Genomic DNA, 72089 nt, shown 5'->3' on the forward strand with positions numbered 1-72089 from the left:
TGGTCTTTCATTTCCGTGCCAGGCCGTAGAATGGGGTCCTGGTCTTCCTGTCATGGACTAATTGGGTCATCCAACATTCACCCACATCAACAACAATAGATGCAATGCGGCATATTCGTGAAGCTAATGCGATCATCCTATAGCATAATCATGATGCATGAAACATGATAAAACATTTAATTTAAAAGATTAAGTTTAGTTCCACTCACCTCTGGCTGACTCTGACAATACCGAAGCAGCTGAACTCACTGCTGGGGTCCTCGGTTCCTCGGGTCCGAACCTACACAGGTGGACTCAAATGAGGGACCAAACATACCTGAACATATCTCTAAAATATCCCCCAAAAACCCCCTAAAACATCCTGAAAATATCACAGAAAACATGCATGAAATGGCTGGACAGGGCACTTTCGGCGGCACCTTCGGCGGCCGAAAGTCCTGGACAGAGACGAAACTCAGCTAGGTTCGGCGGCACCTTCGGCGGCCGAAAGTCCCAGACAGAGACGAAACTCATGCATGTTCGGGGGCACCTTCGGCGGCCGAAACTGCCCGACAGAGCCGAAACTCCTCTTTCGGGGGCAAGCTTCGGCAGCCGAATGCTGCCTCCACAAGGGGGTTCGGCGGCCGAAAGTTCCTTCGGCTGCCGAACCTGGTTTCTGCCAAAGGGCAGAAACTTGGTTCAAACATGCACATTTGCCTCCCATCTCATCAATCATGCATAAATCTTACTCTACAACATGCATACTCATACCACAAGCTCCTAGGGGTCTCAAACTACCTTAAACCCCATCTACAACACATCCAACACATACACATTAACCACATTGTTCAAACACACATATATCAACTCATAACTCAACATATAACCTAACATGCATTTCTACCCATAGATCTTGCATAAAACTTGTTTAAAATGCATAATAAGGGTGGATCCGAGCTTACCTCTTGAAGAAATGAGAGGGAAGACGATCCTAGCTTGGAGATGAAGAGATTGAGCTCCTTGAACCTCCAAGCACCCGAAACTTACTCTTTGCTCACAAATCTTCAAAATAGAAGTTAAAACTCGTGAAAACCATGAAAGATCTAGGGAAAACACTCAAGATCGAGGGAGGAGCGGCGGAGACTCACCTTGGCCGACAATGGGAGAGAAAAAGCTCGCCCGTGCGGACCAAAGGGACCCTTTTATATGTGGCTGGCCAGGCCACGTTCGGGGGCCGAATGTGCCTCCGTATCCATGCAATGTTCGGCGGCCGAACATGAGGTTCGGCGGCCGAACCTTGACTTCCCTCACTCATGCTTTCGGGGGCCTAACGTGCCTCCAAAACGCATGCATGTTCGGCGGCCGAACTTGACTTTCGGCGGCCGAACCTGGGTTTTCCTCTAAAGCTATTTTCATGTAAAAACTCATTTACTTCACACTTAAATCATTTAAAACATAAAAACATTTCATAAAAACATGACTCTACCCTTCTAGAGGTCTCCGACATTCGAGATTCCACCGGACGGTAGGAATTCCGATACCGGAGTCTAGCCGGGTATTACAGGTCGTCTCCCTCTCGATCTTCAAGAGGTAAGGGCCGATCTTAAGCTCCTTATGTGTTTTAAGTAAGTTTTAAGTGATTTTATGGGGTAGAATGACATGTATAGGGTTGTATGAGTTTTTAAGCAAATGTTAGGTTTTATGTGATTCTTGAACAATGTGGCATGTTTAAGTATGCTTGAAGTGTTGTAGTTGGGGTATTTGATGTTTTGAGGCCCCTAGGAACTTGTATGCATGATTTAACTGAGGTATATGCATGATTGGTGAGTTTGGAGGCGAAAATGCACAAAGGAGCCAAGTTTCTGCCCTTTGGCAGAAACCAGGTTCGGCAGCCGAAGGCACTTTCGGCCGCCGAACATGGTTGGGGAGGCAGGCCTTTCGGCTGCCGAAGTTGCCCCCGAAAAGAGACTTTCGTCTCTGTCTGGCACTTTCGGCCGCCGAAGGTGCCGCCGAACCTACCTGAGTTTCGTCTCTGTCCAGGACTTTCGGCCGCCGAAGGTGCCGCCGAAAGTGCCCTGTTCAGCCACTCCATGCATATCTCTATGTGATATTTTCAGGATGTTTTAGGGGGTTTTTGGGGAATATGTTAGAGTTATGTTTATGTGTGTTTGGTCCCTCATTGGAGTCCACCTGTGTAGGTTCGGACCCGAGGAACCAAGGACCCCAGCAGTGAGCCAGCTGCTACAGAGTTTGTCAGAGTCAGCCAGAGGTGAGTGGAACTAAACTCAACCTTTTAAATTAAGAAATGAAATGCTTTTATCATGCTTCATGCATCATGATCATATTATAGGTTGTTTGCATTAGAATTCACGACTATGCCGCATTGTATTGTTGTGATAGATGATAGTGGATGGACATTAGGATGATTCATTAGCCTTCTGAATACGAAGTCCTGTGGTGCCCATAATAGGGCCGGGCAATACGAAGTCCTGTGGTGCCCATAATAGGGCCGGGCAATACGAAGTCCTGTGGTGCCCATAATAGGGCCGGGCATGGAGTTGAGGGATTTTTGAATCAGTCCATCCGTGGTGTGATTTGTTTGTGCAGTGACGCATTTCATGATAGCATGTTTTAAATATTCTTTTTATAGTTCTACTCACTGGGCATCTAGCTCACCCCTCTCCCCTAACCCCCAGGTTTGCAGGTACGGGATAGATAGAGAAGGCAAGAAGAGAAAAAGTCATATGTATGTAATAGTTAGTTTGTGGACATGACAATTGTATTATGATGAAATGTAAAAATATTCAGTATGTTATGTAATGAGGTTATTGAGGATAGAGTTGTGCTTGACCATGGTATATTGTTAATCCCTTTTGTACATACATGATCTTATGTTATGATGTTTATGTAAACTAACTCAACACAGGTTGTTTTGCCTTTAAGGCTTGATGAGATCCCACAGAGGGACTATGTTATGTATATGTTCAGAGTATGCACAGGTTGAGTTAGTTGATGACAGTATGTATGAAGAAAAAGTTTTAATTTTTATGCATGTTGTTGATCATGTATGGGATTATACAGGTTTACAGGTTATATGTCAGGCTTGCTACGGGTCCCGGCGGCCTTAAGTCGACCCGGATCCTAGCGCCGGTAGCGGTCCGATTTTCCGGGGCGTTACGACTGGTATGAACTTAGACCTAGAGGAGAGTATTTCTCCTTTCCTTTTGCCTGCTAGTGACGTGTAGCAGAATGTGTATCATTGGACCACATGTCCCTGTTACATTGATACGTACGTACGAGGGAATCAGATCTCTATCACATGCATAACGGCCCCTGATTCTCCCTAGGTACGCATGCGGATGGTCCCTCAAAGCGAATGGGCTGAACTCCTTCTGAGTTCCGAGCTGTGCCAGAAGATAAGGGTAAGGCTAGGCCCATAGAGAATCTGTTCATTGGGCCGAATGAGCTGGGCCGGCCTGATTGGAGAATCTGACCGGAGTCCGATCTTTGAACTGAGCGGGCTGGACCTGACTCTAAAAAGAGATTTAGAAGCTTTCGGATTATGGGCTGTCCTAATGGGCCTGGCCTCAGTTCGGAGTGAAAAAACCCAGCGGTCATCACTATATATATATATGTTAGCATGCTTTCCCTTTTTGGGTCAAAAGGAAGAGCTAGAGACAGGGTTGAGAATAAAAGAGGTTTGATTCTACAAAGTGGAATCATTTTCCTTGAGATAAGGGATAAGATATGGATAGTGGTGGGGAGAGGAGTGTAGTAGGTAAAAGCTTGAAGGGATATTTCATTTTTTTAAGTAAGGAAGGTGTTAGGTTTGAACTAACCTAAAATCCCACCAAACACAAGCTTCTCTCTCATCTAATCAAATTAAAGATGAGTAGAGAGGATGCTTCATATCTCAACCTAATCAGTTACTACTGCAAATGGACCCACCTATGAATAATACCTTTTTCTATGCTCAAACTCTATAATGTGTATTTAAAAAATATTTTTTTATATTAAAATTTAGCACCTCTATTAATTTAGATTCACACTAGACAATTTTATTAAAAAGTGAAGGCTTTCTTTTAAAATTTAAAGGTTATTTGCATTCAAAATTTAAATTCGAACCACAAAATAGATGATATTTAATTTTTATCTTTTAAGACTGAAATGCTAGTGTCCGCAAAAACTACAAGCCATCATTGTTTATTGACCTTGTCTTCTACATCAATTCTAGTTTAACGTTTTCTTATTCTAATAAATCTATCGTCACAGAGCTAATCATAAAATATGATAAATACATAAGAAAGTTTCTACTGAATTTATATTTATTTTATAAATATTATTTTAGATAAATTATACTTTAATTTATATATTTTAATATAATTAATAAATTAATCTATATTTTTCAAATTAAACGTTTAAGTCTTTATAATCAGTCCATTCAAATTAATGATTTTTAATTTTTCATTTAAAGATTATATGAACATTAAAGTGATAAATTTTATAAATGTAAAAATTGATTTATTATTAAATTTAAAAATTAAAGTATAATTTATTTTATTATTTTTATAAACTATTTATTTTAATTGAGTCTAAAATTTTTCTGAATTTTGACTTTAGCCTTTGACTTATGGATTTTTAAAAAGAAAAAGAAATGGTAATATAGAGTCGTTGTAGTAACTGCTATATTTTTTGAATATATTAATAATTAAAAAATGTGAAAAATCAATTTGAGATTATATTTCACATATTTAATTACAAGAGCAGTAAAATAACAAATACTTTTTCAAACAATTTTTTATAGTATTAATTTTTTAATGTACATATAAAATTTTAATTATAATGATAAATAAGATGGTGATAAAGCTGAAACGATAACAACACTTAGATTCTCTTTATTTTACGAAAAATAATTTATATTTTATAAAAAATATTTTTTTAATAAAATAATTTATTTTATTATTTAATTTTAATTTAAAAATAAAATTTATTAATAAATTTATGTATAAATATTTTAATAAAAATTTTAAAATGTGAAAAATATATTTTTTTAAAATAGTTTATTTTTCATTTGATTAAGAAAATGTTTTTTATTAATTAAATTTTTTAAATATTCTTAGTATTAAAAAATATAAAAGAATATTTTTTTATTTCAGTTAGGAAGAGGGATCTCGTTTCAAATCAGGTAACTTCGGACAGGATGAGTTGCGAAGGAGAAAAACCCTACTAAAGTCTGGCTTTTTGTCGGGTTTTAGTCCTCGTAACTCGGTCGGCAAGTGCGTCCATAGTTTACACGTGAACATACGGTAAAGGCAACCCACTCCTGACTCATCAATTCTAAGACTTCACTTTTAACTGGATATCCTAATATTAATATATAAAAATTTAATACATTTAATATATTTCTTAATATATATTTTTAAGATAAATTACTTTTTTTCATTTCTATATTATATTAAAAGTAATATATATTATTTTTTATTTAAAATTCAACAATTTAATTTTTATATTTTGATTTTATTGGAATGGAGATACTTCCCCTGTATCTCAAATAATATATGCTTCTCCTCTTAATACAGTTTAAACATAATATTTTAACTATTTTTTTTTTTTTAAATTAAGAGACATAAGCATTAGTTTTTGTTTCGATTTAAAAATACAAAAGTAATTTAAGAGTATTTTAATTATTTTTTAAAAAATAATAAAAAATAATAATAAAAAAAATCATTATTTAATCATTAAATATTTTTATTATTAATAAATCAATTTCTATATTTTCAAAAATTTATTAAAATATTTTTTTCTCTCTGTCAACTAAACGAAATAATCCTTTCACAATGTTTTTTCGTTAAAAATAAATAAAAACTAGAAGAAAAAATTTTTAAAATTTAATTTTATTCTTACATAAAATTTTTTATTTAGTTTATGGGTATTGTTATTATTAACAAGTGAGTTCTATATTTTTAAAAATTTATTAAAATTTTCTTATTTTTTTTAAATATATTAAAATATTCTCATCTTTTATCTTTTTTAATAAAATAATCATTTGTTTTTCCACTTCACAGAAGAAAAAGAAGAAGAGAAGGAAGAGGTGTCTAGAAGACGGGGAAGGAGGCCTCGCGAAGAAGAAGAGAAGAAGGAGGAAGAGAAGGAGGCGAAAGAGGCGTTTAAAAGAAGAAAGGAGGCGGAGAGATAATTTGATTTTTTACCATATTTTTAATGGTAGATGAAATGACTATTTTGTTTACGAAGAAGATGATTAATTTGATCTTTTATTATATTTTTAATAATAGAAATAAATAAAAAAATTATTTTATTGACGAATTGAAAAAATAAAAATATTTTAATAAATTTTTAAAAATATAAATATTAATTTATTAATAATAATAATACTAAAAAATTAAATAGTAAATTCCTTAAAATAAAATGACCTAAGAAATTAAAATACAAAACTTTTTTTATTTTGTTATTTGGTTTGGAGAAAGAAAAAATCCGAAAAGCCGAAGATTGGGATGGTTGGCAACTTGCCAACCTCGACATTGTCGCTTTCTTGAAGGAAAGCAAAGCCATGGCCCACCTAGTACATTATATTTGCAAGCTTCCAAATACGAAATACTCCAAAGGAAGAAATACTTGCATTGATTGTTTTCACGTTCAACCTGCAAATACTTTCTAAGAAAAACAAAGATCATTAAATTTCTTTGCCTTTTTCAGTTATCTTTGATTTATTTATATATATTTCACTAGCTTAACTTGTAAATATATACTCCAATCTCCAAATCTTTATCCTTTTCTCTTATATATAATATCTTCTGTGGGCCTGTGCCCTGCAGCAGCACCCCACCTCTGCACTTCCATGGCCACCTTCTCCATTCATAGAGAAAAACTCAGATCTTGAACTTAGTGGTTGTATACAAAGATGGGTTCTCAGATTTGGATGAGAAGATTGCTTATTTTGTTGTGCATATTTAGCTGCAGCTTCGCTTATGTGAGTTCACAGTCTGTTGCTGGAGATGGTAGTGTAGAAGGGACTGTTTTTATAGATGGGAAAAGTTCCATTGGGAAGATTGATGAAGATTTCATTTGTGCTACTTTGGATTGGTGGCCTCCGGAGAAATGTGACTATGGAACTTGCAGCTGGGACTATGCTTCTCTTATTAATCTGGTTTGTGTTTTGTTGTTGCTGCATTTCTCCTTTTGAAACGGTTTCTGAAGAACATTGTATATGTAATGTTTGATTTATTGCTCAAATGCGTATTGATTTGTGATTGATGCAGGATCTTAGCAGCAATATTTTATTAAATGCGATAAAGGGTAAGAATAACTTAAAATCTAAGAACTTTTTCTATTGTATTTCTTTTAGTAAACACTGTTCTTGATCCTTCATGGATGGAGCTAAAGTTAATTTCTGTGGATAATGGTTCAGCTTTTTCACCATTGAAGATCAGATTGGGAGGTACTTTGCAAGACAAGGTCATATATGACACTGATGATAACAAGGAACCATGTAAGCAATTTGTTAAAAATACCACTGAGATGTTTGGTTTCACTCAGGGATGCTTACCCATGTATAGATGGGATGAATTAAATGAATTTTTCAAGAAATCTGGGTAATTATACATCAATCTCTTCTTTGTTGTTTCACTTCATTTTTACATATCTAGGAGTTGAACAGGTTTCTTCACTCTGCTTTGTGTCAGAGCTAAGATTATATTTGGATTAAATGCTCTTGCCGGCCGGTCCATACAATCTGATGGTTCTGCAGCTGGAGCTTGGAACTATACCAATGCTGAATCTTTTATAAGTTATACTATTAGAAAGAACTACTCTATTCATGGTTGGGAGCTTGGTGAGAAACCCTCTTCATTTGTTTTCGTGATTTGAATTTAATATAGGTTTATCAAGAATGCTAAAAAGTTATCTCTGCTGGTCAGGAAATGAACTGAGTGGGAGTGGAGTTGGAACAAGAATAGCAGCAGATCAATATGCTGCTGATACTATCTCCTTGTATAAGATAGTGCAGAAAATTTACAGTGGAGCTGAATCTAAGCCATTAGTTATAGCACCTGGAGGATTCTTTGATGCAAATTGGTTCAAAGAATTCATTGATAAAACAGGAAATTCCGTAGATGTGATCACTCATCACATATACAATCTGGGTCCAGGTATCATTAATTGAAGAGATTGATCAACCACTGCAGTTCAATCACTCATATGATCATTCCAATTTGACAGATCTGTTTTTTCTTTTCTTTTTCTTCCTTCTTCTTAATGTAGGAGTTGATGAACATCTTGTTGAAAAGATTCTTAATCCATCTTATCTAGATGGTGAGGCTGATACTTTCAGTGGCCTGCAAAATACCCTCAAGAGTTCTGCAACTTCAGCAACAGCCTGGGTTGGTGAAGCAGGAGGAGCTTACAACAGCGGCCGGAACCTTGTATCCAATGCTTTTGTTTACAGTTTCTGGTACAATAGATCAAATTTATTTCTGCAATCTCTGGCTAGTTGGGGAAAAAATTTTATTGTGAAAATTTTCAGCTTTCACTTGCTGACTTAGGTGATGTTTGCATAGGTACCTGGATCAGCTTGGTATGGCATCAGCTTATGATACAAAAACATACTGCAGACAGTCTTTGATCGGCGGAAATTACGGTTTACTAAACACTACTACTTTCCTACCAAATCCAGACTACTACAGGTAATTCAATGATCAAGTTGTTCCATTCAAAAGCTTAATTCAACAGATTGGAAACAAGCCTTAAAGCCAACGGTGTTGAGCTGAGTCTGAAAGCAAATATTCATTAGGTAGAAATGAGGAAGTGCAGTTGATCATCTTTGTATTATGACTAATTCGCATGCAATTTGACGATAAAAATATTCAAAAGAGCAGCAAATCATGCTTAATAGGACTTGATAAAGAACAAGAATCCTTCATGACTTGTTAGAACACAAAGCTAACCTTGTTCTTTTAATCCCAAATGAAACAGCTGAGATTTCTAAATAACTTTGGCACATTACTCTTCTCTGCAGTGCTCTTCTTTGGCACAGATTGATGGGCAGAAAAGTTCTGTCAACGAAATTTTCTGGGGCGAAAACGATACGCGCATATGCTCACTGTGCAAAAGAATCAGTAAGTTAATCACATACTACAATTCTCAAACTAATAGCAAAGGTTTGTGATCTAATCAAATTTATGATCAGCAGAAGGGAATCACATTACTGCTAATCAACCTGGACAACAGCACAACTGTTGAAGTGAAGGTCTCATTTAACAGTACATGGACATTGCATCATCAAAAAAAGCATCATAGGTCCTATAAATCTCATAGAACAAGGACCATTAAGCTGCCTCAAGGTTCTGAAAGCACCACAAGAGAGGAATACCATCTAACAGCAAAAGATGGAAATTTACATAGCCAGATTATGCTGCTTAATGGGAACATTTTAAGTGTGAGTTCATCTGGGGAGATTGCTGCCTTTGAGCCTGTAAATGTAAATTTAACAAAGCCAATATTTGTTGCACCTTTCTCAGTTGTGTTTGCTCACTTGCCATATGTTGTCCCTGCTTGCAGCTAGATTAGTACTAGGTGGAACTGAAACTGGTTCCTTGTAATGATTGATCAAAATAAACAATAGAGTAGATGCAAATGTCACATTCTTTATTTGTTGATGAAGAATATAGTACAAGTTATTATTCAATCAAGTCATACAGCTATTTACAAATGTAATTCACCCCTTTGAAGTCTGTTTTATCATCAATTTAATGTTCACTTTTTTCCTTTTTCTTTATTGATGAGTATATCTTTTTATTTGTATGACTCAGAAATCTCGTATTTATCGTGATTTCATGTGATAGTTATGAGGTCAACAGAGATTGGTATTCCAAAATTTCTTTTGATATACTCATCTATACCTTCGCATTAATCCTAATTCATGTGATAGTTATGAGGTCAACAGAGATTGGTATTTCAAAATTTCTTCTTATATACTCATTTATACCATCGCATTAATTAGGACTAACCTACTGAACACTGAACTAAAATTATAATTTATTCAATATTTGAATTTATAAAAATTATAATAATTAAATGCAATATTATCGATAATTTATCAAACAAAAATAAAAAATTATCATACATGCTAATTAAATGAGTACAATTTTATCATTTCCAATTTTTTGGAGTTAAAAATAAAAAATTTTGAGTACAATTAGTAATAAGTCGAATCATGTAGAGCCATTTCATCCAATTTTTCTTTTAGAATTCCGATACCGGACTCTAGCCGGGTATTACATTAAATTTCAAATAAATGATAAACATTTGAATAAAACATTTTTGTTATGTTAATTATTTCTTAATTTTTATTTTTAGGTGAAAGGGATGAAGATATTTAGGATTGTGCAATGGCTCGATTTGGTTCTGAACTGAAAAAGTCGAAAAAATAAAAAAAATTGAAAATTAAATTGTAAAAATATTAAAAACCGATTATAAAGATATAATCGAATCGAATTGAACCGATAAAAATTAGTTCGGTTCGGTTACTTCAAATCAAAATCTGTAATTTTTTTTAATTTTCTGCTTTTAATTTAGTAGAATAATTCAATAAATATTTCATATAAATTTACCAATATATTATCATAATGATAATACTTAAAAAATCTATATAAATTCATGTAAAATTTAAAAATAGATATAAAATCAGTGTTTCACATAATAAAAATATATATAAAATCGATTATTTGATTTGTTGATTATTTAACACGTTTAAACCGAACCAAACCGAAAATCGAATAAGTTGAAAAATACTAATCGAATCAAACCGAATATTTCGATTAATCAAACTATTAAATTAAAATGAAAAAATTACTTTTTAGTCCCTGAGGTTTAACGTAATTAACACTTCTGTCCCTCTATTTTGGCGACCCAACACTTAAGTCCCTCACTTTCTCTTCCGTCCAAATTCGTAGTCCTTCCATCCATTTAAACCGTTTGGTCAAAGAGTCAAAGGTGAGAGGTGATAATTTTTTCCAAAAATACCCTTCTCTCAATGTAAAATCTCTATTTTTTTTCTCTTTCATGTTTTCTCCAGTTGCAGAAAGGGTAGGAAGAAGAAGAAGAAGAAGAAGAAGAAGAAGTTGCAGAAAGAAGAAGAAGAAGAAGAAGAAGAAGAAGAAGAAGAAGAAGAAGAAAGAAGAAGAAGAAGAAGAAGAAGTTGCAGAAAGGGTAGTAAGAAGAAGAAGAAGAAGAAGAAGAAGAAAGAAGAATAAGAAGAAGAAGTTGCAGAAATGGTAGAAAGAAGAAGAAGAAGAGGAGGAATTTGGATTTTGTGATTTTGAAATAGCGAAATTTTTAATGAGAGTTAATTTTGTCAATTCACGTGTCCCAAACAGCTATTTTGGACGAAAGAACTACGAATTTGGACAGAAAAGAAAGTGAGGGACTTAAGTGTTGGGTCGCCAAAATAGAGGGACATAAGTGTTAATTACGTTAAATCTCAGAGACTAAAAAGTAATTTTTTCAATTAAAATTGATCAATTCAAATTAATTTTTCAATTCAAACCGATATATGCTTACTCCTAAAGATATTTACTTCTGTACAGCACTGTTTATCTCTCCTTTGAATATATATTTACTTTTTCCTTCTAGATCATCTGTCACGGGAATTTAAACATTTCGAAAGAGAAAATAGAAATAAAATACATAAAAATAATGTTTAAAAAAGTATGATATATACATATATATATATATATATATATATATATATATATATATATATATATATATATATATATATATATATATATATATATATATATATATATATATTTTTTTTTTTCTTGCCATTTTATTATTGAATTATAAAAAGTTCATCCCTGTAGAATTTCAATTGATAATTCTAAAGATGTAAAAGTTAACTATTAATATCAGTAAAAAAATTTAATATATTACAAAAAACTTAATGCTTAATTTCACACTTCTATATGCATTGAAAAAGTTTAATTTTACATATATTTAATTATTTTTTACATAAATTAATTCAGAAGTTTCATTTTAAACTCAGTTTAAACTAATTTTTTTTTTAAAAAAAAAAATTAAGAAACTTACCTTTAATTTTATTTATTTTGAGGCTAAATTTTGATGTGCGTGTTAAGTTTAAATTGAAATTCTTGGACTAATTCAGTAAAAAAAAAAAAAAAAAAAAATTAACAATGACTTAATGAGCTAAATTAAATACCCCAACAAATGTAAAGGTGAAATTAAGCATTAAACCATATAAAAACATACAACTTTTTTTTTGGTTTAAGTTCTTAATCACACAACACTGGTGCATACACAAATTGCTCAGTACTCCACAGGTAAATTCCAATAGCTGAAGTAATCCCAACAGCAACAAAGTCTCAAACTCTATTGTTTTCTCTCTGCTCGAGGATAAATAGCACTAAATACCCAGCAAATGATCAAATAAAAGATAAATGGGAGCAAATATAATTTTCTTTCTTTCTTTCTTGACACATACTGCAAGTTCTTTCCTGTAAAATTATAATACAACACAAGGTCCAAGGTTGCTATCATTCTTCATACATATATTTTTGTGGCCAAATATGACCACTTTCTTCAAACAATGCAATATGCTGTTTATCAATATACAAGTGGAATTATGTGCAGGGGATTTTTTTTTTTTTTCTTTTTGGTGGAGGCTTGTGGGGTTGCAGTAGAAAAACAAAACCGGCCTTGTTAGTTGTTAGTGAAGGATGAAGTCAATTTTCTACCAAACACCATGGAAGAAATCGGTTAGTAACATCTTGAATGCTGCTTTCTCTTATTTGATTGCTCAGAAAACCAACCTCATACTCAGGATCCAAATCAATCACTGTTGGAAAAGTTCTGAGGCTTACTGCTTGCAAATCCCAACCATACAATAGTACCAGTCAAGTAGAAAAAGATCGATGGCGCAAACAATGACATCTACATGACACAGATGTTGGAGAGGACATTAACATTACAACACAAAGTAAATAAAAGGATTGCCAACAAAATATTTTAACTAAAGAGAATGATATATAGGGAACTTACACTCCATGAGTGGGTTGTGTCAAGAAGATAGCCGGTCAAGGCAACACCAACAATCCCAGGTATTGCTCCGACAGTGTTTGTAATACCCTAACAAATTTAAAGAAAATCTTCTTAATTTACGATAAGATATTGTCCAGTTGTTCAAGAGAAAGCTTAAGCATGGACGACAAGCATTAGCATATTCCATCAGTCTTGGATTTAACTGGGCTGTGTGAAATGAAAGCGGTCTCTCTTTTGAATTGTTAGCATAATGTCATAAACTGGTGAAACTCCAACCCCAACTGTTCCTCAGTGATGCCTGAAACGTACTGGGTGTCTTGCTTTGTATAAGGGTACTGTTTTGTGTTGGCTGAGACAACTTTGATTTCAAAATCACTAAATCATGTATTGCAAGTGGCAAAACTCATTTGCAATCTGGTTGATACAGGATGGAAGTGGCTTATCCGTCCTGAATTGTCCGTCAATCCTTTAATCAAATCAGGCCTTAAAAGGTGGCTGATATGAGATGGAAGAGGCTTAACTATACCTATAACCCAAACAAGCCCTTAACACTTTTTAAGAAATGCAGTGGCTAGTTGAAAAGAGGATAAAGAAGGGGGTAAAATTCATGCTTTGAGTCAACCTGAAGTCTCTTGCTCTCTCGAATTGTTTCACACCCACAAGAAACTAACTCTTTGCAAAATGTGCAAGTGAATTAGCAAATCCTACATCTTGATGGCACAACTTGTTGATTTATTTGCTGATTTCTAGTGATATGATTTGATTGATTACTGATTCTAGGTACAAATTAGGATCCTTAATTATCTTTGTAATTATTTGATTATTTCCTTCATTTTTAGTTATAATCCTCTAAGTATAAATAGACATGCAACTCATTGTAAAGTTCAAAAGAGAAATACAAACATATACTTAGAAATTCTCCAAATTCATCATGGTATTAGAGCATTGATCCTGATTTGGTACCCAATTTCTACCAATTTTGGCAATTTCTTCAAAAAATCCTAACTCACCCATTTTGGTACTCTCCCACCTAGACCCTTCTTCCACCCTCACCGCCACCCTTAGAGCTGTCGGAACCTCTTCGCCAGCCAATCTGTCCACTCCGGCAACTCAGATCCTGGCACGTGCGTCACACACGCCACCTTTGTCAGCATGTGACAACCCTTTCCGGCATCGTTTCACCTTTTGATCGATTTCGACAGCATCTCCTCATATTTCCGTCACCTTTCCGTTGTATTTGGCTTTATTTGGTGTGGGTAAGGTGTCTCTTTGGTGTTTACAATAATTTTTTCATACCCTTTTTTATTTCCCATGGCAACAGAAAAGAAAGCCCATGTTCTAAGTAATGATAACCCTTAAAATTAGTCCCGTAAAACTTGATGAAAACGATTATCTTGCTTGGGCAAAGTCTTGTTTGTTGTTTATCAAGACTAGAGGACTACAGGGCTATGTCACGAGTAATAAAAAGAAATCGGATTAGAGTAATCCAGAATTTCCTGAATGGGACTCAAATAATTGTTTTATTATGACATAGTTGCTAAACTCTATGCAACCTTATATCTCTAAGTCTTATTTGTTGCTTGATACTGCTGCAAAGATATGAAAAGTATTGTCCTTGACTTATTCCAAGATTGGGATGATGTTCAGATTTATAATATTCAGAATAAGATCCATGGCACTACGCAGAGAGAAATGATTGTCTCCTAATTTTATTTTGAGCTATGTGACTTATGGCAGGAGCTTGACTACTATCAGCACTTTCAGACAGACTGCATTGAGGATGCAGTCAAATTTTGAAAAATGATCGAAAAGGAGTGGGTTTAGGATTTTCTTATAGGCTTGAATAATGAATATGATCCAATTTGGATTCAAGTTTTGGATAAAGACCCCTTTCCTTCATTAGCAGAGGCATATGCCCATGATAAACAAGAGAAAAGTAGCCGACATGCTACGCTCTATACTGCACCAATTTAAAAGGTTGGATTAGCTACTAGTTTGAGCACCCTGCAACCTCCTCATTCTGAGAAAGATCACTTGCATTGTGACTATTATGGAAAACCAATACATACTAAGGAGACTTGCTAGAAGTTACATGGTCGTTCCATTAGAGGCCGTGGGGGAAACGAGGTACCTCCAGAGCTCAAGTTAATTTATCAGAAACTGTGGAGGAGCCCTCTAAGGAGACAACTGTTATTGAGTTCCTTTCTTCCAATGAAATTCAGAGTTTCAAGTACCTCGTGTCTCATATTAACACTTTGTCCTCATCTGGTGCCACATCTAACTTTGTGAAGTTAGATAATGCTTCTTCCCTTATACTTTCCCATGCATTATTAATTCTGGTGCGAATAGACACACGATAGACTCTTCTAAAGGCTTTTTCAATTATTTTCCTCCTCTAACCAAAGACAGTGTCAGAATTGCTGATGGCTCTTTTACTTTTATATTTGGAACAGATTCTGTTATTTGTGCACCCAATGTTAAATTATCATATGTCCTTCATGTTCTTTGTTTTCCGGTCAACTTTTCATTTGTCAGTGCTATCATCAGTACTCTTAACTATAAAATTGAATTTTATCCTAATTATTGTGTTATTTAGGACCTTCACACAGAGAAAAAGATTGACAATGGTAGACTGCATGATGGCTTATACCTTTTAGAAGGTGATCTAAATTCTACGGCATCTCAAGCCTGTTTTGGAGATAATAAGGATGTCAATCAGGAAATAATACAGTAGCACAGGTAGTTAGGGCATCCATTTTTTTTTATCTTAGAAAAACTTTATCCTAATTTGTTTGTTAGAACTCAGTTTGGTTCATTATTTTGTAATGCTTGTGAGTATGCTAAGTACACTAAAAACTCCTATCCTAAAAGCCAAGTTTCTTTTGTAACTATTCATTCTAATATTTGGGAGTCTACTCAAATTGTCTCCTTATCTAGTAATCGATGATTTGTTACTTTTATTGATTGTTGTACTCGGATGACTTTGGTATATTTGACTAAAGCTAAAAGTGATTTTTTTTTTCTTGTTTTCGATCTTTTCACAAGATGATTTGTACTTAATTTGACGTTAAGGTAAAAATTTTGAAAACAGATAATGGTAGAGAATATATAGATAGTCAGATTTCTTCTTATTTAGAGTCCAATGGGATAGTACACTGACAAGTTGTCCCTATACCAGTACACAAAATAGAGTTGCTGAAAGGAAAAACCGACACTTACTGGAGGTAGCTCGATCTCTTCTGTTCACCGTGAACTTACCCAAAGCATAGTCCTTGTATCTGCTTACCTTATCAATTAAATGCCCCTCAAGGCCCTTGACTTTATGAGTTCTTTGAAGGTTCTGCAAGGAAAGAATTCATACATTGTTCCACCAAAAGTATTTGGATGTGTCTACTTTGTCCATACTAGGATGACACGAAAATTAGATCCACAGGCTCTTAAATATATGTTTGTTGGGTATTCTCTAACATAAAAGGACCCTCAAAGAAATTAAACCCTACTTCAGTATCACCCACTCACCTCTTCAAGGGGAGAACAATGAGAAAGAGGAGGTGATCCCTAATTTGTGGGAGACGTTTGATCAGGGAAAAAGAATTGGACGTTTGGATAAGCCACATTTGAGGAGGCATTCAATGAGCGATAAGGTAAAAGAAGTCATTATGCAGTCTACTCAGATCAAGAATCTTCCTCCTCTTCTTTTGGTGAGTTATCATCAACTCTTGAATACTCCAATGATTTAGATAAACTCATTGCACAAAAAAAAGGGGTTACATCATATACAAAACACCCTATTTCTAACTTTGTTTCTTATGATTCCTTTTCTCCCTCCTATAGAGTCTTTATCTGTCTATTTTCTCTATATCTATTCCAATGGATTGAAAGGAAGTTCTCGAAAATCCTAAATGAAAGGGAGCAATAATTGAAGAGTAAAAGCATTAGCCAAGAGTGAGATATGGAAGCTTGCCTCTCTCCCACCTGGGGAGAAACTAGTTGGCCGTAAGTGAGTATTCACAGTGAAACATAAAGTTGATAGCACAATTGAACAGTTTAAGGCCAGGTTGGTTGCTAAAGGTTTCACCCAATGATAGAGATATAGAAAAAGGGAATAAAAGCTCAAGACAATTGAGAATATATTGCAAAAAAGAAAGAAGAGGATTAAAAGGGAATAGAAAAAAGATTCTAGTAATATATAAGGACATTAGCTGGCAGAGTAGTTTTTCTGTTAGAGTGATTTAATGAGGCTTTGCCATATGGAGATGCTAACAAAATAGAGCAGGAGACTTATATAAAGTGAAACATAATGTCTTTGTATGTTATTAGAATCTTTTCTATTCCCTTTTAATCCTCTTCTTTCTTTTTTGCAATATACTCAAAATTGTCTAGAGCTTTTATTCCCTTTTTCTGTATCTCTATCACCAAAACCTATGGAATGGATTATCAAGAGACATTTGCCCCAGTTGCAAAAATGAACTCAATCAGAATCTTGTTATCTTGTGTAGCTAACTTGGATTGGGATTTATAGCAGTTTGATGTGAATAACGCATTTCTCCATGGAGACTTAAAGGAAGAAGTGTTTATGGAGATCCCTCTTGGATTTGCTTACGAGAAAACACAAGGAAAGGTGTGCAAATTAAAAAAGGTTTTGTATGGACTAAAATAATCTTCTAGAATTTGGTTTGGTTTAGCAAAGTCATGATATCTTTTGGTTACCAACAGAGTAATATTGACCATACCTTGTTTATCAAACATCACAAGGGTAAGAACACCATTCTTATTGTGTATATTGATGATATAATGGTGACAAATGATGACAATGATGAAATGGCTTAACTAAAAAGGTTGTTGGCTCAATAATTTAAAATCAAAGATTCAAGAAAGCTTTAATATTTCTTGGGTATTGGGGCGGCCAGATCAGAAAAAGAAATCTTTATCTCTTAAAGAAAGTACATTTCGAATCTCTTAGAGAAAACTGATAATGTTGGGGTATAAGCCAGCAACTCCCACTCAAAGTAATCACAAGATGCAAGCAGGAAATAGTGAGTCGATATATCTTGGAAGATACCAAAGATAGATAGGGAGAATGATTTATCTCTCATACACTCGACCAGACATAACTTATGCTGTTAGCTTAGTCAGTCAATTCATACATGATCCTCGAGAGACTCATATGCAGGCTGTCTTTGGCATCTTGAGATACCTAAAGTCTGCGTTAGGGAAAGTGCTTTTTTACTCTAAACACGGTCACCTCTGAATTGAAATTTTCACAGATGCAAATTGGGCAGAATCTCCCGATCACAGGCTATTGCACAGTTGTGGAAGGAAATCTTGTCACTTCAAGAAGCAAAAAATAAAATGTTGTTACTCGAATAAGTGCCGAAGCAGAATACAGAGCAATGATCCAAGGCGTATGTGAACTTTTGTGACTGCAGAAGTTATTTGAGGAGCTAAAGTTGCCTGAGAAACAAAATAACTTTGTATTGTGACAACAAAGCTGCCATCAATATAGCACAAAATCTAGTTCAACATGACCGAACGAAACACATTAAAATTGATCGGCATTTCATTAAAGAAAAATTAACAGACGGTGTATTGAATTTAGTTCATGGTGACTTCTACCGGACAGCTTGCAGTTATGTTTACTAAAGGGCTCAACAATAGGTCCTATCATTAGTTTGATTTGCAAGTTGGGCATGTGCGACATCTATGCACCAACTTCAGCAGAACTTGAGCAAGAGTGTTGACTTATTTGCTGATGTTTAGTATGATATGATTTGATTGATAACTAATTCTAGATACAAATTACGATTTTTAATTATCTTTGTAATTATTCGATTATTTGCTTCCTTTTTAGTTGTAATTCTCTGTGTATAAATAGGCACGTAAATCATTGTAACAATCAAAAGAGAAAACAAACATATACTCAGAAATTCTCCAAATTCATCACAACTAATGATGCATGCAATTCAGGAACAATATTTTGAGTTGACAGGATGTGGAATAAGTCCAGTTTGTGCAAACAGAATGGCGCTCAAGAGTGTACGAGCAATAATCCATTATTTTCCCATCTTTGTAAACTGCTGTTCATAAAATTCCAGCACATGCTTTAAGAATTTAGAATTGTGAGCTTACATACCAACAGTATACTTGCATATTCGGGAGACATATCTTGATGTGTGCAGTATAGTCCTGCACAAACCGAAAAAAATCATATTATTAGCCAACCAACAAAATAAGTATGACAAGTCAATCCTTTACAGTTTCCCAAATTAAAAAAAAAAAAAATCTACAATTATGTTGTCATTTACCAGACAGCGCAAAGCTCGAGAGGGCCAAGCCACCAGTTAGAATCCCCACAATCTCCCAAGGCGGCAGGCCTAGATCTACAGAGGATAGAGTCATGCAAACAGCAGGAGACAAAAAGGCAACTGTTTGGAAAATCTTTCGCACCTGCAAGAAAAGGCCACTAGGTAAAGAAAACCAAAAGAAAAGCACCACACACAAGTAGACGATGATGTCACTGCCAAGTTCCAACAGCCTATATGGTTTGATTGATGCATTGAATAGTTATTTTAAGATCATGACTATGACAATTTGGCATATAACCAATATTTCAGTCCCATTCCATACCGTAGTGGTTTCAACTCCATTCGCAATTAAGTTGTCAGCAAGCTGTGCAGCAATGCTAGTCACAAAAATTGAAGCCAAAGGAGGAAGAATGGAAACCTGAAATGGTTAAGATATTTCATACGAACACAAATCTAAACAATGTTTCAACGGATTTAAGCAGTCAAATATTTTTGGTAGTGCATGTACAGACATGCAATGGCGAACATAAGTTCAGGTTATATAATGTAAGAAAAACACATTTCAAAGTCAGTTCTAGCTATCATCAGTGCTTTGAAATATACATGTTAATCCAAGTAGCTGAGGAATTAGCTAAACAAATGCATGCCAATATTTTGGATCACAAAGAATCACATCAATGCATTTTCTACACAATTACAGTTCAGGATCTCCAAAGCTCAACATTATCGATGTGCTAATATAACCAAGAAAGAGATCAATAACTTTCAAATAGTGAAATTCATCTTCCTCATTCAGTATGGTCTAATTTACCAACAGCCTTGAGTTTCTATCCTAAGTAAGCTAATCAGAGCTTAAGGCCGAGTTCTGAGGAGAATTGCGCACATTATTCTCCTGTAATATTTATGTTGTCTTTTTCTTAAAAAAAATTGACATCAGAAGGCACATACAGGTGGACGATTTAGATTTTAAAAAACATATCTCAAGATACTTGGCATGTAGGAAGCTAATACTAACCTATACTTGATGTTGGATCATGTGATTTCTTGCACAAGAAGGAAACTTTCCTTAAATTCATAACTTTTTCCTATTCAGTTTTGAGAAAGGTTCAAATATAATGTATGCTAAACATCATGATACAATGTTCTTCCTTGCACATACAATGAATGGATCTAAAAATAAAAAGGCAAAATGTATCTTTATACTTACCCATGCAGCTTCTGTCAAATTTAGGTTCAGCTCCTCACTGCATTGAACATCAATTGAATATTAAGTTCCATGGGATGACAAGATTATAGCAAGGAAACTGACTAATAGGTTCTAAATACTTTATATTAAGGGTGACTTGACAAGAAATGCAGTAATTAGGGAAGAAATGTTCACAACATAATAATTTCAAAAGAACCATTCTTATGTTAATATTTTAGTGCTGGTATCAACTTCTTAGAAGTCAACATAAACATTAAAATATTATTGCAAAAGTTACCTAAAATAAGAAGGAAGCCAAGATAAACAAGTATAATGACCCCAGCTTCCACAAAAATGAGCATATATCATCGCCCACACAGCTTTACTCTGGAAAAATGCATTCCATGGTACTTCCTGTCCTAACAAAGCCAGCAAGAGAAGTTAGGGCAATAAAGGAAGGATAGAATGTGAAGGATGTCTCTATATAAAAATTGAAGGATGTCTCTATTGCAATCCAATTTTCCAATAGCATTTAAAGTTTAAATAAATACCATTGGGCTAGAAGCCTAGTGGTGAAGTGCCTACCACATAGACTCTTAGTGCAAGAGATCAGGGGATCAAACCCTGGCAACCAATTACAACCTATACATAATGGTCAAATTTTGGCAGTGGTAATGGCTGTAACATGGGTTACCGATAGAATAATGATATGACCATAAGTTAATTGTGAGAAAAGGCAGATCCTTTGTCTACTGGGTTAAGTAACCACATGACCGTTTCTCCCATCTCCCCCACCTTCTGGGCACCATTTTCACTCTTTCTTCAACCTAACTCCTTCATGATTCTTATTAAATGCAAACTGGCTCGATTTCACTTAATAATGTAGCAAAATCCAGCAAAGGGTGTATATTAGATACTGAAGAATTTTGGGAAAATTTTGAGTATTTTTATATTTCACTCTTAATCTTTACAATTGGTCTACATGACTATTTATACACAGAGAATCATATCTAAACAGGAAGTAAATAATCAAATAATAATTACAGAGATAATTAAGGATCCTAATCAGATCAAATCAAATCTCTAGAATCAGCTAGGATTAGTTAAATAAGTTAACACTCCCCCTCAAGTTGGTGCAAAGATGTCACACATGCCCAACTTGCAAATCAGATTATGGTAGATCTTGTTGTTAAGCTCTTTAGTAAACACATCCGCAAGTTGCCCCGTAGAAGTCACATGAACTAGGCTCAAGACACCGTCTGTTAATTTTTCTTTAATGAAGTGCCGATCAATTTCAATGTGCTTGGTTCGGTCATGTTGGACTGGATTTTGTGCTATACTTATAGCAGCTTTATTGTCACAATACAAAGTTATCTTGTCTCTCTCGGACAATCTCAACTCTTCCAATAACTTCTGTAACCATAAGAGTTCACATACTCCTTGGGCCATTGCTCTGTATTCTGCTTCCGCACTTGACCGAGCAACAACACTTTGTTTTTTGCTCCTCCAGGTGACAAGGTTCCCCCCCACAACTGTGCAGTAGCCAGAGGTGGATCTCCTGTCATCGAGAGATCCTGCCCAATCTGCATCTGTAAAAGTTTCAATTCGAAGATGACCATGTTTGGAGTAAAGAAGCCCTTTCCCTGGCGCAGACTTTAGGTATCTCAAGATGCGAAGTACAGCTTGCATATGAGTCTCGCGAGGGTCATGCATGAATTGGCTGACTAAGCTAACAGCATAGGCTATATCTGGTCGAGTGTGTGAGAGATAAATCAACCTTCCTACCAATCTCTGATATCTTCCAATATCCACGGACTCACCAGTTTATGCTTTCAGCTTGTGATTACTTTCAATGGGAGATTCTGCTGGTTTACACCCCATCATACCAGTTTCTTCCAAAAGATCCAGAATGTACTTTCTTTGGGAGATGAAAATTCCTTTTTTTGATCTAGCCACCTCGATACCTAGAAAATATTGCAGTTTTCCCAGATCTTTGATTTCAAATTCCTGGGCCAACAACCTCTTTAGTTGAGCCATTTCCTCTTTGTCATCACCTGTCACCACTATATCATCAACATACACAATAAGAAGGGTGATCTTACCCTTATGATGTTTGATAAACAGAGTGTGATCAGCATTGCTTTGTTGGTAACCAAAGGAAATCATGGCTCTGCTAAACCTGTCAAACCAAGCTCTGGGAGATTGTTTTAGCCCATACAAAGCCTTTTTTAACCTGCACACCTTTCCTTGTGTCTTCTCATCAGCGAACCCAGAAGGAATTTCCATGAACACTTCTTCCTCTAAATCTCCATGGAGGAAAGCATTCTTCACATCAAACTGTTGCAAGTCCCAGTCCAAGTTGGCTGCGCAAGATAACAAAACTCTAATTGAGTTCATTTTTGCAACTGGGGCAAATGTCTCTTGGTAATCCACTCCATAGGTTTGGGTGAATCCTTTAGCAACCAATCTGGCCTTAAACCGTTTAATTGTGCCATCAGCTTTGTGTTTCACTGTGAACACCCATTTACAGCCAACGAGTTTCTTCTCAGGTGGGAGAGTGACAAGCTCCCAAGTCTCATTTTTAGCCAATGCTTTTATCTCTTCAATCATTACTTTCTTCCATTTAGGATCTGCAAGAGCTTTCGTCCAATCCTGTGGAATAGACACAGAGGAAATAGACAAGGCAAAGGCTCTATAGGAAGGAGATAAAGATTCATAAGAAACAAAGTTAGAAATAGGGTGTTTAGTGCAAGATCTGACCCCTTTTCTTTGTGCAATAGGTTTATCTAAGTCATTGAAACATTCAAGAGTTGTGAGTAACTCACCGGAAGAAAGAGTTGTGGGTAACTCACCAGGAGAAGATTCTTGACTCTGAGTAGACTGCATAATGGCTTCTTCTGCCTTATCTCTCCTTGAATACCTTCTCAAATCTGGCTTGTTCAAACGACCAGTTCTCTCTCCCTGATTGGACATTTCCCCCTGTCTACTAGAACTCAAACTTTCTAGTTGAACCATATCATTCAGAATCACAGAATTCGGGATCACCTCTTCTTGCTCATTATTCTCCCCCTGAAGAGGTGAGTGGGTGGTACTGAAGTAGGGTTCAGTTTCTCGGAAGGTAACATCCATACTAACGAAGTATTTCCTAGAGGGAGGATGGTAACACTTGTATCCCTTCTGTATTGGAGAATACCCAACAAACACACATTTAAGGGCCTTGGGATCCAGTTTTCCTGCTGTCCTAGTATGGACAAAGCAAACACACCCAAATACTTTTGGTGGAACAACGTATGAATTCTTCCCTTGTAGAGCCGTCAAAGGACTCATAAAGTTAAGGGTCTTGAGAGGCATTCTATTGATAAGATAAGCAGATGTAAGAATTGCATCTCCCCAATATGTTTTGGGTAGATTCATGGTGAACATAAGAGATCAAGCTACCTCAAATAGATGTCTATTTTTCCTCTCAGCAACGCCATTTTGAGCACTAGTATAAGGACAACTAGTCTGGTGTATTATCCCATTACTCTCCAAATAAGCAGAAAAGCTATTATCCATGTATTCGCTTCCATTGTCAGTTCTCAAAATTTTTACCTTAGTATCAAATTGAGTACAAACCATCTTATGAAAGGATTGAAAACAAGAAAAGACATCACTTTTAGCTTTAATCAAATAGACCCAAGTCATTCGAGTGCAACAATCAATAAAGGTGACAAACCATCGATTACCAGATAAGGAGACCGTTTGAGTAGGCCCCCAAACATCAGAATGAATAGTTGCAAAAGGAATTTGACTTTTATTATGACTCAAAGGATAGGATGTTCTAGTGTGTTTAGCATACTCACAAGCATCACAACATAAAGAGCCAAACTGGGTTTTAGCAAACAAATCAGGATAAAGTTTTTCTAAAACAAAAAATGATGGATGCCCTAACCGCCGGTGCCACTGTATTATTTCCTGATTGACATCCTTATTTTCTCCAAAACAGGCTTGAGATATCGAAGAAGCCGGATCACCCTCCAACATGTATAAGCCATCATGCAGCCTACCATTGCCAATCATCTTCCCTGTGCGAAGATCCTGAATAACACAATGATCAGGAAAGAATTCAATTTTACAGTTAAGAGCATTAGTGATAGCACTGACAGATAAAAGGTTGACAGGAAAGTGGGGAACATGAAGGACAGATGATAATTTAATGTTGGATGTGCAAATAACAAAACCTGTTCCGAATATGGGAGTAAAAGAGCCATCAGCAATTCTGACACTATCTTTGGTTAGAGAAGACGAATAATTGAGAAAGCCTTTATAAGAGCCTGTCATATGTCTATTCGCACCAGAATCGATAATCCATGGAACATTATTAAAAGAGGAAGCATTACCTGACTTTACAAAGTTAGATGTAGCACCAGAGAATGAAGAGGTGTCAATATGAGACAAGAGGCGCTTGAGACTCTGAAGTTCATTAGGGGAAAGGAACTCAGTCGTTGTTGTCTCCTTAAAGGGCTCCTCCACAGTTTCTGCTAACTTAGCTTGATTTCTAGAGGTACCTCGTTTTCCTCCACGACCTCTAGTGGGACGACTATGTAACTTCCAACAAGTCTCTTTGGTATGCCTTGGTTTCCCACAATAGTCACAGTATAAGTGATCTTTCTCAGAAGTAGGAGGCTGTGGTGTGCTCAAACTGGTAGTCAACCCAGCCTTTTCAACTGGTGCAGTATGGAGCATAGCATGTCGACGACTTTCCTCTTGTTGAACATGGGCATGGGCCTCTTCTAGAGAAGGAAAAGGATTTCTTCCCAACACTTGGACCCGAATTGGATCATATTCGTTATTCAACCCTTCTGCCATAGTAAAGATTTATGAACAGTGAAAGAATAGGAGGTACCCAAGGTTGTACACACAAGAAAGCCCAATTGATTCACCAAAAGACCGGGTAACAGCACGGGAGAGCCGGAAAGATGGTCGGAATCGTCGCCGGAGTGATCTGAGCGGCGAAACAGTGACAGACGATGGATCACGCGCCGGGAAGCGACGGGTCACACGCCGGGAAGGGGTGGCGCGTGAGCCTCACGCGCAGGCTTTTCCGATGTCGGAGCTGGTCGATCGGCTGGCGGCAGTCCGGCGGTTCTCCTGGTGCCGGCGGTGAGAGAAAAAGAGGCTCCTAGATGGGTTAGTACCAAAATTGGTAGATCTAGGGTTTTGAAACCCTAAAAATGAAAAATTGAATTTGGACCCAAAAAATCAGGAAAAGGCTCTGATACCATGAAGAATTTTGGGAAAATTTTGAGTATTTTTATATTTCACTCTTAATCTTTACAATTGGTCTACATGACTATTTATACACAGAGAATCATATCTAAACAGGAAGTAAATAATCAAATAATAATTACAGAGATAATTAAGGATCCTAATCAGATCAAAATCAAATCTCTAGAATCAGCTAGGATTAGTTAAATAAGTCAACAGATACCAAACTCTCAAATCTGAAACCAAAAGACTTGAGACCCTCCTAGACAGCCATAAATCCTCAGATGTCACTGAACCAGATTATAAATGTATGTTTTGCAATTTTGCACAACAGTACACCAGCACTTTCAGATCAGCTTAATAACCAAATATCATAATGTCTGTGCCACATAGAAGAGAAGAAGACTGAGGGAAGGTGGTCACAGGGCAGAGATAGAAGGCTGAGAGTTTGTTTGGCTCAGCTTATGAAAATAAGCTTATAAGCGTTAATTGCTTATAAGTTATTTAAGGCTTATAAGCATTTAAAATTTTAAGTAATTATCTATTTGGTTAAAATGCTTATAAGTGGCTGATAAGCAGTTGACATGTTTGGTAATAATTAGCTTATAAGCATATTTACTATTAAAATTACTAAAAAGGATATTAAATAAGATATATGGTGAAACTACTGACAGTCTGATGATCATTGCCTTATAGGTAGCTAGCAGTGATAGAATTATAATTCCCCACAGAAGGGTTCAGCACTTCAACCAAGATATGACTTTTCATAAGCTGGATTATCACAATGTATACCATCACATCAACTACTTTCAAAGTTATAAAGATCCTACTAATACTTAATAGGTCAAACCCTATTCAAATTGAAGTCCCACCCACCAAGAACCATTCTGGTTAATTTGAGTTCTTAGTTGCACTTAGCATATAATATAATGAATGAACCACAGTCACCACATTTCCAAACTCTTCAAGTACGCAAAGTAATATTGGAAAAAGAAATGAAGAAAATCAAGCATCATACCTTCAGTGAGCCACCTAATTCTGCAAGAGAAGTATCCCATGATTTATTCAAATTGATAGACTGGGCCCCTGTCAGACACACCAAGAAAAGATATTCGTCACCCATAAACATATGGGAGAAGCTTGAGGAAAGAGACAACATTTTCTATAGTAAATAGTTCATTTAGTTCATATCACTAAAGCACAGAAGCATTGTTGCTTTCTTAAGGTACCTTTCCAGTGTGACCATTTCAAAGGTTGAAAAAAAATGAAAATTCTAGAAATTACAGAAGCACAAGTCACAGAAAAATTCAATTTCCATTGAAATGCAGTGTTAACGTAACACATTATTGCAGTTCCAATCATAGTTGTTAAATCGAGATTCGAATCTCCATTTCATGAATCGAGAATTGAATTGAAACGAATCGTAAGATCCACTAAGACTTTCAAAAATCAATTAAAAATAATATATGTTCTAAAAATAAGTAAAAAAAGTTATCATAACATATTTTGATAAATATAAAATTATCATTTATCTAATTAAAAATATTTTTCATAATAGAATAATATGTGTGTATTATGTTATATAGTTTTACCTTATAATTAATAACTTTGGAGAAGCTCTCATTTAAATTTGATCAAATAACTAAATAGTAAAAAAAGATAGTAGATTAGAATATTATAGATATAAAATATAATTTGACAACTATAATTAGTTAAGTAAATGAATTAAAAAGCAAAAAGACAAAAAACAAAAGGAGATGGAAAAGAATGGTTGATAGAAGAAAAATAGGTAAGAATATGTTTTGTATACACTTTTTTTTTTAGCAAAAATGAGTATGATTTTAAATTTTGAAAATATAAGATCTAACAAACTCTATAAAAAAAAATTAATTAGATTGGGTGAAAATTTAGTCGATTCATATTGATTCACCTCATTACTATCTTTTCTTTTTTTATTTATTTAGTCATAATTCATGTACTCTATACATTTGAATCGCTAGGATATAGAGTTGAATTTTCAGGTACATTTAAGATTCACCCCATAGATTCAAATCGATTTGTTAGAAAATAGATCTGAATTGTAAGATTTGAACTGAGAATCATAAGATTCTAACAACAGTACTTCCAATTAGCTAATGGACTGTTAATCCATAGGAAAATTGGGGCAAAATAGTGACTTCATTCTTCAAATAGTACCTTTAATCTTCAAGTACACAATAATACAGTTAGAGATAAAGTACTCACTTGATGAGGGTACAGAAGCATATGAAGCTTGTTCCTCTTTAAGATACTGAAATGCCAAAAACCTTCATGGTTTTGGTGGTGTCAAAAGTACAAAGTTGCAGTCAATCAGTTCTTCACATAGCAACATCAATAAAGAATAAATAAAAAAATGAAATAAACTCAACCGAAGAAAGCATTATAAATTAAGACTCAGATCACGGAAGATAACAAAACTATGATCATTTTACAATGAAAGAAATATCAATTTGTACAATACACAATTGCAAATTTCTTTAACTCTGTCATAATAACTACTTACCAAGCTAATCCAAGAAATCCAAAAATGTAAAATACAGATTCCCAACCAAAATTTTGAATGAGGGGAGGAGCCAAAAGAAGCCTGCATGAATTTACTTTCTAACATTAGAAATGACAAGCAACTAAACCTCATTACTTATTCTAGTCGACAAAAGTAAGCAAAACATAAATTTGTAACTTATTACCAAGTTTTGGCTTATATCATTAAGATAGACGATATCAAATGTCTTAGCAGATAAATAAATTTTGAATTATAACTTATATTTGCTCCATTTATACAACCCGAAGCAAAATTTTAATTGGAAAACCTTTAGAATAATCAAATGGTGCCTTCAGATATTAAAGGAGGATCCACAAATATGATACTATGAATGTGCAGTGTCCTAGGGATTTTAATGAAGTTTGGGTATATTAAGATGTTAAATTTTCTGAATAACATTCTGGGAAAGGATAGTTTCTCTCCAATACAATTCAACACATAAAGAACTAGCTAAATATTGTATCTAGTTCCTCTTCCTCGCAAACAATCCATGTAGTCAAAGGAGATGAACATTCACCAGTGAAGTTCTTCAGTTAAAATTGAAGCGCAATCAAATCAAGCCACAACCATTTTCTTCAACAGTAAGATAAATTCATATATAAAACCACATTCAACAGAACGTACCCCATAACACTTCCTACACTTAGTCCACCAAAGACAAATGCTACTGCTCGTGACCGCTCTTCCAAAGGAATTGATCTGCATGTGGCATTGGCTTTATCAAAAGGGGGAAAGAGAGAGAGAGAGAAAGAGAGAGCTCCACATTAGCTATACATGAACAGATTGGCTAAGGTCAAATTGACAGCATAAGATGTACATATGATGCAAGCAGAAAATCCATGATATGAAATCAGAGGCAGGAGTGAAAGGAAATAAAAAGCATCACGGAGAAATAATTTGACATTTTTCACGTTTGATGTTAAATAAATTAATTTTAAGCAACTAAGAGAACAAGTTATGGAGGAGATAGTAAAATAAACTGGATGTGCGGATTGAACCTCAAAATGTTGCAGTAAGGAATGAAGAAAAGATGATAAATGAAATAAATCCAAACCGAGAAGAATATCAAATATATATATATATATATATTAATGTATTATTGTATGCCAATAAGTGTACATCTTTTCATCCAAATTATGTAATTGTTAAAAGAGGTCATGCACCATATTTGCAAAACCCAGTGATCCAAGCAGTGACAGATAACATCATCCATGCAAATTATTAGTTAGCAAAATCATAAAACACAAAATTCATTAGTAAGACAATTATAATTTTGACTTTCTGATTAAATTTCTCCACTTAAAAACCCATAAGCCTTTCAAAGGGCTAGCTGTTAAAGAGGTAAAAAGTATGCAATTAGGGTAATCCTCAATAGAATCAATAAAAGGAAAATAAAAATAATTGAAGAAGGGAAATACAAGTCCAACAGACTAGAACACATGAGAAGGATACAATAAAAGATATACTCTTTTAAGCATCACATAAAAGCTTGTCATACATGCCTGGCAATAAGGTCAGTTGCAGCTGATGGGGAAACACCTTCACCTATTCCAACCTATATTTGAAACAAAAAATGGAATGCTATATAAGAAATGTGCGTATGAGAGAGAGAGAGTCAAATATCATGTATGAGGCATGAGAGTGGACTTCAAGATCTAGGAGCATATTGATCAGAACATAATGGAATGCAATGAGTTGAAAGTTCATACCACCACTCTCCATTATAGTCTACCATACCAAACATGCAGTAAAGGTTCCAATATGAGGAAATGTGATTAAACTGTTAAGAGAAGCTTCAAATAGTTTCTCATACCAAAACCCTTGACAAGACAAGTCCAGGCATAAATCCAGCAAGTGAAGGAAGAAGTGCTGTCGCCAATGACCAAGTCAACACACCAATTTCAAGAACTTTCCTGCACAAGGAAAAATAAATGATCAAAGGATGGTGGGACACATATTGCACACACAACCAAACCTAGAAGAAAAGTAAGAAACTAGTGATACATGTTCTCTAGGAATAGTGGCATTCAGTAACAGAAACGTAGACCCCTTTTTTTAAACACCTTATGTTAGAATCGAACTTTTAAATATGCTTTGGTGAATTCTTATTCATTTTAAAGGGTAACTTCTTCTTTAGACTTTATTTCCATGAACAAAGCTAGGTAAAGCTAAGAAGAAGGTTTGTCAACCATCAATACTGCAGGAAGATACCTATCGAACTGAGTTACAAATGAACATCAATACTGCATGAACATGGAACTCTTCTTTTGGGGGAAAAAACACAAGTTACAAATGGGCATTTTTAAGAAATTTATGTAATTAAAGTGCACACTCATGAGATTAACTGAGTTTAAGCTGGAATAAATTTAGGGTGAATTACTATCAAGTCCTAGTATTTTGTTAAAATGAACCGTTCAGTCTCTATTTTCTAAGAATCCAATTATAATGTCCATACATTTTATAAAATTAAACATGTTAGCCCTTTTGTTCGATTTCTGTCCTAGAAACGTTTGTCAACTTGTTCTACACTTGATCAAATCAAAGGGACTAAATAGTATGAATAGTCAAAATTATAGAGACTAAATATTATAAATATTCAAGACAAAAATAAGTTAGCTGATGTTTTCTTTGACAGAATAATTAAATAATTTAGTTTTACAAATTACAATGGTGTTTTAATTGGATTTTTTATAAAATAAGAACTAGCAGTTAATTTTAACAAAATACACGGACCTAATATTAGAACATATAAACATGAAATATAATAAGCCATCATGAGCTGACCTGCCACCAAATATTTTGGCTAGCCAACCTCCTGGCAATTGACTCAATGCATATCCCCAGAAGAAGGATGATTGCACAAGCCCAGCAACTGATGCGTTCCACCCAAACTGGTGAGACATTGGAATAATTGCAATACTCAAGTTTACCTGCCCAATTTAGTAAATTGATCAAGAAGTATAACTTAGTCTTAAACAATAAAAAACCTAGTAATTAGATGATCAACATTACATAATTCAATTTCTTTACTCTTTCTACTCCTACATAAATGTGATTTATGCTTTGAGCTTGCAACTCGACTGGAATAACCATCTAGGCATATGACACTGTTGTTCTTGCTAACGTACATAATACATATTCCTGTAGGAACATAACTAAGATAACTGTAATCAAGGGCAAATGCAGAGTTAGACCATTCACTGTCTTCGTCTTCTTTGCAACTCCAATTAAAAATAACTCCAAAATTGCAGGAACTAGGGCTGATGTTAACTATCTCCCAGACAAGTTTAGCCATCCACTTACACTATTAATCCATGAACATGAACATAGTGTAAAATGTTTGTTGAATTGTTTAAGCGACAGATAACAAAGATTTACCTTGTCCATATTACATATAACAAAAGCAAGAGAAGTAGTTCCAATAAGTTTATATCTCTGAGGAATATTCTTCCATGGCGGCCAATTCAAATTAAAGTCCACTTCTCTAGAGTCAGAATCTGTATTTGGACTCCTCTGCTCCGATTTATCCACTTGGACTCCACTGATTACCTCGGAGACCCTCTCGCCTTTTTGGGCATTTTCTTTCTCTTTAACGCTACACAAAACTCTGAATTTCAAGCTGCGCTTGGAGGGAAATAAATTCAAGTGTTGATTCTTCACTTTGAAAAAAGAATTATATGTGTTTGGAGTGTGAGAAAGAGAGCAAAAGTTGTTTGGTTGCAGAGAAAATTTTGCCATTTTCTTGGAGAAAATCAAGAAACCAGCCTCTTGTCCAACGAGAACGAATAAAAAGAGGGAAGAAAGAGCGTTCAGTCATGTGACAAGTGAAAGGAAGGAAGCCATGGGCAAGCTTCTAACTTCCAAGGACTGGAGATGGCCACGGAGGAACTTGCAGCTTGTGGCTCTGGAACACGCTTGCTTTGATGGGTTGGGATCTGTCAATCGTCCGGACCGAGATTTGATCCATTTGAGCAAATATGGGTTGGGCTCTCTAAATATTTTAAAAACTCTCATATCTTTTTTTTGGGTAAAACACGAAGGAGCCAACTCTTTTTTATTTTTTTTAAAAGATGGATTGTATTCAAAAGCTCGAACGTCTAACGTACATCACTCGGTCATAACAGAAAAGGTTTTAGAAGTCCAAGATACAAGTAAGAAGCCCTAAACAAAGGAGCCTAATAATATGCCCAACTTTGAAAGAGACTCAAAATGCGTAACCCTAACTTGCGGAGAGAAAGTACATCTAGTCTCGTCGTTGCAAAGCTATTATCAAAGAAAACGGGCAAGAGAGTCTTCTCTTTCTATATTTGGAAGGACAAGTTTTGGTGAACCGAAATCGTAAGTGTCCGAATTTTTTCTTCTTTGGATGAAACTAAATACCATCCGATCAAAATTCTTATCACGTGACACTATGTTTGAGTGTTAGTTCAGAACTTATTTTGAGTAATTTTTATATTATATTAAAATCAAATACTCATACTAATTGATTTAATGATAAAACTTATAGCATAACTTTAATGAGATCAATAAATTTTATTTATAGTTAAAAAAATTTTAAAAAATAAATTAAAATTATGAGTGAATATAAAACTATAAAAATAACAATAAAATTTACTGATTAAATTATTAAAAAATTATCATTATCAATCATTTAAAATACCAAAAGTAAAATTACTTACTATTTATAGTTATATGATTATATGTTTTTTTTTTCGTTATACATATCATATAATAATAAATTAAAAAGTCATATATTAATTAGTCCATTTTACTAAAACTCTTAAATTTTATTTATCATATAATTGTGAATTATTATTAACAAAAAAAATCTAATTTTTTAATTATAATCATAAATATAAATGATCTTACTTTTATTGTTAAATATTGTTGAGAAACTAAAAAGTTGCAAATTAATTAGAGTTAATCATAAGACTACTAAATCTTATTTAAGATATACATATTAATTATTATTATATACAACAATTAAAAAATCATGTTCTTTTAAAAAAAAGTTTTCTATGGAAAAAAAAAAACTAATAGAATGCTACTTGTCACTCTAAATTATTAAATTTATTTTAAGAGAATAAATAATAAATTTAATATATTAATGTAGATTTAAATGCTATATAATACCTATTCACAGTAAAAATGTAATCTCAATTATTCTAGCTATTTTCGGGGTGGATCAAAAAATTTAAAAAGTGAGGCAGCATAAATTGAGGCTTCTTTTGTCCCAAAAATAATTTGTATTTATAAAAAAATATTTTTAATAAAATAAATAATTTTTAATAATTGAAGTTTAATTTAAAGCTATGTTTATTTTAAAAAATAAAAAAATTAATTAAAAAAATTTATGCCAATTAATTTTTTTCTTAAAAAAGAAAATAAATTATTTTTTAAAATTTAAAATTTCTATTAACATTTCTATATATAAATTGTTTAATATATTTTATTTTTAAATTAAAATTAAATAATGAAAAATAATTTATTTTATTAAAAAATAATTTCTATAAAAAATATTTTTTTAAAAAATATTTTTCTTGTACAAATAAATTTTCACAAATAAACAAAACCTAACGCTTCATTTATTTCATAAAAAATATTTTTGAAAAAAATATTTTTAAAAAAATATTGTTTATATTTTCTAATAATTAGAACACTTAAAAAATTTAATTAATAAAAAATATTTTTTTAATAAAAAAAATAAATTATTTTAGAAAAGATGACTTTCTTCTTTTAAAAGAAACTCATTTTCCATACTTTTAAATTCTTATTAATATCTATATATATAAATTTGTTAATACATTTTATTTTTTAAATTAAAAATAAATAATAAAAATAAATTATTTTATTGAAAAATATTTTTTACGGAAATATTTTTCAAATATAAATTATTTTTTATAAATATATTAAATTTAAAAAATAAATTATATTAATAAATTTATATATAAAAGTTTTAGTAACATTCTAGAGGTGAAGAAAATAATTTAATTATTTTTCTATTAAATAAATATTTTATATTAAATAAATTTTTTTTCCTAATTAGCAGGCAAGGATGCAATGTGCGCAACCACAGAAAAAAAAAACAAAAGACTTCCGTTGCCGGGAATCGAACCCGGGTCTCCTGGGTGAAAGCCAGATATCCTAACCGCTGGACGACAACGGAATTGCGTTCATATGTAAAGGACATATTTTAATATATTAAATAAAAATAAGTATCTAGACAATAAAATTCAGAAAATAATTTATTCTTTTTAACTAAGAAAATATCTTTTAATAATTGATTGTTCAAAATAAATAATATTTTTTATAAAATATTTAAAACTAATGAAATTTAATTTCTTTACATTTATGAATATCATTCATCTGTATATCCATATAAAAATATATTTATTTTTAATAGCGAAAATGAGGAGAAATTTTATATTTTATTATCATAACATTTATTTTTTATCATTGATATTTCACAAAATAGAGATTACATATCAAAATTTATTTTCTTATTTTTCTGTTAATTTAATTATGTTAAATACTCTTAAGTTATTTACAATAATTTTAAATTTTGAAATACATAATAATCTTATTATTTAAATAAATTAAAATTAATTAAATTATTTAGTTATTTATAATTAACTTTAAATTTTAAAGTAGAAAATATTTTTATTATTTAAATTAATTTATCGATTATATCTTTAATTTATTTAATTATTTACAATAATTTTAAATTTTGAAATAGATAATGATATTTATTATTTAAATAAATTAAAATTAATTAGATTATATAGTTATTTATAATTAGATTTAAATTTTAAATTTAAAAGTATAAATAACTAAAAAAAAAATCAAAACTTCTGAGATGTGATGATTTTATTATTTAAATTAATTGAAATTTAATAAAAATCTTGGAACTTAAAATATAACTAAAAAATCAAAATTTTTAAGATGTGATTTTTAAAATAGCATATTTAAATACTAATTAAAATAATTATCGCGATGTATAAGTTGTTTTAACATATTCATATATATCTCTCAATTATTTATCATTGCAGCACATGTTGCATACCACATCCTCTTCTTGTATTTAAGTCCTCTTGGATTTGCTTGTAGTTATCGTATATATGCAGAAATGATGCTCACATCTTAGTATTAAAAGCTTTAAAATCTCAATTCTAGCCTAAACTCAAAGGTAAGACATTAAAATGAAATAAATTAATAACAATTAAGAAATTAAAATTAAATTAAATAGCCATTATTCATCTTTTGTTGATTTGACATAAACACTAATCCAAATTCATCGGAATGTCCAAAATCTTCAATGAGCAATTGTAAGAATCAAAACCAAGATTCCTTGCACTCAATGTCCACAACTGCCATGGCAAGTGGAAACATATTATCATCTCCATCCCTTGCTATTGCATATAATAATTGCCCTCCCATTGAAGTTTTAAAGTGACAGCCATCAAGACCTATGATAAGTCTAATCCCACTTAAAAAGCCTTATTTTTGGGCAACAAACCTAACATACATATACTGGAATACAATGATCTTTTTTTGCTCTCACAAGTAATTGCCCTTCTTCTGTTTTTCTAGCACGTTCTATGTGCGCACTTGTATATATCTTCACACAACTATCAGAGTTTGTTTTGATAACTGTCAATGTATAATCTATAAACCTTCTAAATTGGTCTCTTACATCTCCATCTATTTTCACTTTAGCTCTTCTCTTTTGCTTTGTAACATTTTGATAATGATATCTCTGTATCCAAATTCTCCTTGTATTTTCTTTGCATTGCCCTTACATCCTAATTGGGATTTTCCCTGTATTCTTTAAGATATCTCTCAGCTAAGTATTTTAAACTGACAATATGATTATGAAAAACTCTTGGACACTTGTGCTCTAGATTAAAGGTTTTAATTTTAAATGCATCATAATCCTTTAGCTTACTTGCATGCACCCTAAACCCACATTTAATTTTGCATACTGCAGTAATCTTAAGCCTATTTGTAACAGCCCGGCCCGTACGCACGGCACTGTTACCGCTCACGGCCCAGGGCTATCCCTCGCCTGGCCTCTTGCCACCTCGGGCTTTCCACTGGCGTCGTGAGCAGCTCTTAACATCCCTTCACCCTCACGGGTTCCAGGCAGGATTTGTCCCTCGGGGGAGCCATTACGGCCCGCCCTAGCCCGAGTGGATTTGGCCCAATTCCTTCCTCTGGGAATTAGGTCGCCTCCCCCACTGCTCGAACCCTTGACCTCCCACTTTAAGGGAATAGTCTGGTGAGAGTGAGTACCAATTGTGCCATTGGAACAATTGGTACTCACTCTCACCAGACTATTCCCTTAAAGTGGGAGGTCAAGGGTTCGAGCAGTGGGGGAGGCGACCTAATTCCCAGAGGAAGGAATTGGGCCAAATCCACTCGGGCTAGGGCGGGCCGTAATGGCTCCCCCGAGGGACAAATCCTGCCTGGAACCCGTGAGGGTGAAGGGATGTTAAGAGCTGCTCACAGTGGCTGGGCCCAGAGGAAGGTCACGGGCTGTGAACGGTAACAGGGCCGGTCGTACGGGGCCGGGCTGTTACACTATTGTTTTTCGATAGCCCATTTCCTTAATGCTCTTCTAAAAACATCACCATTAGTAAAATTCATGCCTTTGCAAATTGCAGGATCCTTCATATCGTTTTCTTCATTAAAATCTCTAAACACACTTGAAATTTCATTGTCTAATCCAACAAGACTGTGTAAGTCATCATTCCTAATTGGTCTCTCATTAAATTCCCTCTAATCATCTTCATTGAGAGTGTAACGACCCGAAAATCGGACCGCTACCGGCGCTAGGATCCAGGTCGACTTAAGGCCGCCGGAACCCGTAGCAAGCCTGACATGCATCCTGAAAACCTGCTTAATCCCATACATGATTAACAACATACATAAAAATTTAAAACTTTTCTTTCCATTCATACGCCAACTCAACCTGTGCATGCACTATAACATAATCATAACATTGATCCCTCAGTGGGATCTCATCAGTGCCCCCAATGGGTGACATAACATATGCTGAGTTGGTTTACATAAACATCATAAAAATCTCTACGATCATGTAATTAAAAAGGGATAACAACAATCTATGGTCAAGCACACTCTAACATCCATAAACATCATCTCATTACATATCTATACTGATTGAGACATTACATTACGATTTGATCATGTCCATTGCTAGCTATTACATAAGCATGACTTCTTTACTCTATCCGGACTCCCGCACTATACTGTACCTGCAAGCCTGGGGGTAAAGGGAGATGGGTGAGCTAAAAGCCCAGTGAGCAGAACTATAAAACATATTAACACTATGCTCCAATGAAATGCATCATAACACAGACAATTCACATAAGGGTTGGGTGAACTTGTCACCAATTAGTCCAAGCTAACTCTGTGCCAGGCCGTAGCATGGGGTCCTGGTCTTCCTGTCATAACATACATTACTTACCATTGTCCCAGGGCCTCCTCTGGGCTCCTGATCTTCGAGTCCCATAACCGTGCCAGGCCGTAGAATGGGGTCCTGGTCTTTCCTTACTCTGTGCCAGGCCGTAGAATGGGGTCCTGGTCTTCCTGTCATGGACTAATTGGGTCATCCAACATTCACCCACATCAACAACAATCGATGCAATGCGGCATATTCGTGAAAACTAATGCAATCACCCTATTGCATAATCATGATGCATGAAACATGATAAAACATTTAATTTCTCAATTTAAAAGATTAAGTTTGGTTCCACTCACCTCTGGCAGACTCTGACAACACCGAAGCAGCTGAACTCACTGCTGGGGTCCTCGGTTCCTCGGGTCCGAACCTACACAGGTGGACTCAAATGAGGGACCAAACATACCTGAACATAACTATAAACTACTCCCCAAAAACCCCCTAAAACATCGTGAAACAACCATAGAAAAACATGCGAAGGAGGCCTGGACAGGGCACTTTCGGCAGCAGGTTCGGCGGCCGAAAGTCCCTCCAGAGCCGAAAGTCAGGCAGGTTCGGCGGCACCTTCGGCGGCAGAAACTCCCAGACAGAGACGAAACTCATGCATGTTCGGCGGCACTTTCGGCGGCCGAAACTGCCAGACAGAGACGAAAGTCTCCTTTCAGGGGCAAGCTTTGGCAGCCGAAAGGCTGCCTCCTCAGCCATGTTCGGCAGCCGAAAGTCCTTCGGCTGCCGAACCTGGTTTCTGCCAAAGGGCAGAAACTTGGCTTCCTTTGCACATTTCGCCTCCAAACCTTCCAAACATGCATCAAACCTATTCTACAACACACATACACAAGCATACATGTTCCTAGGGGCCTCAAACCATCATAAACCCCATCTACAACACATCAAGCATCCACATTGTTCAAGAACATACATTTATACCCATAAACATAACCATAACCTAAACATGCATTCTACCCCCATAGATCTACTTAAAACTTACTTTAAACATGCAATGAGCTTAAGATCGGCTCTTACCTCTTGAAGATCGAGAGAGAGACGACCTAAAACTCGGAGGTGGGAGAGAGTGGGTTCTTGAACCTCCAAGCTCCAAAACTTTGCTCAAAAGCTCAAATCTTCAAAACAAAGTTAAAACAAATGAAAATCTTGAAAGATCTAGAGGAAAACATCAAAGATTGGTGAGGGACGGCGGAGAGCTCACCTTGGCCGGAAATGGGGAAACAGCTCGCCCGTTTTCGGCTAAGGGACCCTTTTATAGTGGCTGGCCAGACCACGTTCGGGGGCCGAATGTGCCTCCGCATGCATGCCATGTTCGGCGGCCGAACTTGAGGTTCGGCGGCCGAACCTGGACTTCCCTCACTTATGCTTTCGGGGGCCTAAAGCACACCCGCAACGCATGCATGTTCGGCGGCCGAACTTGAGGTTCGGCGGCCGAACCTGAGTTTTCCTCCAATGCTATTTTCATGCAAAAACTCATTTTCTTTCATGCTTAAAACATAAAACACATTAAAACATTATATAAAAACATGGTTTTACCCTACTAGAGGCTTTCGACATCCGAGATTCCACCGGACGGTAGGAATTCCGATACCAAAGTCTAGCCGGGTATTATATTCTCCCCCCCTTAAGAACATTCGTCCCCGAATGTTCCTCAACTAGCACATGCAAGGCATACAACATAAAACACATAGAGACTAACCTTAAAAGAGATGAGGATATTGCCGGAGCATGGACTCCCGTGTCTCCCAAGTGCATTCTTCCATATTGTGGTGGTTCCACAGGACTTTCACCATCGGGATTTCCTTGTTTCTTAGCTTTCTGATCTGGGTGTCTAGGATCCGTACTGGCTGTTCCACATAGGTGAGTCCTCTTGGATCTCCACATCAGGCTCACTAAGAACCTTGCCCGGATTTGACACGAACTTTCTCAACATGGAAACATGGAAAACCGGATGGATTCTCTCCATTGAAGCAGGTAAATCCAGCTTGTACGATACATTCCCAATCTTTTGCAAGACTTCAAAGGGTCCGATGTACCGCGGAGCCAGCTTACCCTTCTTCCCGAACCGAACCACTCCTTTCATTGGAGACACCTTGAGCAATACCAGATCCCCCTCCTGAAACTCTACTTGCCTTCTGCGGATGTCTGCATAACTCTTTTGTCTGCTTGCAGCCGTCTTGATTCTTTCTCTGATTAAGGGTACCACCCTGCTGGTGATCTCTACTAACTCAGGCCCTGCCAAGGCCTTTTCTCCAACTTCTTCCCAGCAAATAGGTGACCTGCACTTCCTTCCATATAAAGCTTCATATGGAGCCATCTCGATGCTAGCATGATGGCTGTTGTTGTAGGCAAACTCCACCAAAGGTAGATGCTGCCTCCAAGAACCGCCAAAGTCCAGCACACACATTCTTAGCATATCTTCTATGGTCTGGATGGTCCTCTCTGACTGTCCGTCTGTCTGTGGATGGAAGGCAGTACTGAAATCCAACCTGGTACCCATGGCATCCTGCAGACTCCGCCAAAACCTGGAGGTGAATTGGGGTCCTCTATCTGACACTATAGAAACAGGAACCCATGCAGTCTGACGATCTCCTCAACGTACACCTGCGCCAACTTGTCCACAGAATAGCCACTCCTGACAGGGATGAAGTGAGCAGATTTGGCGAGTCTGTCCACAACCACCCATATGGAGTCCAATCTGTTGGACGCCGCCGGTAACCCCACTACGAAGTCCATAGCTATATTCTCCCATTTCCACTCTGTAATAGGTAGCGGGTTAAGCATTCCAGCCGGCTTCTGATGTTCCAGCTTCACCCTCTGACACACTTTGCAGGCTGAAACAAACTGTGCCACTTCTCTCTTCATAGCTGGCCACCAATAAACTTTCTTCAGATCTTGATACATCTTGGTGGCTCCGGGGTGAACGTTGTATCTTGCATTATGCGCATCTCTCATAATGTCTCCTTTTAGCCCTATGTCATCTGGTACACATAAACGACTCCCATAGCGGAGGATCCCCTTGTTGTCGAATCTGAACTCACTGTCTTTGCCTGACTAAACAGTCCTAGCAATCTTCACTAACTCTGGGTCCTCATGCTGTTTCTGAGCCACCTGCTCCAGAAACACAGGCGTCACTCTCATCTGGGCCACTAAAGCTCTTGTACCAGACAACTCCAACTGTAGACCTTCATCAATGGGCTTGTAAAACTCCTTCACCACTGGTCTCCTCTCTGCCGTGATGTGGGATAGACTGCCTAGTGACTTCCGGCTTAGGGCATCTGCCACGACATTCGCCTTACCCGGATGATACTGAATCTTGCAATCATAGTCACTCAGCAGCTCTACCCATCTCCTCTGTCTCAAGTTCAAATCTCTTTGACTCAGGATGTACTGCAGGCTCTTATGATCTGTGAAGATCTCACATTTTACCCCATAGAGGTAATGCCTCCACATCTTGAGTGCAAAGATAACTGCTGCCATCTCAAGGTCGTGTGTGGGGTAATTCAACTCATGCTTCTTTAGCTGCCTAGAAGCATAAGCAATCACCTTCTCATTCTGCATTAGTACACAACCCAGTCCCACACGGGACGCATCACAAAAGACTGTAAAGTCTGTATCACTAGATGGCAGAGCTAACACTGGTGCTGAAGTCAACCTCTTCTTGAGCTCTTCAAAACTCTCTTCGCACTGGTCGGTCCACACAAACTTCTGGTTCTTCCTGGTTAACCTGGTCAGAGGAGCTGCTATTTTCGAGAAGTCCTTAACAAACCTCCTGTAGTAACCTGCCAAACCCAAAAAACTTCTAATCTCTGTCACTGAAGTGGGTCTAGGCCAGTTAGCCACAGCTTCTACCTTTTTGGGGTCTACCTCTATTCCATTTTCTGACACCACATGCCCCAAAAATGAAATGCTCCTCAGCCAGAACTCACACTTAGAGAACTTGGCATACAAGCCATGTTCCCTCAAGATCTGTAGAACTAACCTCAGATGATGGGCATGCTCCTCTGCATTCCTGGAATACACCAAGATATCATCTATGAAGACAATAACGAAGTGATCCAGGTACTGGCTAAACACTCTGTTCATGAGATCCATGAATGCTGCAGGGGCGTTGGTTAACCCGAACGGCATCACAAGGAACTCAAAATGCCCATATCTGGTCCTGAAAGCTGTCTTTGGCACGTCCTCTTCCCTGATCCTCAACTGATGATACCCGGACCTCAGATCTATTTTGGAGAAACAACCCGCTCCTGCTAGTTGGTCGAATAGATCGTCGTCCCTTGGCAATGGGTACTTGTTCTTGGTAGTGACTTTGTTCAACTGCCTGTAGTCGATACAAAGCCTAAAGGATCCATCCTTCTTTCTCACAAACAAAACTGGAGCACCCCAGGGTGAGGTACTCGGTCGGATGAAGCCCTTGTCTACCAGCTCCTGTAACTGCTCCTTCAACTCTTTCAATTCTGCTGGCGCCATCCTGTAGGGAGGGATAGAGATCGGTCGGGTTCCAGGCATTAGTTCTATCTCGAACTCTATCTCCCTAGCAGGTGGTAAACCTGACAGCTCGTCTGGGAACACATCTAAGAACTCTCTAACCACTGGCACTGAGGCGGGTTCTCTATCCTGACTGCTAAGCTCTCTCACATGAGCCAACATCCCCTCCTGAGCAACCTACGAGCCTGAAGAGCTGATATCAGACCTCTAGGTGTACCCCTCCTGTCTCCTCTGAAGACAACCTCAGACCCATCCTGACCTCTGAACCTGACTACCTTGTCCCTGCAGTCCAAGGTAGCACCATGGGTAGATAACCAGTCCATCCCTAGAATGACGTCAAAATCTGTCAAATCTAGAACCACTAGGTCGGCGGACAAGCATCTTCCCTCAACAAACACAGGACTAAACTGGCAGACTGACTCTGCCACTGATGGATCACACTTGGGTCCACTGACCCAGAGAGGACACTCTAACCCAGAAGTCATCAGACCCAACCTCCCCACGGCTCTCGGAGCAATAAAAGAATGAGATGCACCAGTGTCCATCAAGGCATACACATCTGAACAACCAATGATTAAGTTACCTGCCACCACGGTGTTAGATGCATCTGCCTCCTGCTGTGTCATTGTGAAGATCCGTGCTGGAGCTGATGGACCTTCACCTCTGAAACCCGCTGAAGAAGAGGCTGCCCCTCTCCCTCTGCCTCTGCCACTGGCCTGAGTCATGGCTGGAGCTGCTGGCTGCGCTACACTGCCTGAGGCTGTCTGCTGGGACTGAGCCATCGGGACTGCTCTTGGACATTCTCAAGCCATATGCCCCTCCTGACCACATCTGAAACAGACGTTCGTCCCAAACCGACATACTCCCCTGTGTGGCCTACCACACTTCGCACAAACTGCATTGTTCGCACCAGAGCTTGAGCCACTCCCAAATCCCAGACTGGACTTGACTTTATTCCAGAACTTATTCTTCTTACCCTTGGGCTTACCCCATCTCTTACTGCCTGAAGCTGCTGCACTCAGGGTAGAAGGATCTAATCTTCCCCCACCCGGAGTTTTAGAACCCGAAGGCTGTGCCACTGTCTGCTTAACTGCCCCCTGAATGATGGCACTGGCCTCCATTTTCCTAGCCATATCTACTATGGCATGGAAGCTCTCCCTGTCTACGGACTGAATCAAGGAGGAATACCTGGAATGAAGTTTCATGACATACCTCCTTGACTTCTTCGAATCTGTGTCCAGACTCTGCCCAGCAAAAGGCAACAGCTCCAAGAATCTGTCGGTGTACTCCTCTACACTCATTTCATCCGTCTGCCTCAACTGCTCGAACTCTATCATCTTCAGCTCCCTTGAACTATCGGGAAAAGCCCATCCCGCAAACTCGTTTGCAAACTCTTCCCAAGACATGCTGTCCACTCTCGGGTTCACATAATTCTTGAACCACTCTCGTGCCTTCTTGCACTTAAGCGTGAACCCGGCCATCTGAATGGCTCTACTATCATCAGCCCCAATCTCCTCTGTGATCACTTTAACCCTTTCAAGATACACAAATGGGTCATCCCCTTTTTCATACTGAGGAGCACCTAGTTTCATGTAATCTGTCATCCTGACCTTGCTCCCACTGGCTGAGCTAGGTCTAGAAGGTTGAGTAACTGGGGCTGCTGGTTCTGTAGGTGGTGGAGGTGGTGCAACATTTTCTGAGGTAGGGTTTGCTGGATTTGGATAGTAAGGTGGGGGTGGATACATTGGGTATTGTGAATATGGTGGGTAGTATGGTGGGTATGGCATCTGTGTGGGATAAGGGGTGAAGCTAGGGTAATCCGATGTGCCTCCCATCGAATACCCGGGATTTTGTGAGAAGGGTGGGTAGTGGGGTGGCTGAACAAATCCCGAGGCCTGAGTGCCTCCTTGGGACTCTCCCATTCCCTCTTCTGACATGCTAACTCCCAGACTGCCATCCCTCCTCTGCTCTACATCCATATCATCCCCCATGTCCTCTGACGCTCCTCCCTGAACTGTTCCTCTGACTGATCTGCTTCTACCTAGATCCAAAGACCTTCTAGGGTCTCTTACTGCTCTTTCTCGGTTAGACCTACTAGACATTGCCCTAGGCAATGTAGAAGGACGGCCGCTCATGCCCTCATCCTAAGGTGGCACTCCAGTCAATCTTGCTGATCGACAAGTTCCCCTCATCCTGTTTTCTGAAAAATAGTGCACATCACAAGCAAACATTAGCATCATATGGTTCATGTGGGCACACATGAACCCGCATCACACATCACACATCATTAATGCACATGCATATTATCATGGCATTTCACATCATTATGTAAGACAGGACTCCACATCCTATCCTAGTGGACATGATCTTTCCTATTGTGCTTGACCTTCTATAACATCTATGAGCCCGACACTCTAGGTCCGACCATATGAACCTAGGGCTCTGATACCATTCTGTAACGACCCGAAAATCGGACCGCTACCGGCGCTAGGATCCGGGTCGACTTAAGGTCGCCGGGACCAGTAGCAAGCCTGACATGCATCCTGAAAACCTGCTTAATCCCATACATGATCAACAACATACATAAAAATTTAAAACTTTTCTTTCCATTCATACGCCAACTCAACCTGTGCATGCACTATAACATAATCATAACATTGATCCCTCAGTGGGATCTCATCAGTGCCCCCAATGGGTGACATAACATATGTTGAGTTGGTTTACATAAACATCATAAAAATCTCTACGATCATGTAATTAAAAAGGGATAACAACAATCTATGGTCAAGCACACTCTAACATCCATAAACATCATCTCATTACATATCTATACTGATTGAGACATTACATTACGATTTGATCATGTCCATTGCTAGTGAGCAGAACTATAAAACATATTAACACTATGCTCCAATGAAATGCATCATAACACAGACAATTCACATAAGGGTTGGGTGAACTTGTCACCAATTAGTCCAAGCTAACTCTGTGCCAGGCCGTAGCATGGGGTCCTGGTCTTCCTGTCATAACATACATTACTTACCATTGTCCCAGGGCCTCCTCTGGGCTCCTGGTCTTCGAGTCCCATAACCGTGCCAGGCCGTAGAATGGGGTCCTGGTCTTTCCTTACTCTGTGCCAGGCCGTAGAATGGGGTCCTGGTCTTCCTGTCATGGACTAATTGGGTCATCCAACATTCACCCACATCAACAACAATCGATGCAATGCGGCATATTCGTGAAAACTAATGCAATCACCCTATTGCATAATCATGATGCATGAAACATGAAAAAATATTTAATTTCTCAATTTAAAAGATTAAGTTTGGTTCCACTCACCTCTGGCAGACTCTGACAACACCGAAGCAGCTGAACTCACTGCTGGGGTCCTCGGTTCCTCGGGTCTGAACCTACACAGGTGGACTCAAATGAGGGACCAAACATACCTGAACATAACTATAAACTACTCCCCAAAAATCCCCTAAAACATCGTGAAACAACCATAGAAAAACATGCGAAGGAGGCCTGGACAGGGCACTTTCGGCGGCAGGCTCGGCGGCCGAAAGTCCCTCCAGAGCCGAAAGTCAGGCAGGTTCGGCGGCACCTTCGGCGGCAGAAACTCCCAGACAGAGACGAAACTCATGCATGTTCGGCGGCACTTTCGGAGGCCGAAACTGCCAGACAGAGACGAAAGTCTCCTTTCGGGGGCAAGCTTCGGCAGCCGAAAGGCTGCCTCCCCAGCCATGTTCGGCGGCCGAAAGTCCTTCGGCTGCCGAACCTGGTTTCTGCCAAAGAGCAGAAACTTGGCTTCCTTTGCACATTTCGCCTCCAAACCTTCCAAACATGCATCAAACCTATTCTACAACACACATACACAAGCATACATGTTCCTAGGGGTCTCAAACCATCATAAACCCCATCTACAACACATCAAGCATCCACATTGTTCAAGAACAGACATTTATACCCATAAACATAACCATAACCTAAACATGCATTCTACCCCCATAGATCTACTTAAAACTTACTTTAAACATGCAATGAGCTTAAGATCGGCTCTTACCACTTGAAGATCGAGAGAGAGACGACCTAAAACTCGGAGGTGGGAGAGAGTGGGTTCTTGAACCTCCAAGCTCCAAAACTTTGCTCAAAAGCTCAAATCTTCAAAACAAAGTTAAAACAAATGAAAATCTTGAAATATCTAGAGGAAAACATCAAAGATTGGTGAGGGACGGCGGAGAGCTCACCTTGGCCGAAAATGGGGAAAAAGCTCGCCCATTTTCGGCTAAGGGACCCTTTTATAGTGGCTGGCCAAACCACGTTCGGGGGCCGAATGTGCCTCCGCATGCATGCCATGTTCGGCGGCCGAACCTGGACTTCCCTCACTTATGCTTTCGGGGGCCTAAAGCACACCCGCAACACATGCATGTTCGGCGGCCGAACCTGAGTTTTCCTCCAATGCTATTTTCATGCAAAAACTCATTTTCTTTCATGCTTAAAACATAAAACACATTAAAACATTATATAAAAACATGGTTTTACCCTACTAGAGGCTTCCGACATCCGAGATTCCACCGGACGGTAGGAATTCCGATACCGAAGTCTAGCCGGGTATTACAGAGAGTAGTAGCATCTCCTCCAGATTGAGCACCTTCATCTGTTTCATGCTCATCTACACTAGCATTTGTTGTTTCATATTCCTCTGCCTCTATATTACCTTAAAAAATATCATCATCACTTCCTTCATAATCAGCATACATTTCACTTACATTGCTTGCAGTAGAATCATGATCATTAGATCTATCACCTCCATTTGAGTTAATAACATAATCTTCATCCTCACTGTATGTGTCTGCTTAACAAATCCCTTTCTTTTTCTAAGATATCATCCTTCAACTTCTTTCCTAACTCAATTATGTCATCATCTTGGCTCTGATTAGAGGGATGTCCATTTTCATCAGAATATTATCCCCTTTGTGCTGACTCATTAACAGAATCACTATCATGTATAATATCCTCTAGTAGATAATCATCGTCATTAACAATATCATTCTCATGTATAACTTCCTCTAATACAACATTACCTTCATCAACAACCAATTGATTAACAATTCCAACATAATAAATACTTATATGATATTGCCTTTTATTGTAATCAATCATGTTGTTGACATTTTCATCACTAACAGTTTCTTTATAACTCTCATTCTCCGTCAAACCAGCTATCTTAAACCAAATTCTACATATATTACTGTATCCATAATCTTCTCCATATCCAATTAATTCAAATTGTGATAGAAAATTTATATCTTTGTTTCTAATGTTTTTCACAAAACCCCCATACATATGAGATTTCCATGACCAGTAGCCCCCGTAGTAACATTTTTAGATTACCAAACTCACTCATTTTGCTCTTTTTCAATGTTACTGCACAATGCATTTTTTTAAAAAAATTCACTACTACTCATAGATTTTAAAGTAAGCAATGAAAATTTAATATACAAATACCCAAGTTTGAATACTTTCCCTTTGCATGCAATAGATAAACTACCGATTTCATATGAAATATAAGTACTTAGTGTTGCAGGGTCAAAATAGTGATTTTACATACCTTGTGGTTCACAAAAAAGGAGTTTCAACAATCTTGATTGAAGTTGAAGAAATTTTAACTCAAATCACTTATCCTAACTTTCAATTCTAGCCTTCAATGACATATATTGCATTGATAAAGAATGTAGTTCCTTGAGCACATATAAATGGTTTTTCAATTTGGGAGAAAATATGAGTTAGGGTTAAAAAGAAAGATAGAAAATTGGAAAATTTTTTGCTCTAAATATGATGGAGAGAAAAATTTAGGTAGTAAAATTTTCTTTTGTTATTTTTAAAAAATACCAACTTATATTCGGCACGTAAGTTTATTATGTGCCATATTAGCTACTATTTAACATCATTTGCCAAAAAGTTGTCATTTGCTAACAGTGTGTTAATATAGGGTACCACTTTGTTGTAAAGTTAACATCAGACTTGAAGTGAAGATCGGCTAAACCACATGACACTTTCTTGTACTTTCCCCTAAATAAAATAATAGCAGCGGAAATAAAACATTGAAAGCTCCAATCATGATAAAAAAAAAATTAAATGTAACGACCCGGAAACCGGACCGCCACCGGCGCTAGGATCCAGATCGGTTTAAGGCCGCCGGGACCCGTAGCAAGCCAACATACATACTATTACCTGGTAAAATCCCATACATGATTAAAACTTAACCATAAAAAACATGAAAACTGAACATCTGTTGAACCCAAACCTGACCTGTGCATGTATCCTGACATGAAACATACATCATAAACTCATAAAACCTCCACTGGAGTCCTCATCATATACTCCAATGGGGTAACATTTCATGCCTCAAGTTTGGTTCTCAACTCAACATATAACATAAACATAACCATGCATTAACAGGGATTAACCAATCTATAGGGCCAAGCACACTCTAACCCATAAACATTAACTCTACAATCAGTTACATACATTATCTCAATTTACATTACATCGACTTATATTACATGTCCACTTCTAAAACTACTAAACTGATACATAAACATAAACTATTACATAAAACACACGTCTCTTACTCTTTACCCTGCTGACTTCTGAGCTCTGACTTAAACCTGCAACACTGGGGTTAGGGGAGAGGGGTGAGCTGAAAGCCCAGTGAGTAGAAACAGAGAAAACAGTTCATTTTAACTAAAAACATTTGTTTTAATTCCTCCATTTTTAGGTATATTATTATTCATTTAACTTACTCTTATTCATGCTTTCATGAAATGCGTCACAACACAGAGAAATCACATAATCTTGTCCGTCTCGGGGCTTATGCAAGATGTATTCCCCACGGACCCTGGTTTCTGAGAGTCTGACTTTTTGCATGCATCTTTCCTCTCAGAGGATGGACATGACATCAAAAATCCCTCTGTCGGTGCCCGGCTCCCCCATAGGAGCTCACAAAGGCCTGTAACATACCTGACATGGTGTCTGGTCCACAGAGAGCTCACATGGACTTTCCTACATGTACTTGTCCGGCTCTCAACGGACTAAGACAAGACTCGTGACAGATATGGGCTATTGAAGTCGCCTCGGTCCACCCTACCTCAGCATCAACATGAATAATGCAATGCAACATATTCGTGAACTAGTGCAATCAACCTACTAGACATAATCATGATGCATGAACATGCTTTAGGCATTAGATTTTTGTGCATAAAAGATTAAGTTTAGTTCTACTCACCTCCTGGCAGACGCTGACTGACTCTGCAACTGCTAACACTGATGGCCTCCTCGGTCTCTCGGGTCCGATCCTACACAGGTGGACTCGAATGAGGTGCCAAACATACTCTAAACAACTCATAAACAACTCCCCAAAAACCCCTCTAAGCATCACTTAAACATGCATAGAAAACACCCAAGAAACGGCTGGACAGGGCACTTTCGGCGGCACCTTCGGCGGCCGAAAGTCCCTTCCAGAGACGAAACTCGGGTAAGTTCGGCGGCAGGTTCGGCGGCCGAAACCTCTGGACAGAAATGAAAGTCCTTCCTTCGGGGGCACGTTCGGCAGCCTAAAGACTGCCTCCCATGCAGGTTCGGCGGCCGAAACTCCTTTCGGCGGCCGAACCTGGTCCCCTCTGGACGACAGGTCCGATTCTGCCAAGCCAAAAACCAAACTCAAAACACCCCAAATCCTCACATACTCTCTCCCAATCATGCATACTCACTCCCACAAGCATAAAGGAGCATAAACTACCATAAACTCCTCAACACAAACATCACATAACATACATTGGGTATAAAACCCACATAAACCTTAAACATGCATTTCTACCCAAACTCAACCATCAAACTTTCTAAAACTTACTTAAAACTTCATGAAAACACTAGGGAAGCAAGGATCTACACTTACCTCTTGAAGATCGAGGGTGGTGTGACCCCTAACTCGGAGGTGTGGAGAATCCAAGCTCCAAAAGCTCCAAGCTCCCAAAACTCCTTTTAAGCTTTAAATCTTCAAACACAAGGGTAAAAATCATGAAAAACTTGAGAGATGGGTAGAGAAAACACGAAAACGACCAAAGGAAGGCATAAACTCACCTGAGCTCGAGGATGGGGAGAAAACTCACCCATTTCCGATCTGAGGGCCCTTTATAGGTGGCCTGGTCGAAGACCTTTGGCAGCCTAACGTGCCCCCTAAACTCATGCATGTTCGGCGGCCGAACTTGACTTTCGGCGGCCGAACCTTGGCTCGTTTAAACAAGACTTTCGGAGGCCAAAGGCGCTCCCGAAGCCTTTCCATGTTCGGCGGCCGAACTTCACTTTCGGCGGCCGAACCTGGCAAACGCCTCCTTGGTCTTTTCTTTTCAAAACTCAATTCATTTTCATTTAAAACCATGAAATCATGTGAAAACATTTTAGAAAACACATTTTACCCCTTCTAGAGAGATCCAACACCCTAGATTCCGCCGGAAGGCAGGAATCCCGATGCCGGATTCTAGCCGGGTATTACATTAAAGATTTGAATTCTTAATTAAAATGACATAATTTTTATTTTTGAGATTGTTGTCTCTTGATATTCTTGAATTATTTTGCAATACAGGGTTATCGCTAACTACAATAATTTCAAATTGATTGCCTCCAATAATTCACACTAGGATGTAAAATCAAGAATTTCAAATTAATTGTCTCCAATAATTCACACTAGGATTTAAAGTCAAGAACTCTCAAAGAGATATATAGCAATGGCTGAAAATCTCTCATGAGGCTAGTAAAGGATTTGGCCAAGAGAGAAGAAAAATTTCTCTTATATTTTTAGATGAATTAATATTTGGCTAAAGAGGTTGTTTATAACCTCTTTTACCTTATTCTTCTTTTTGTTGAATCCTAATAAAACTCTTCTCCTAGTTTAATCCTAATAAAAATCTTTATGAGAGTTGATCTTTTAATTATTTAATTGAATCCAATTTATTAATTGAGCTCATTATACTTTTTATTAATTTAAAAGCCCAGTGTAATGAACTAGACCACTTAATTTTTTCTCTTAGGTATTGTGACATCTCATGTCAATATTTAAATAGACATATTAACATCTCATGCCAATATTTAAATTATATTATGTGGAAGTAAAATGTACCGGAAGTCAAGTGGATCACACATATAAATGAATAAAAATCATGTCAATATTTAGATAGACCTATTGACATCTCATGCCAATAATTAAATTGTTATTTTACCTTGAATTTTTATTCATTTATATGTGTGATCCATTTTACTTCTGGAACATTTTACTTTCACATAATATGATTAATAAGTAATTTATAATTTAAACTCTTTAAATTATAATTAATCTATTTTATTTATATTAATTATGTGCTCATTATAGATGCATCTAACCATGCATCATAACTACCAAAATGTCAAATGTAAAGGAAGTAATTTATAATTTAAACTCCTTTCACCATATTACATCAATCTTTATTGAATATAATTTTTGTATCATATATTTCTTGCTAAATTAGAATCTCTATTCTAATTATGTTCTTATGAATTTTATTTATTGAGTGACATCATTCTGCCCAGAGATTTATTGTAAAAATAAAAATAACTATATCTTACTATTATTTCGGGTATGGTGAATCTTTAATGATCATTCAATTACTTTCAAGTATTATATATTATACCTAATGTCTCAGCTTTTAATACTTTCATGGTGAAGTATAAGCATTTCAGTCAAAGTGTAGTACTTATATATTTAAGGTATCTTTGAAGATCTCAAGTTTAAAGATATTTGCATTCACAGGCTTAGCCTGGTGGTAAGTGCATCTGAGTAAATTTGAGAGGTCTCAGGTTCTACTCCCCCAATTCCCATTTAAAAAAAAAAGATATTTGTATATCGTATAACACATTTACAGTTTCTCTATATTGTATTTTCAACTCCTCCAATAAACTATCCTATATAAAACAAATATTATTACATAATTAAACAAAGTATTCAGACCTTTCTTTTTCTAGGAGTAAAGGAATAGTAATCAAGTGTTAAGAATCTATTCAAAGAACAACAAAATGCTTAAGTTTTCATTTGCAGTTATTTACTTTTGAAATTGCCACCAATACCTCCGGCTTGTCTCTCTAAGTTTCTAGATTCTCATTGTGTCTAATTTCTTTCTTAGCTAATCAACTTAAACCATGGAAGGCCATAACCTCCAAATGCATGAGAGTTCCACCAACTCACTATAGCTTTTATGGTTTTTTGACATCACAATATACGTGAAGCTCCTACTCATAATACTATAATATAGACTTTAAAGTACATCGATATTGGCTAGGTTTAACCCACTAACTCCTTCTCCCTTAATGTTTCATCATGTTTTAAGCACTTGTTTACTCTTTCTTGGTGTACCTACTCTTTTAGGCATTATCACGAGAGTTACACTTTTTCGAGCTGTTAAATTAACCTCTTCATGAATAAAGAAGAGTTCAACACCAAGGGTAGATGTCTTACTATACGCTACTGCAAAGCCACCAAACCATTCTCCATTAAAGTTCCTAATGATTCCATCATCGCTAGCATGACCATCATATTGGCACTAGGCTTTATCTACATTAATCATGATTTAATGGTGCTCTGGTTTTGTCTAAACAGCTTCGACACTTTTGTGCTTGATTCTACGATGAGCTTACAATAGAATCATGTGTGTGTCAGCTACCTTGATAAACTAGAAATGCCATGTTAAGAACAAAGACATCAAGAAATTCCATGATGGTATCTATCTATGTCAATGAAGAAAGGACGGTTGTTCAAGAAGATTAAAAAAATCTAAAATTCAACATTTTTGAAAGGGCATAATAGTCATTTGTATAAAAACTAACAAAATTTAACCACTATTTGAATAGAAGGATAAATTTTTTATATTAAATCAAAACTTAGGACTTATTTGTTACTAAAACATTAGTCAGGGATGTGTTTTTAGTTACAACACAGGGATTTATGTGCAAATTACCTTATTTTCAAATACTAAGAACTTTTTTATTAGTTTAAGACATTTAATCAAACAAATAAAATTAATTATAAGTACTAACAAATAAAGGATATCTTTAATAATAAGTATTTCTCCCTATTTCAATCGAGTTTTAGGACATAATATTAACAATCTCCCAATTGCACTGGAGTCAATTATCTTTGTACTTTATGCCTAAAGTATTTACATGGTAATTCAATTTATTATGTGAAAGTACTTTAGTGAGAGAATCAATAACATTGTATTTTGATGAAACTGTTTCAATCTTTAATATAAATTAAAAATCAAGAGATTAACATTAGAAGAAAATATTTGAATTTGTTTTTGTTAAAAATCAAATTTACTCGTGAACCAGGATAATCCAATATAATAAATTTAAATTTCAGTCTAAATTTACCACTGAATTATCCCTAAAAAGCCAAATAAGGTCATGGTTTTAAACTGCGAGTTATGCTCTACTTAATTTATTTGGTTTAATTTGGCTTTTTAATAGTAGTTCATAGACAAATTTAGACCCGTACAATAACTTTTTGCAAACTTTTTCTTTTTATCTTATTAGCCATATTCTTATATAAGTTGAATCCATAACTCCAATCACACCAAAGAATTAAAAAATCATGAATATCTTAAAAACCAAAATTAGTAAACTACATAGAAAAAATGGCCCTTATTCAATTTATTTGTAAGCCCTTAAAAAGGAAATACATTTATATTGATCAAATTGTTATTTTTTAGTGGATTCACAACCTTTCATGAACCCATGTATAGTGCAATTAGATAGATTACACACGGAAACTAAAAAGATTATATCTGCAAGTAAAGAAAGGATTTAAGAGAGAAATCCTAGCAACACCACCAATTATTAAATTAGTTATAAAATTATATAAGTTTATAATTCATAATAATATGATAGATTTCACATGCATATAGAACAAGCATTAATTGAAGAGGGTTCGTAATCTTTAGACCATCAAGACGATTTTGCTTCGAAAAATGATGCTACATATGTAGTGCTTAAAAGAAGAGAAAATCAAGAAAAGGACGTCAGTCCAAAAAGAAAACCAAAGGGTGAAAGCACCACAAATACACCAAAACAATGAGACAAAAAGAAATACCAATAAAAGAGAAACATAGGAGGCATTATATGATCCACCAAGAAATGGAGGAAAAAGAATTGCCACAATTAGAAATAAAATCCAAGAATTGGAGGAAAAGGAGCAATTATAAATAATGCACTAAAAATATGTAAGTATCTCCATCCCCTTTCTATTTGTTATTTCTGATCTTCGAATCACTTATAATTATTCTCTTTGCCTTCTCTATTCTTTGTTGGCTATTGATCAATGAGGTCAAGTGGCCAAAAGGTTTATTAGATGCAATAATTTCTAGGAATCTTTGCTATAGAAATGTTTTTTCTTGTTAGTTAGGTGTTAGACAATTATAATTCTTATATTAGACAAAGCTTATATAGTATTCAATTGGTGTTGTAGATACTATAATCTTCATTCTTGATATGCATATGAGTATATACTATTGAGTGTTTTGTTTGTCTGAGTATAAACAAGTATTTTTAGAATAGTATTATACTTCTAGACAGACATGAAAGAAGGACAAAAACAACTTTGCAGGAGAAGAAAAGGAAACAGGGATCTAGAGCATTCTACAATAAGGCACACATAATATATATATATATATATATATATATATATATATATATATATATATGCATTAGAAAGATTTATTTCTAAGAAGAAACCTATTCAACTCAACGTCAATAAGTTTCAATTAGTTTAATTAGTTGAATCTTAATATTGCAGTTCATATTTACATGCATAATTAATACAATTATAGGAGATAGTGAATATTTAATTGGTATCAAAATAAAACCAGAATCCTATATAAGCTTTGTCCAATAAGAGAATTATAATCTTCTAAGACCTAAATGACAAAAGAAACACTCTTATAGCCAAGATTTCTAGAAATTCAAAAAAACTTCTAATAAACATTTTATCCATTTCACTTCATACGTTAACCGCAAATAGAGAATAGAAAAAAGGCAAGTAATAAGAATAATAAGAAGAAGAGATTTGGAGAAGAGAAATAGCTGACAAATATAAGAAGGGGATACTTGCTATCTTTTACTCCATTTCTTAGTGAATACTCTTTTATCTTCAATTTTTCATGCAGCGGTGGTAATTCTCCCCTCCCCTCCTTCTTGATGGGTCCATGTATTTTATCGTCTTTGTATATTTGCGGTATTTGATCCTCCTTCATTTCCTTATGGACCGACTCCTCTCTCTCACTCCTCTTTCTACTGTTTATGGTGTATTGGTGGTTCTTCCTCTCCTTTGTTCTCTTGATGGACTGGTGGCTCCTCCTTAATTTTCTACCCTTTAGGCTGATCATAGCACCACTAGGAAGTCATTCTCCATATTCTGCTTAGGTTTGCATTGATGAGTTCTTACAATGGTTTAAAGTAGTTGTGAATGGGAATGAGCTCGCTGCCGCCAAAATGATGGATTCCTCCTTTTCTACTAGTGAGTGACGAGGGCAGAATAAGGTAGGTAGGGTTTTAAAGTAAAAGAGGCGCGCATGATTCTCTATGTAACTCTTAAATCTTTAAATAACTTTTATGGTTCTTGAACAAATAGAATATTATTTTATAAATATTTTTCCAAACAAATGGAGTGCTATAATATGAATCATATTTAGAAAATGAATTACAATATGATTTATTATGTTTTCAGGAATTTAAGTAGTTGGAGAAACAAATAAATTTAGATTTGAAATTGAATTAATTAATTAAATTCAATTGGTTTGATTCATAACTATCAATACTTACATGTAGATCTTTAATATTGAGTGTGTTTTTAATTTAATTAACTTTATTTTTTAAAAATTTTTTTTATATATAAAATCAAGTATTCTCGATCTCTGAAACTCAATCATGTTCGTACCAAATTAATCCATTAAAAATAAAGCACTCCTAGCGAGTATTTATTTTATTTATAAAAATTTCTCGACTTCACTTAAGAGTAGAAGAGTGTCGAACATTTCAATTAGGGGTGAGCAGTATTCGGTTCAAACCAAAAAAATTAAAAACCAAATTAATTTAAAATTTTGATTTGATTTTTTATTTATTTCAGTTCGGTTTATAATTTTAAAAATTTTGATTATTTTAGTTCGGTTCGATTTTAATCAGAAAAAAATTAAAAAAGGCGTACTAAACCTATTAGTAATAATAATATATAGTGAGATTGGATTATATTAAAGTTAAAATATTTTAATTAAATTTTAAAATATTAAAAATAAAGTGTAAAAATAAAAAAATTATTAAAAATTCAAACCAATTATATCGAATAGAATTTCTAATTAAAATCGATTCGATTTAACTTTTATAAATACTAAAATTTTAATTTTTAATTTATTTAATTCGATTCGATTTAAAATCGAATCTAGCGAATATCCTCCATGATTGCAGATTAATTTTTTAAAAATTTTTAGTATCAATTTGAGTATTATTAAAGTCGGTATTAATTGCCATAGTAAATTTTCTCTTCCCTCTCATCTGTTCCATTAAAACTCCTTTTTGATATGACACAATCTCATCCCATGCCTTTCGTCACCACCACCAATACCACCATAGAAATAATAGATCATTTTTAAATTCCAATAGCCAAATAACTGAAAATATTGAGCATTAAATATAGAAAATGTCATTTTTATAGAAACAAAATAATAAATAAAAAATTAAAGAAAAAATAAATAATTTTAATATTTAAAATACAAAAAATAATAATAATATTTTATTATTAAAATACGCTTAATTACAATAAATTTTTCTCTTGTGATAACTTAATTTGCTTTCTAATCTAGTAGTTTTAATTTTGCAGATGAATTTTTTAAAATTCCATTTAATTTTTAAATTGAATTTAAAAAAGCATGATTTTTCACCATGCCATTCTATGTGGCCTTTTTTTGTATCCCAACCCACTCATCCTAATAAATATTTACTCTTTTTTTAAAATTCCTTTTATTATCCTAATATTTATATGAAATTTGCTGCAGGAGAAATTTTGAAAATGTAGAACAATTCAAATTAAGAGTGAATAGTAGTTCAAACTGGAATAATTGATGGAATGGAATAATTTCAAAATTTTAGTTCTGTATTTTATTCTTTTCGGTTTGGTTTTAATTTTTAAAAAATCTGATTATTTTGGTTCTGTTTAATTTTGATAAAAAAAATTGATAAATCTAAATCAAATTAATTTAATAGAAATATTGTGTTATTTTGATAATATAGAAATCAGACCATAACAAAAATTTAAATATTTAAATTATATATTATAATACTAAAAATAAGAAGTTAAAAATAATAAATCTATTAATAAGTAAAATCGATCGAATTGAACTGAATCAAATTAGTTCAATTCATATTGATTTCTATTCAAATTCGATTAAATTTAATCTTTAAAAATTTTAAAATTTTGATTTTTAATTTAGTAATGCTCACCCCTAATTCAAACAGGGAAACAGGGAAAGTCAAATAGTTTTGGACCTCAATAGTGCTGTTTTAAAAACATGAAATGTGAAATATTTGAATAAAAATAATTAAATATTTGAACTTTTTTTAACCATTAACAAAATTCTTATTTAACTTGAGCCATAAGTCTAATCAAACGAAAAGAATTAAAGTTAAAATATATTTTTCAATAATAATTCTTAATATGTACAGAAAACAATGGTCATCATTCAATTTATTTGCATTCCTAAAAAATGAAATAAATTTCAATTGATCAAATTATTTTCTTTAGTGGATTTACAACCATCCATGAGTCTATATATAGTACAATTAGATAGACCGCGCACTAGAAATTAAAAAAAAGATAAACTGCAATTTAGTCTCTCTAGTTTAGTGAAATATAATATTTTGTCTCTCTATTTTAAAAAATCGTCAATTTAGTCACTGTGATTTTTAAAAATTATGCCATTGGTCCCTCCCATTAGATTTTCAGTTAAATCACCGTTAGTCTAAGTTAAAAGACTAAAATACCCATTCTCTCGCCCATTCACTCATCTCTATCCGGCAAAACTGTGGCACTTAAGAACTTCAATGGAGTTCTAGCATCCATATCTGCAAACCCACGAAGTAAAGCTCTAGATTCGGGCTTTTTTTAGGATGATTCGAAATGGGTACTCCTCCATCTTCAAGATCCTTCATGAGCTCCCAAGCATTAATAACCTCTGGATCTTCTTGAGGAGGCGAACTCTGCTACATTTTCTTACTCTCTGAAACTATTTCCTTGATGGGTTCTTCTTCTATTGTTGCGGTATTTTGTTGCTGTTGCAGGTTTTCATTGATATCGAGTTTGAGCACACCGTAGATTGAGAAAGTGAGGGAAACAACATGTAAGGATGAGAAGGAAAGAAAGAGCTCTAGTGAGATGTTTGGTCATTTGAGTGAGGTTGATGTTTTAGATTGTGATTATTCACATAAATCTTGTCCAATGTGAACTACACCCTCGGATGGAGATATAGGTGGAGATCATCCTATCAACAATAATTTAGGGTCAGATGTGGCAGAATGTAATTTGGAATCAAATGTTTCTCAAATAAAGGAAAAGAAAAGGGATAAGAAAAAGAAAAGGCCACAAATTGAGCAGAATGGCCAGATAGACTGTCTGGGGGTTGGCACTGCAGTAAAGCTGGGATAAAATGCTTTAATATCTAACAACCAAAATGATTCCCTGAGTCCAAATACTAGTTTGGTAGAGGAACATGATAACAAAATTGATGCTTCCTCTGAAGACCACTCTCCAGAGTCTCAAGATGCTCACGAGCTTCTTCTGTTGCTTTCTCTTTCTACTCTTCTTCTGTCCCAAATGTTTGCATGACAAGAGAGAGAAAGAGATAAAAAAAGAAAGAAAATATACAAAGTCATCGAAAGTATTAGAGAAGAAGCTGTTATGGGTATTTTAGTCTTTTAACTAAGATTAACGGTGACTTAACTGAAAATCTAACGGGAGGGACCAATGGCATAGTTTTTAAAAATCACAATGACTAAATTGATGATTTTTTAAAATAGAGGAACGAAATGTTATATTTTACTAAACTAGAGGGACTAAATTGCAGTTTACTCTTAAAAAAATGATTTAGGAGAGAAATTCTAGTTTTTACTAGAGATGACTCTGATTATTAAGTTAGAAATATTAAATTATTTAAGTATACAATTTATAAGAATATGATAGATTCACATAAAAAGCATTCATCACATAAGACTAGTAATCTCTAATATTGCGGCTTCGAGGAATGGTGTTATATATGTCTTGTTTGAAAATAAAGAAAATAAAAAAAAATAAAATACATTAATCCACTAAGAAGAGAGAAGCAATAGCAATATACTAAAATAGTGAGAGAGAAAGAATCACCGGTCAACCGAAAAATAGAGGAGGATCAAGTACCTCAAAAATATTAAGAAAAGTAGATAAATGAATGATTCAATGAGAAATGGAGTAAAATGAATTATCACATTTGCAACAAGAATGGGATAAAAGAGAAACCATCAATCCAAGAAATGGAGAAAAATGTAACAAGTATGAACAGTGCATCAAGAAGTTATAAATATCTTTGTCACCTAGTTATCTTCGACCGGCGCGCCCGTCTCGAAGCCCCGGCATGCTGGGGTCTTCGTGTGGGCAACGATTACGAATGAATGCTACCTGATTGATTCTTGCCACTAGTCATATGCTTGTCTCAAAGAATTCAAGGAAATGTTCCTATGGTTTATTTCAATGGTTGGGCGTGTAAAATCGACACTAGTGGACATGGCATTTGCATATTGTGCTTGTTTCGATATGTGAGTTTCCAGGCGATGTATTAGATTTCGGGATCTCTAGATCTCTTGTTATTATTTTTTTATTGCTTACCATCTCTATTCTCTATTGGCCATTAATTTATAAAGTCAAGTTGGCTAAAAGGTTTATTAAATACAAGGATTTCTTTGGTCTTTCTTGGCTATAGAAATCCTTTTCCTTTGATGAGAATTCTTAGAAGGGAGGGCCTCTGAAAGTTGGATAAGCACTACTACAAGGCAAGAAAAATAAAACAAAATAATATTAATTACATCAACTCATTATAAATGTACAAAAATAATATTTTTCTGTTATCTATAGTATTTCTTAAAGAAAAAAAATCTATCTTATATATAAATTATTGAAAATTTTATAATTTTTTAAAATTTTAAAAAATAAATAAAAACATTAAAATTTATCTTGTATCACACGATTCATACAAAAAAGTTAATTTAATTTAGTGTTAATTATATTTATTTACTAAATATTAATAACATTGTACGGAAAAAACTAAAAGCAGAAAAATATACTGTCAAATTCTTCCACGTCTAATTAGCAGGCGAGGATGCAGTGTGGGCAATAAGCCAAATTAGGAAAAAAATTAGAGTTCCGTTGCCGGGAATCGAACCCGGGTCTCCTGGGTGAAAGCCAGATATCCTAACCGCTGGACGACAACGGAACACGTTGCTGCTTCTCTTCATTTTAAAAGTAATCATGAGCATCAAAATGGCCTATTTTATTTTTAACTAAGAAAGTGCTCAATATAAAAAATATTTTCTTATAAAAAATATTGTCATAATTTGTTTTTATCATTTTTATTTCACAAAATAGAGATTATTATATATCAACATTTATTTTATTATTTTTCTGTTAATTAAAAATATAATATTTTAAGTTAAATACTGCCAATTGGGTATAGTATGGAAACTTTGATCTATATATATTTACAGCTTGTTGATGGTTTCTGGTAAATTTTGTGGTAAAGGGAGAAATATTTTTTAGGGTGGATTTGCATTCGTTGTATTTTTTTTTAATTTTTTATTTAATAAAAAATTTATTCATATTTTTACTATTTATTAAAAAATATTTTTAAAATAAGAAAATAAAAAACTTAAAATTACAAATATTAATTTTTTTATTATATATTCTATCAAAACATTATTTTTCTAAATAATTTTTATGAGATTATCATTATCAATTTTAAAATTTCATTTTTATCTATTAAATTATTTTTTCAAAAGTATATATTCATACAATTAATTTATAAATTATATCTCTATAAATTATTAATTAATTTATAAAGTATATATCTCTATTTTATTATTCATTCTTATAATATGAGAAAATTTATTAGTTAATTTTTAAATTTTAAAAAATATATTAAAATATTCTTGAGATATTAAATAATATATTAATAAAATATTAAATATTTTATTATTTGATTAAAAAATTTATTAGTTGATCTATTAGTTTTGTAAAAAAATTTATTAATTAATTTTTTTATTAAAAATATTTAAATTTTTTATAATATTTAATATATAAAATTAGTGGAGAAATTAATTAGTATTTTTTTTAATTTTAAAAATATTTTAATATATTTTTAAAATTAGCCACTTAATAAATTTTTCTATATCATAGTATTTTTTTATTTTACAACATCTAAAGATTAAAATTATGAAAGAATTAATTAGTATAATTTTAAAATTTTAAAAATATTTTAATATAACTTTTAAAATAAAAAATTTAATTAATTATTTTTACATCACAGAAATCAAATAATATTTTTTTTATTATAATATTATATATTTTGTAAAAATATTTATTATTTATTTTTATGTCCAAATATTTATAAAATTATTTGCTATTTATTTTTATATGAAAATTTATAAATTTATTTTTATATAAATAGTTTTCAAAAAATAAAATTTAAGAAATAAATAACAAAAATTAAAAAATATTTTTAATTTAAATAAAAAACAGAAATCTGATGACGTTACCAAACATACCTTTAACTTATTGATATTGTAAATTTTTGCATCATAAATATCTATACTATATGTATGAGTGAAAAGAGGGGGAATAATAAAATTTTTAAATACTTTTAAATTATTTAGTTGTTTCTAATTATTTTAAAATTTAAAATAAATAATAATTTTATTATTTTTAAATTAAAATTAATTAGATTACTTAGTTATTTATTATTAATTTTAAATTTTAAATTAGAAAATAGTTTTACTATTTAAATTAATTTCTTGATTATGCTCGTAATTTATTTGGTTATTTATAATAATTTTAAATTTTGAAGTAGATAATAATTAATTATTTAAATAAATTAAAATTAATTTAATTATTTAGTTATTTATAATTAGATTTAAATTTTAAAGTAGAAAATGATTTTATTATTTAAATTAATTTAAAGTGAACAAAAAGTTTAAATTTTAAAATACACATAACTACACAAAAAAAAAAAAAAATCAAAACTTCTGAGATGTGATGGTTTTATAATTTAAATTAATTTAAAATTAACAAAAATCTTGCAATTTAAAATATAACTAAAAAGTCAAAATTTTTGAGATGTGGTTTTTAAAATAACATATTTAAATATTAATTAAAAAATATCAAAATTTTAATTTATTATACAATATGTTTAAATTAATAAGATGAAAATTATAAGATATAAAAGGATAATTATCAACAAATTAATAATTGTAAAAATTTAATAATAAAGAAACTACTATAATTTTAAAAATTAACTTAATTTTAAATATTATTAATTTTAATGTAATCTAAATAATTGAAAATTGTTTTAAAACATATTTAAAAGATTACCGTATCTCACATTCATCAAGCTATGCACATGTTATGTTTATGTAGGTGATTACTAGGGGTGAGCATTTGGTCGGTTCGGTTCAAAACTGAATCGAACCGAATAAACCGAAAATCAAAATTTTAGTATTTATGAAAACCGAACAGAATCGATTTTGGTCAGAAACCGAATCGAACCGAACCGGTCTGATTCAGTTCGATTCGGTTCGATTTGATCAGTTTCGATTTTTAATAATTTTTTTTATTTTTTACACTTTATTTTTAATATTTTTAAATTTAATTAAAATATTTTAATTTTAGTATGATTTAATTTCTCTATATTATTGAAAAAATATATTATTATCACTAATCGGTTCGGTTCGGTTTTTTCGGTTTTTTTCTGATCCAAACCGAACCGAACCGAAATAACCTAAATTTCTGAAATTAAAAACCAAACCGAACCGAAATGTATAAAAAACCGAATCAAATTTTCAAATCGATTCAGTTCGGTCAGTTTTTTCGGTTTGAACCGAATACTGCTCACCCCTAGTGATTACATATATAACTATAATAACAACCCATAATTATATAGGTTGTATATATTTATTTTTTTTCTATATTCTAATCAAATATAAAAAATATATTTAAAAATAAAAATATAACAAAATAATTTTATATTTACCTTTTAAATAATTATTTAAATGATTATTTCAAATTTTAACATAATCATATCTTGTGGAACATGCCTTAATTTATTTTGCTCGTGTTTAAACTTTGAAGGGATGTACTTAATTTTTAATGAAATTTATTGATGTGACGAAAAAGGGATTAAAAGATTATTCGTCACTTTGCAAAAGAAAGAAAGTGAGATGATTGACGCTTATGAACAGTCACTTCAATGCTCAAGCCAGTAAATTATCAGAGAGAGTGAATGTAATTAGATTGCTTGAGTTTAAGAAGAGTGTGTAAAAGTGCGTACCTTGAACTCTGTATAAGAAGATGGATTTAATTAGTGAATCTCTTGGAAATCTAACTAATACCAGCTAATGGATAAAACATTCTGCGATTATAGGCGTAATGGAAATTGCTGTACAATATCTTTTAATGGTAACTTAGATGTCATGAAGGGCTCCACCGGTCATAAAAGGGTGGGTCTTCTGTTGTTCTGACCGAGTGTTATGGCTTATTAGGGCCTTGCCACATGGCTCTGTCATATGGTGACAGCTCATAGCATACTTTGGACAAATATTATTTCATATTAGAGGTCCCCCGTCGGTCTTCGACTCTTCAAATTTGAAGATTACAACTGTTTTCATAGTATTGGACACGGGGCATGAACAAATCAGTTCTCCATACCTATGTCTCTTCGCCTGTACTTATCATAAATGCTAATTGCCTTGCTTTTCGAGCCAAATTTAAACCATTCGTCGAAACAACCATATAAAATCTCCCTTTCTTCTACAATCACCACTTTTGCTCTTAATTTCTTTCTTCTGCTCTTAATTTCTTTCTTCTGCCAAGAAAAGACTCATAGCCTCGGTCTTTAACTCTCTCGTTTTACTAAAGGTAATTCCTACTTCTGCTCCTTTTCACATTTCTAAAGATGAATATGACTTCTTCGTCTTCCCCGTTGTCTTCTTCAGATGGAAGTTCGACCTCAATCTCTTCCTCCAGCGACTCCATCCGCGCTCTAGCTCCCATTGTTTCTTTCAGGGCGATCCATGATAATGACAACCTCCTAGTGAATGACATCTCATTCGTACTGATTGAGAGGGACGTAGATCGCTTGCATGACCATTACTATATCTCTTAAGAGATCTTCCGGGTTTATGATCCAAATCTGAACATTCTCGTGGATAGCCAGATCCCTCCTAAGAATACCATCATAGTATAAGAGGAACAGCTAAAGGTAGGTCTTCGGTTCTCAATGGATCCATTTTTTGTTGAAGTCCTTCAATTTCACAAGCATTCAGTCGTTCAACTGCACTCGAACAACTAGAGAATTTTGGTGGCTTTTTGTTTCGTCTGCTTTAACAAAAATATCGAGTCAAGCATTGTATTCTTCTCCCAATTGTACAAGCTGCGTACATGAAAGAACGAAGAGTTTTGGTTCTTCAGCGGGAAAAAATGCCAGACCCTCTTTGATTAGATACCCTCCTTCTTGAAGTGCTAGGAGAATAAATTTTTCATTCTTTGCCATAGGGTGTCCTGGGATTTTGGATAGCACTAGACTGATTGGAATATGTACGTGGAGCTTAGAAAGGATGGGATCCAACCATGGAGGGATGAGGAAGAGGCTTTCGACTTCCTCTAGGATATGGCCTTGACCCAAAGAATGTACATTAACGTGGCGGTGAGGAACGCCGCCTTGTCTTGACAAAGCCACTATAAAGCAAAACAGGCTCGGTTGCCTCGGCCATCTGGTCAATAGAACTCTCGGATGATCCTACCCTTTCCTATAGAAGAAGGTATTTTACTTTTACTATTTTTTCCTTTATATTATTTTACTTACTCACTCTTTACTTTATGCATATACGACAGTCAAATGGAAGAACAAGTTCGCTAAAGCGACACATGCTATTCGCAAACGCAAGGCCGCTGTTGGAATATCTAGCCCACCTATTAAAAGAGCACAAAGGGAAGAAGGGATTATCATGTTTCCTCCTCCCCTTCCTTCGTCTGCTGCAACCTCTGGCCCTTCAGACCCTCCGGCCGAGTCTTTCGCCAGGGGTGCATCTCCACCGTCTAGCCTACCCACTTCTCAAAATTATGAAGAGGCAAGCATTAGAGCTTTTGGCCGCGGGGCATTCAACACCTAGCCATGGCCCCGACTCAGGTGAACTCGCTTCTTGAGGAACCTCAGTTGTCAGTTCTTATAGCAAAGAACGCCATAAGGCCCAGTGACCGTTATCGTCTGAACGAAGTTAAGATGAATGACCTCTACGACAACGCCATCCATTATACTATGGAGAGCGCTTTATGCACGTACCTAGCCAAGGAGTGGAACAAGGATAAGGAGAGAATTTGGAACATAGGAGACAGATAAGAATCTCCTTCAGGAGGAGTGTTCAAAGCTGAAGGCTCGGGTTATCGAGGTAGAGAACACTATGAAAGAAACCCTAAAGTCTGTGGACAAGCTCCAGTTAAACTTGGACAAGGCAAATACTACAAAGCTCACCCTTGAAAATTAGGCTAAGACTGTTGAGGATCAAGTAGCTGACCTTCAAGGACAAGTCTGGGAGCTGTAGTCTCAAGCTTAGAAAAATCGGGCCACCATCGATAGGGTTGCTAAACTAGAAACTGAGCTTAAAGAGATTGTGGCCCAAGGTGGGGAGATATTTGTTGAAGGGCAAGACTCTGTAAAAAAGTAGCTTATCAAGCGATTTCCAGCGAAGGACTTCTCCTGGATTGACGACATCTTCCCTGAGGAGGAGGAGGATGAGGATGAGGATGAGGATGAGGACGAAGGTAGGCAGGAGTAGGAGAGACCTAATGAAGACAATCACTCTGACTCGACTTCTACTGAAAATGTAACAGATGTAGAAAAAGTAATACAAGCTCGGGAGGAGGAGACCGAAGAAGCCCCTTCTGCCATGTAAAAATTTTCTTTAATGAAAAATATTTCCTTCATTGTCTTTCTTTGCTAAGTATTAGGATCAGTACTCAATCCAATAATATAAACAATAACCAGAACTCTCGCTTGATAATTTTACAAACCGTTTATCAAGATAAATGACTTAAATATATAACGGAACTAACATTCAAACATTTACCTAATGGTCTTAACTCGCCTTGTGGCCTGGGTATAAAATATTTTGAAAAAATTTTTGAATTGGACTAACACTCGGTCATGTACCTGACAGTTACTTGCCTTGTGGCTTAGGCATGAAATACCTTAGAAAATTTTGTTAATGGGACTAACACTTGGTCATATGCCTAAAAGTTATCTGTTTTGTGGCTTAGGAATAAAATGCCTTAGAAAATTTGTTAATGGGACTAACATCCGGTCATATACCTGTCGGTTATCCCCTTGTGGCTCGTCTGGTGGCTACCCATATTATGACGTTTTTTGATAAAAATTGCCCTGATAATTTTCTTTAGAGACTAATATCCAAAGATTCGTCTAACAGTTACCCACCTTTTAGCTCGCCTAACAGTTACCAGCCTTGTGGCTCGCTTGGTGAATACCGGCCTTGTGGCATTTTTTCGCAGAAATTGTCCTAATCATTATCTTTTGAGATTAACACTAAAAAATTCGCTTGGCGGTTACTGCCTTGTGGTGCCTTTGTATTTTAAGAATGCTTACCTTGAATTTTGTGAATGTTTTACTTTTATATTATAAGAAGATAGAGTTAGTTAGTAAAATCCGATTAATACCCGTTAGTGGATAAGAGATCTCGCAATTATAGGCGTAATTAGAATCTACCGTATAATATCCTTTAACGGTAACTTAGATGTTATGAAGGACTTGACCAGGGTCATAATAGGAGGGTCTTTTGTTGTTCCGAATATTGATTATTATAATGCCCGATTCTCTTTTTTTATAGTTGAGACTTTTATAATCGAGTGTCATGATTTATTAGAGTTTTACTACGTGTCTCTATCGTATGATAACAATTCATGACATATTTTAGGTGACTATTGTATCATATCATTTGTTTATATATTATTATTAAATTTTAGTAGATCATTCTAAAATTCTATAAATTGAAGGCACCGTTGTTCTCGGAAATTTCATACATACAAAATAAATTATTTATTTAAAATTTTGATAAATTGATTCATATTATTTTACAAACATTTTAAAAATTATTTTTTAAATAATTATGATAATTATTGTTTAAAATACAAATATTAAATAATTTTTTTTCATGATATTTAATAGTTTAAAATTTTAAAAATATTTATATAATAAGTTGAAAATTAACAGTAATTAGTTCAAATGTAATAGAAACCATCCTATACTTCTTATTCTCTTATTTGCTTTCTTTCTATTTTTTATAGCATTTTTCAATAGTAAAATTTATTTTAACTTTATTATAAAATGACGATGAAAACATCAATTTACTATATAAGTAAATTTAAATATTATTTAATAAATTTAAATTAATTTATTATTATTTTATTCTTTCTATTAACACTATATAGTGTTTTTTCTTGACAAATTTAATAATAATTTATTATAATAATAGCATATTAAATTTTATTATTTATCAAAATTCATATATTATATTATATGCTTTCAAAAACATATTATATAAAAAATAATTAAAAATAATAACTCTTTAACCCAGTAATTGATCCAAAAATAGATAATATTTATTTAGATAAAAAATGTCTAATATTACAAAGTAGGATAAATTAATAATGTTATTAGTTTTAAATTTATTAGAATTTAATTACTTATTATATTAATAATTTATTGAATTTAAATATTTTTTTAATATTTAAAAAATTACAATTATAAATTTATAATATGTCGTCTATATCTATTTAATTATTAAAAGTATACTTAAATTTTAAAGTGTATAATGATTTTATAATTGAATTATATTATGATTTTATTATTTAAATTAATTTGAAATTAAAAAATAAATTATTTTTATATTTAAATTTAAAAGTGGATGATGTTATTTAAGTTTTAAAGCACAAGATGACTATTATTTAAATTAATTTACAATTAATAAATATTTAAATTTTTATGAAATATTAATTAATCTTAAAAACATAAGATAATAATTTTGATAATATAGAAGTATTAAATAATGTGTTAGCCTTTTTAATTATCAACAATTATATTTAAATATTAAAGTTAGTAGATGAATATTTAAATTTTAGAATATATTGAAAAATCGAAATTTTGAGATAAAATTATTAAAATAAATTTTAATTTTTAATAATATTAAGTTATTAGATAACATATTTATTGTTGCTGAAGGTTTAAACTTCAATTTTTGGTGAGCGAAAATAAGAAAAGAAAGAAAAACAGAGAGATTAATAAGTTCAAATTGATCTTCGAGGATCGTTTTATATCTGAAAAGAGGAAATCCTTTATTCACGAAGAGTTATAGAGGGAGAATAACTACACATGAGTTTAAGCTCGATTATAACGCTTTTCACTTTATGCACTTTTCACATAAAAAATAGAGGGACATATGCTCCTTATATAGCAAACTTAACAACCTTGACCCCTTGAGTAAAAGATTGAAAAACCCCTCAGTACTTTTGAATGAAGGCATAAAAATAAAACGCCATTGTTCCTCTTAATCCCTTTCAGGCATTCCGAGCACTTTAAGAATCTGTACGTTAGACCTTCCGACCTCTTTAAAGAATCCGTGCATTCAGAGTTTCTGGGCATTATGAACTTCTACATCCAGGCTATTCTTGCCTTGGCGAGTCCTTAGGCTTTCGGACTACCCTCACCCTCCAGCCTTCCGTGCTTCTGAGTTCTCAAGCCTTAGCGAGTCTTCGAGCCTTCAGGCTTTCTTTGACACCTAGCCTACCTTGATGAGCATCCAGGCTCCACCAACCCTGCGAGTATCCCGGGCACTTCAACCCTTCTTTTTATTGGGCTTGGTCAACCATTCCTTCTAGCAAGTTGGCCCTTCAGTAAATTACCCCATCAACAGGTCATCACACCTCGTTACAGGTTTGATAATCTACCAGGCCATCTATGGGTCGTTTGACCTTTCTCTTTCTGTTTTTGTCTAAAAATTCTAAACTCTTTTGAAGAATTTGAATATCATTCCTACAATTCTCCGCCTTGCTTGAACTTCTTCAACTCATGTGAATCCTTGTTCCTTCTTCAACCTGACCCTCTTCATTCTTTAGTTAGCCTCAACAAGCTCAGCATCCTTTTAAACTTGTTAACTGCTAAAGTTTTGATGAGTGTATCGACATGGTTTTCTTTTGTATGGATCTTCAAAATCTTGACAGTGCCTTTAGATATCAAATCTCTAATGAAGTATAATTTGATATCTATGTGTTTGGTTCTTTCATGATGAACATTGTTCTTTGACAAACTGATGGTACTCTGAAAATCACAAAATACCTCAATTGTCTCTTGTTTGAATCTGAGCTCCTCCATCAGACCTTTTAACCAGATCACCTCTTTAATGGCTTCTGTTAATGCTATATACTCGGCCTCCGTGGTCAAAAGAGCTATGATATGCTGTAGTCCAGACTTTCAACTTACAACATTTCCACCAACAATGAATACATATCCAGACACCGACCTCTTTTTATCCAAATAAGCTATATAATCAGAATCATAAAAACCTCTAACCTTTAGACCTGATTCTCTAACATAATTGAGTTTCAGCTTCTGAGTTTCTCTAATATACTTGAGTACCCATTTCAAAGCATTCCAATAACCTCTTCCTGGTTTGTTCATGAATTTGGTGATAACTTCGACTGAATAAGTCAAATTCGGCCTTGTTTTGATCATAGCATACAGGCTTTTTCCTATCCAAAAGATAAATAAAATATTAAATTTAAAATAAAAAAAGTAAATCATCTGTAACGACCTGAAAATCGGACCGCTACCGGCGCTAGGATCCAGATCGACTTAAGATTGCCGGGACCCGTAGCAAGCCTAACCTACATTCTATATACCTGTTAAATCCCATACATGATCAAACATGAACATGAAACTTTAAACTTTTTTTCTCCTTTACCAAGCTTAACCTGTGCATGCACAAACCCATAAACATAGAACCCCACACTGGAGCCCTTATCAAATGCTCCAATGGAGCAACATATCATACATTAAGCTTGGTTTGCATAAAACATCATTAAAACATTTGGGAAGGATCATGTGCCAAAAGGAATTAACCATACAAGACTAGGGCAAAGCACAACTCTAACCATGACATGTCATTACATAGCCTTACATTTCAATACGTACTTTTACATCATTTCATAACTTTACAAATACATCATGTCCACTACTATCCTATTACATAATCATAACCATAACCATAACCTGCTGACCTCCTGAACTATCTCTGATCCTGCAAACCTGGGGTTAGGGAAGAGGGGTGAGCTATAAAGCCCAGTGAGCAGAACTAAATAGGAAAACAGTTTATTATCTCACATGCTTTCATGACATGCATCACATCACAAACAATACACATCAAGGATGAATTTTTCACCAATAGCCCTCTACATATAGATGTCATATCATAACAAGTTCAGCAATGCTCTATGCCAGGGGCGATACGGCCACGCCTGGACTTCACATACTCTATGCCAAGGGCGATACGGCCACACCTGGACTTCTCTTCCTCTATGCCAGGGGCGATACGGCCACACTTGGTCTTTCCATCATATATCATGTCATACATGGATCACACTTGGGTTCACTGGCCCAGAGGGGATACTCTAACCCATAAACTATCAACCCAACCTATCTACGGCTCTCGGAGCAACAAGAAAAGAGAAATACATCAGGGTTCATAAAAGCATACACATCAAACATAAGAGAGTGAGATTACCTGTCACCACCATGTCCGATGTGTTAGCTTCCTGCTGCGTCATGGAGAAGATCCGAGCTGGAACTGATGGGCCTTCACCTAGGGAACCTGCTGAAGAAGGGGCTGTCCCCCTTCCTCTGCCTCGACCACTACCCTGCCACATGGCTGGAGCTGATGGCTGTGCCATACTGCCTGGAGTTGTCTGATGGGACGGTGCCATAAAAGCTGCCTTAGGACACTCCCGAGCTATGTGTCCCTCTTGGCCGCATCTGTAACATGCTGTAGTCCCAAGCCGACAGACTCCCTTGTGCGGCCTACCACACCTCGCACACTCTGCAACCTCCGTGCCTGAGCTCGAGCCACCTTCTAATCCCAGACCAGACTTTACCCGATTCCAGAACTTGTTCTTTTTCGACCTTCGGAGGCCTCTGTCACCCTTTTTACTTTTCGTGACATCCTCGCCTAGAGGGGAGAGATTAACATCACTTGTCCCCGAGTTGTTGGAACCTAAAGATTGTGCCACAGACTGTTTAACTGTCTCTTGGATGA

General features: G+C 34.9%; 2 protein-coding genes and 2 non-coding genes across 5 annotated transcripts; 1 reads left to right on the plus strand and 3 right to left on the minus strand.

The window, feature by feature from the left end:
- Window positions 1-6627: 6627 nt before the first annotated feature.
- LOC110616739 (heparanase-like protein 3) lies at window positions 6628-9767 on the plus strand. Its single transcript, XM_021759216.2, has 9 exons — window positions 6628-7144; window positions 7257-7293; window positions 7406-7589; window positions 7680-7828; window positions 7914-8144; window positions 8257-8446; window positions 8553-8678; window positions 9011-9110; window positions 9185-9767. The coding sequence occupies exons 1-9, from the start codon at window positions 6899-6901 to the stop codon at window positions 9554-9556; spliced, it is 1635 nt and encodes a 544-aa protein (XP_021614908.1). The 5' UTR covers window positions 6628-6898; the 3' UTR covers window positions 9557-9767.
- A 2686-nt stretch (window positions 9768-12453) lies between these two features.
- On the minus strand, window positions 12454-32307 carry LOC110616740 (probable anion transporter 6, chloroplastic). Of its 2 annotated transcripts, XM_021759217.2 has the most exons (15): window positions 31751-32305; window positions 31157-31302; window positions 30186-30285; window positions 29875-29927; window positions 28997-29071; window positions 28334-28414; window positions 28036-28097; window positions 26810-26877; window positions 20843-20958; window positions 20566-20602; window positions 19681-19776; window positions 19359-19500; window positions 19187-19239; window positions 13054-13140; window positions 12454-12945 (listed from the first exon to the last, which is right to left on the minus strand). In XM_021759217.2, the coding sequence occupies exons 1-15, from the start codon at window positions 32108-32110 to the stop codon at window positions 12844-12846; spliced, it is 1578 nt and encodes a 525-aa protein (XP_021614909.1). In that variant the 5' UTR covers window positions 32111-32305; the 3' UTR covers window positions 12454-12843. The 2 variants fall into 2 exon arrangements, with proteins under 2 accessions (XP_021614909.1, XP_021614911.1); XM_021759219.2 differs by lacking the exon at window positions 19681-19776 and having other exon boundaries at window positions 31751-32307.
- Window positions 32308-34466: 2159 nt separating this feature from the next.
- Window positions 34467-34538, minus strand: TRNAE-UUC. Its single transcript has one exon. It is a non-coding gene; the product is annotated as a tRNA-Glu (tRNA).
- A 26330-nt stretch (window positions 34539-60868) lies between these two features.
- On the minus strand, window positions 60869-60940 carry TRNAE-UUC. The gene has a single exon. It is a non-coding gene; the product is annotated as a tRNA-Glu (tRNA).
- Between the last annotated feature and the right edge of the window lie 11149 nt (window positions 60941-72089).

The sequence above is a fragment of the Manihot esculenta genome, chromosome 6 (genome assembly GCF_001659605.2).
Source record: "Manihot esculenta cultivar AM560-2 chromosome 6, M.esculenta_v8, whole genome shotgun sequence".
NCBI classification, from domain to species: domain Eukaryota; kingdom Viridiplantae; phylum Streptophyta; class Magnoliopsida; order Malpighiales; family Euphorbiaceae; genus Manihot; species Manihot esculenta.

What these genes read in the sequence shown, in the direction of transcription:
- LOC110616739 (XM_021759216.2), top strand. Translation starts at nt 6,899, where the DNA reads ATGGGTTCTCAGATTTGGATGAGAAGATTGCTTATTTTGTTGTGCATA. An exon ending in CATATACAATCTGGGTCCAG is followed by an intron (nt 8,145 to 8,256) that starts GTATCATTAATT and finishes TTCTTAATGTAG; the next exon opens with GAGTTGATGAACATCTTGTT. An exon ending in CCAAATCCAGACTACTACAG is followed by an intron (nt 8,679 to 9,010) that starts GTAATTCAATGA and finishes TCTTCTCTGCAG; the next exon opens with TGCTCTTCTTTGGCACAGAT.
- LOC110616740 (XM_021759217.2), bottom strand. Translation starts at nt 32,110, where the DNA reads ATGGCAAAATTTTCTCTGCAACCAAACAACTTTTGCTCTCTTTCTCAC. An exon ending in CTCGAGCTTTGCGCTGTCTG is followed by an intron (nt 19,240 to 19,358) that starts GTAAATGACAAC and finishes CGGTTTGTGCAG; the next exon opens with GACTATACTGCACACATCAA. An exon ending in ACACAACCCACTCATGGAGT is followed by an intron (nt 12,946 to 13,053) that starts GTAAGTTCCCTA and finishes TGTGTCATGTAG; the next exon opens with ATGTCATTGTTTGCGCCATC.